This window comes from Phyllostomus hastatus, unplaced genomic scaffold, assembly GCF_019186645.2.
Source record: "Phyllostomus hastatus isolate PE091 unplaced genomic scaffold, TTU_PhHast_1.1 phas_scaffold_317, whole genome shotgun sequence".
NCBI lineage: Eukaryota > Metazoa > Chordata > Mammalia > Chiroptera > Phyllostomidae > Phyllostomus > Phyllostomus hastatus.
In genome coordinates this window covers 7679925-7752013 of record NW_025334023.1, presented here as the reverse complement: position 1 = coordinate 7752013, position 72089 = coordinate 7679925, and the positions used below count along the sequence as shown (strand labels likewise).

The window sequence follows — 72089 nt, the reverse complement described above, 5'->3', positions numbered from 1 at the left end:
CTTGTCATCTGCTAATGAAGACACTTTTACTTCTTCCTTTCCAATTTGAATTCCTTTTATTTATTTTTTTTTGTCTGATTGCTATAGCTAGGGCTTCTAGTACTATGTTGAATAAAAGAGGTGAAAGCAGACATCCCCGTCTTGCTCCCTATCTTAAGGGGAATGCATGTAGTTTTTGCCCATGGAGTTGGTGGACAGTGGGTTTGTCATATATACTATGTTCAGGTATGTTCTTTCTATTCTCACTTTGCTGAGAGTTTTTATCATAAATAGGTGCTGGATTTTATCAAATGCTTTCTCTGCATCTATTAATAGAATCATGTGTTTTTTATCCTTCATTATGTTTATGTGGTGAATTACATTTATTGATTTGTGAATGTTGTACCAACCTTGAATTCCCCCAAAAAATTCCACTTGATCATGGTATGTGATATTTTTCATGCATTGCTGTATTCAATTTGCTAATATTTTGTTGAGGATATTGGTATCTATGCTTATCAGGGATATTGGCCTATAATTTTCTATTTTTGTAATATCTTTATCTAATTTTGTATAATTAAGAGAATTAGGATAATGGTGGCCTCATAAAATGAGATTGGGAGCCTTCCTTCCTCTTGAAATGTTTGAGAAATAGAGGTATTAATTATTCTTAGAATGTTTGGTAAAATTCACCTGTGAAGCCATCTGGTCCAGGGCTTTGGTTTGTTGGAAAGTTTTTGGTTACTGCTTCAATTTTGCTAGGTGTAATCTGTCTATTCAGATTCTGGGATTCTTTCTAGTTTAATATTGGAAGACTATATGTTTCTAGGGCTTCATCCATATTGTCTAGGTTGTCCATTTTGTTGGCATAAAATTGTTCATAATATTTTCTTATAAATCCTTTGTATTTCTTTGGTATCAGTAGTTATTTCTCCTCTTTCATTTCTGATTTTATTTATTTGAGTTCCTTCTCTTTTTTCTTGACAAGTCTGGTTTAAGGTTTGTAATCTTGTTTATCTTTTCAGAAAACCAGCTGTTGGATTCATTGGCCTTTTGTATCATTTTTTAAAGATTCTATTTCATTTATTTCCTCTCTTACCTTTATTATTTTCTTCCTTCTATTAACTTTGGAATTTGTACTTTGTTTTTTTCAAGTTCCTTTAAGTGTGAAGTTAAATTGTTTTTTGAACTTTTTCTTATTTCTTGAAATAGGCCTGTATTGCTATGCCTTTCCCTCTCAAGATTGCTTTTCCTGTGTCCCACAGAGTTTGGATTAATACGTGTTCATTTTTATTTGTTTCAAGGTATTTTTTGATTCCTGTCTTGATCTCATTGTTGACCCATTCATTGTTCAATAACATGCTATTTAGTTTCCATGTCTTTGTGTGTTTTTCAATATTCTTCTTGTGATTGATTTCTAGTTTCATAGCATGTGGTCAGAGAAGATGCCTGATATGATTTTAATCTTCTTAAATTTATTGAGACTTGTTTTGTGCCCTAACATGTGGTTTATCCCAGAAAACGTTCCATGAACAATATGCACTGTAGTTTGCCATGTATAATGTGCACTCACATTTTTGGCCCAAATTCAGGAAAAAATCAGGTTTCCCTCAAATTGGCTGCTTCTGTCTTGGCATCTAAAGAAGTTTTCTTCTTGTCACCCCACAATCTGATGGCACTCCTTGTAGGAGGATGTCCAAAGTGTCTCTCGGCAGCTCTGTTGCCATGCTTTTTAGCATATTTAGCAAGCTTTAAACCTTGCAGTGTATGAAAACCATTTTGACATTTTCCAAAGGATTTTTCAAAAATTTCTCTTGCCTATAGTGTGCAAAGAGAAATGTTGTGCAGTTCACCCTGTGGTAGTGAAGTCAGCATCACCTATCTTACCAAGTGGATAACAATCAGCATCCTTTATCTTACTCTGAGGATTACAATATGTTGCTCGTTGTTTTGTTTCATTGAATTGGTTGCCAAAACTACTTTCATTGCAAGTTCTTTGTAAATTCCACAAAACTGATCATCACATTCCAGGGTATTGTTTTGCATATGGATATTGTTATTGTTTTCTAGAGTTACACTTTTAACCTATAAATAAAATTAAAGAATTAAAAACATTTACATAGATACAGAATTAGTACTACCCATATATAATGTGCATCCTTATTTTAACCTCAAAAATTTCAGCAAAAAAGTGGACATTATACACAGAAAACTATGGTATATTCTGCTGCTTTGCAGTGAAATGCTCTGAAGATATTAATTAAATCCATTTAATCTAGTGTGTCATTTAAGGCCACTGTTTCCTTGTTGACTTTCTGTTACAAGGATCTATCCATTGAAGTCAAGGGAGTGTTAAAATCCCCAACTATAACTGTATTTCTGTGTCTCTCCTTTTATGTCCATTGAGACTTGCTTCATGTATTTAAGGGCTTCTATGTTGGGTCCATAAATGTTTACTAGGTTCATATCCTCTTGTTGGATCATTCCCTTTATCATTATGTAGTGTCTTTCCTTGTCTCTTTCTATAGCCTTGATTTTAAAGTCTATTTTGTCAAACATAAGTACTGCTACCTCAGCTTTTTTCCCCTTTCCATTTGTATGAAATGTATTTATCCCTTTACTTTTAGTCTGTATGTATCTTTCAATCTGATGTGGTTCTCTTGGAGGCAGCATATATGTGGGTCTTGTTTTCTTATCTATTCAGCTACTCTATGTCTTTTGTTTGGAGCATTTAAGCCATTTAAATTTGAGATGATTATTGATAGATATGTATTTAATGCCATTTTATCTTTAAACTATTTTCTCCTTTTTTTTTCTTTCTCTTTTTTTTCTTTTTTCTTTCTCTTTTTTTTCTCTTCTTCTTAAAGCAAGTCCTTTAACAATTGTTGGAGTTTGGCTTGGTGTTAACAAACTCCTTTAACTTTTTCTTGTCTGGGAAGCTCCTTATTTCTCTTTTGATTTTAAGTGATAACCTTGCTGGTTAAAGTAGCCTTTTTGTAAGTATTTTCTTTTGCTCACCTTGAATATTTCATGCCAGTCCCTTCTGGCTTGATATGTTTCTGTTGAGAATTCAGATGAAGTCTACTTGGTGTTCCCTTTTATATAACTACCTGTTTTTCTCTTGCAGCTTTTAGAATTCTCTCCCTGTTTTAAGCCTTATCATTTTCATTATGATGTGTCTTTGTGTAGGTCTCTTTGGGTACAACTTGTTTGGGACTATCCAAGCTTCCTGGACTTGTGTGTCTCTTTCACCAATTTACCGAAGTTTTGGACATTATTTCTTCAAATAGGCTCTTGATCCTTTGCTTGCTCTGTTCGCCTTCTGGTATTCCCATGGTGTGATGTTGTTATGATTCATGTTGTCCCAAAGGTATCTTAAGCTTTCCTCATTTTCTTTTAATTCTTTTCTCTTTTTGCTGCTCTGCTTGGGTATTTTTTTTTCTCTCTTGTCTTCCAAATCACTGAGTTAATAATCCTCTGCTTCATCTAACCTATTTATTCCTTCCAGTGTGTTTTTTTATCTTACATATTGCATTCTTTATTTCTGACTGGTTCTTTTTTATGGTTTCTATATCTTTTTTCATGCTGTTGAGTATCCTGATAGTCATTGCTCTAAACTGTTTCTCTGATAAGTTGTTTGCCTCTATTTCATCTAGTTCTTCTGGAGAATTCTCTTGTTCTTCCATTTGGGGTTTGTTTCTTTGTCTTCTCATTTTGGCTGTTTCTTTGTATTTGTTTCTATGTATTAGGTAGATCTGCAAGGGCTCAGGTTCAGATTTATGTCAAATACTGCCTGTGACTTGTCCTGGGAAACCTGTTTGGAGCTACCAGCAATCCACAGCTCTGGTTCCCTCTGCTGGCCCTTGGTAGGTGTTAAAAGAACCAGGCTGCACACCAAGGCCAGCTGACACCAAGGGACAGCTAAAATCTAAGAGCTCCCAGAGATCCACCTTAGGTGTTAAACTAATCACTGGTATGACCTCAAGCTGTACTCAGTAGCTTGCTTAAGTTCCACAATATGGGGCAGAGTAATTCCTGTGGGCAGGGCTATTACTTCCCCTTAGGATGATGCCACTTGGAGGGGGGTGCTCTGCCTGAGAAAGATGGCCTCTACAGTATGGGGAATGACTCACCATAGGGATCCTGGTGGCTGCTCCTTCAGTCCTCTAAACTGAGCTTCCAACCCCAGACTCTTCTCATGCATATTTAATACACTCGGCCCTCCCTCTGCCGGAGCCCAGTGTAAGTGGCTGCAAATGGAATTTTGTGCATTGGTTCTTTAAGAGGCTCTCTGTGTCTCCAGCTGCCTCTTCCTGGGGGACAGAAACTCCACTGCTTTTCACAGCTGTATGTTATGTGGGTACCTTTCCCATTCTGATGCTGTAGGCTCAGGAGTCCATCTTGGGGCTTAGACCCCATACTTCTCAGTGAAAACCCTCTGGCTGCTGAAATATCCCTCTGGAACTTCAGCTGCTGCCTGTGGGAGCCCAGCCAGCCTTCTTGTGCTTCCTCCACACTCTGTACCAGTCTTGTTTTGGTGATGTGCCTTCTTCCATCGGTCCATGGTTATAAGGCTTCTCTCTAACTAATGTTCTGTTGGTTATCTAGGATGATTTTTTTATAATTTAGTTGGAATTACAGTTTGGTCCTTGGAGGAGATTTGTGCAGCTTCCACCTGCTCCTCTGCCATCTTGGATCTCACCTGTTCATTCCTAAACTGTTTTTCAGAACACCAAGGTCATTCATTTGCAGTCTGACCCCTGATCTTGATTATTTTCTTCTTTGTTTTCTCCTCCTCCAACTTATGCTCCATATTCTTTTAAAACTAATCCACTGGTAGTTCCTCAAATTGTTCATGCTCCCTTCTCCCTGCCTTTGCAGGTATAATTTCCCTCTGCTCACATTCTCAAACACCTAGTATATGATAAACACCTCTTGTCCATGCAGCAAACTCTTATTCATTTTCTCAAGTTTCTTTATAAAATGTTTACCTTCTCAGTGAAGACTTCCTTGATTTTCACAAGCAAACTTAGTTAGGTATTCTGCCTGGAATGGAATAATTGTTTATATCTTTGGTTTTCCAGAAAACTGTGAGCTCCATCTGGATAGGGACTCTCTCTTTTCACCCGTGTGGACCAATGTCTTACATAGCACCTGGCCCACAGTAGCCATTTAATAGATAATTGTTGAATAAGAGTGAATAATATAAGTTTTTAAAAATCTATATTTCTCTATAAAATATTTGCATGTATGCATGTGTATATAGATAAATAACATGCAACTGTGATAAGAGCTTATTTTATAGGCTTGAGTTTATAACCCCAGCATTTAAAAAGCTATTTACTTTCTTCAATAATTATTTTCTTCAATATTATTATATATTGGTCCCATGGCCAAAAAATTAAGTATAGTTTTCTGAAATAACTTTAACATGATTTTCTCTCAAATTGGGCATGAATTTAATTTATTAAAACACTTACATAGACATATTTTTTAGTGTTAAACAAAATTAGATGCAAATAGCATTTGAATACAAGTGAAAAACTGTGCAATCTTTTAGATACCTTTCTCCTAACTGCTAAATCTTATTCTGGTTTTCTTCTTTATATTCCCATGAATGAATATTAACTCTGTCTAAAACTAATACATTTTGCATGTGAAAAGCTTTGTGATTTCAATTCAGTTTGACCTCAAAACTTCTGTGGGCTCTTTCTTTCAACTGAGAGTTCTATTTTGATCAGATGCATCTTATGCTTTACAAGTAGAAAAAATGTGTTTTACCAGATTTTTCATAATTCCATAGTAAAATACTGGGCCATTATGAGCCTTACCAACAGTTATGATTTTTCATGTACTCCTATTAGAGGTAGATATTATAGATGTCAAAGATAGATGTTAAAGTTAGAACTAGTGATGTTACTAATTTTAAAATTATTTCTATAATTACATAAACCATTTTTATATATCACATATATAATGTATAATACCAAATATTCAATAAAGTGTATAATTTCAGAAGTGTATATGAAAGTACTTCTTTGTTGATTCTCTTAGGGTGTTTAGACATCCAGTTTGCTTACAAACCAAATTTTAAATCATTCTTTTCTTTGAAAGAGTGTTATGTTATGTTGACATTTAATTGAAATACATTTTTCTGAAGTGTTACATATATGCAGAAAAATATACAATCATAAGTCTATAACTCACTAAATTTGCAAATGGAGCATCACTCAGGTTAGGATATAGGACCTTCAGACAACCAAATACTCCTTGGTGCCTGTACCCATCACTGGACTCTGCCAAAGGTCATTTGTTTGCTGATGTCTAGCACCATGATGGTGTTGATACTTAAATGCCAAACACAAAATTTAACAAGGGTTTCAAACAGAGACTGAATGGAAGGAGGGTGGTGAAGGATTAGGGGATCTTTAAGTCTTTGCCAATCTTGAGGCTCCGTGATGAATTGTTCTTTTACAGCACATGTCCACATCATCTTGGTTACAGCCCTTTGAGTTTTTCTTCCCAAGTATCAATTTGTTCCTTTTTCATCTCTAGCTTTTCTTTCCATTCTTCATTCCAAATATATTACTCAAATTAACTCAATTATTAGCAATAACTATGAAAGGAACTCAAAGCCATGGCACATTGATAATATACTTTTAAATTTTTAATCATAAGACTAATGCAGTAATAACACAGAAAATTTACACAATAAAACTAAACATTTACTCATAAACCAACAATCCTAACAAAAGAGTATATCAGTTTTATAAAATGTTTTTGCACACATAAAGTATAATTATTTGTATTAGACATCAATTCCTTTAATTTCTTATTATAGGTATTTTCTCCTTTATACTATAATCAATATAATGATTAGTGGCTGCACATTACAGTAAGTAACATATTCCAACATGTTTAAAGAACAATTTAGGGGACTTCTAATGTTTTGTTATTATAAATAAAGTGGTATCAGACATCTTATTGTGTATGTCTGTGTTCTTCATTTGGGTTTTAGGACAGATTCCCCTATGTGTGAGGGTAGGGAGGCATGTTCATGTTCAATGGAGACCCCAAACACTTCCAGCTTTGCATTTCACTTACTGCAAAATTAAAGCAAAGGAGCAATGGATCCCTTGAAGCAGAGATTTGGATTCTGTGAACTTTTCTGACATAAAAATCAAAAAGCGAATAAGCTGTTTCTGCCTGGACTAGATCAATTAGTTAGGCACTCAGACATTTAACTTAGAAAATGTCTCAGGGCTAAACTCTAGTATAACTAACTGGGCTATAGCTGCCACTGTGTGCTCAACTGTCAATTTCTTTGCCCCCCACCCCGGTTTGTAAAATATCTGTCCATCTGATTTACAGTGATTATTGCTGCAACTTGAGATTTTAGCAAAAATCTATTATATAGAGCAAAAGGCCTGAAAGGAAGCCATTTAACTTATCAAAAAATGAGTCTGCATAGAGGAGAGAGAGAAAGGAAAAAAAAGACAGAGAGGTGGATGGGAAAAAAGGAGACAAGATTTCTTTTGGAACTGAAAAATTTGAACAGAGCCCTGGCTGGTGTAGCTCAGTGGATTGAGCTTGGGTTGCAAACCAAAGTGTTGCAGGTTCGATTCCCAGTCAGGGTACATGCCTGGGCTGCAGGCCATGACCCCCAGCAACCACACATTGATGTTTCTCTCTCTCTCTCTATCTCCCTCCCTTCCCTCTCTAAAAATAAATAAACACAATCTTTAAAAAAAAAGAAAAGAAAAATTTGAACAGTAAAATGGATTGCCCCAGGGATAATTTCAGTCTGTTACCTGAGATATAAAACTGTTTGTTTTAAAACTTTTTAGGCTAAGCTAGAGAAAACTAAGCTAAGGAAAACTAAAACTAAGCTAGAGAAAAATTAAATATTATTAGCTGATTAATATTATAAAATTGGGAATTTATTTTTGTCACTCAGTTTTTATCTAATTAATTTAATAGAAGTGTTTGATTTAGAGGAAAGAACTAGTACAATTAAAATTTAGAGAAAATGCACATTGACTAAAAATACAAGAAACTATCTTTTTATGCAGAGTATTTTATTGGTAAAATGTATTATTTATCTTATATGCCATTTCTTATCCCTAATAGTTCATTCCCAGTGGCACATTCCCTGGGCAGAGCAATGGGAATGATCACAGAAGGTCCCTATGATGATGAAACATGTGAATGAAATTTGAGATACTAGTGGAAATTCATCAATGAAGTAAAATCTCACCTCTAATAATCCAAGCATTCAGTTTAGGGTTTGGGGTGGGAGAGTACGTTATGTGAGTCCTCAAGGACATAGACACATATCTGTAAGGACAACATATTAAGGTATGGGCTATAATAAAAGAGAGGAAAGAGAAAGGGAAGGAAAAGACTGTGTTTGGAGCACCCAGACAAGATGGAGAGTCAGGGGAAGCTTCCTGGAAGAGGTCTCACTTAAGCTCAGTCTTAATGATAAGTAGGCAATAGCCATGTAAATTTGAAAATGCTTAACAGGGTGGGAAGCAGACCAGAGAGAAGAGGAAATAAGAGAACATATTTGGAGAGCCTGGAAGAACAATGGGAGGCAGTGAACATGTTGGATGAGACTGAGGAGTCAGCAGGTACTAAAATATAAAGTGTCTTGAATCTTACTCTTTGTGCACTGTGGCCTGGGGAGTTATTGAAGGATCTTAAACAGGTGATCAACAGCTGAGTCTTAGTTGCTCACTGTGAGTGAAGTCCGAGAATATATCAGAAGGTATAGGTCTAGAGGGAGGGAGAACAATGAGGAGGCTGTGGCAATGGCTCTGAAAAGGGGTCAACAAACTCTCTGTAAAGGGCCAGATGATAAATATCTTAGACTTAGCAGGGCACATGATCTCTGTCCAACAATCAGTTCTGCCATTGTAGCACAAACTTGGCTGTAGACAACATGGCTTTGTTTCTAAAATACTTTATTTATAGGCAATAAAGCTAAATTTCATATAATTTTTACATCATGAAATATTACATTTCTTTTCATTTTTTCCAATCATTTAAAAATGTGGAGAAGTAATGGTAATGGAAAACTAAATGGTAATGGAAAAATACAATAAAGATTAAATTTTAAAAATGTGGAAAACATTGGACCAGTTCAGAGGAAACAGATAGCAACCTCAACTAATGTAGTGGGTGTAAGAAGGGAGTTAAGTAGATGGACTTGTAAAGTGTCTTCTATAGGACTCAGTGATTGGCTGGTTCTTGCTGGTTGGGGGGTAGTGTCAGGGACAGTGCTCTCACTCTTGTAGCTTGAGACCCTGAGTGAAATGTGTGGCCTCCATCCTGACCAAGAATGCAGAAGGGAAAATGATTTGAACACTGGAGAATGAAGAGACTGACAAATGCCTTCCCTTCTCAATGATTCACTATTTAGGGATTCTCGTATCATCCTGTGAAAAGTATTTTGAACTATATGTGCTTTGAATAATTTTGTTGTTCTTGGCAAATACTTGCTTACTGTTTGGGGGCAATTTTTTTAACTATAGAAATTGACAGAGAGAAATTAATGTTCTTTACTAATATCAATCTTTTAAAACATATCACCTCCTTTGACATTCTCAGAAAACTGTCTCAAATAATCCCCAAATGCAAATGTGACCCATATGCCAATGCTATATATCTGGCTGTGTATACACTGCCTTAAAAAACTCTCTCAAGCTAGAATACTTTTATCATTCCTACATGGAATAATTCTCGTGAAATAATTAGGAGACACATAAACTAATGATAAATGTTAGCTTTTTGAAATGGGTTTTCATGAAATTATCATAATCTGATTATGCAGCTTCAAAGAACCTTTCCCAAGCTCAGTTTTTCCTTGTCCGATCCAATCTGCAACTGTCTGTGGCCAGAACAGCCTCTGCATGAAGATTTATCACCAGGGCGTAGAACTGCCAGCAGAGTCACTTCTCCCTGAATCATAAATATTCATAAAGAACAGGTACTCAGTATGGCTTCTGGCCTCCTGGGCAACTCCAACATTCTGGGCAAGGCCCCATTCTACCAAATAAAGGAGAAAATAAGGAATGTTCAAATTGGGAAATAAATCACAATTTGTTTTGAAATATAGCAGGGTAGAAATAGTATGGTAGATTAGGACTGTGGGTTTAAGTCTAATAAGTCTAGATTCTAGGTTCACTTTTTCCCTTTACCTAATTCTATACCTTGTTCAAGTTACTTAACTTCTCTGAGTGTACAAAAATCATACTAACACAGAAAGCCCATCACACAGACAATCCAACATAATAATATTTCCTATTGTTATTGTTATTTTTATTATTGTGTTACTAGAATCTTGGTGTAATTTCAGATAACTCATTATAGATAATGTTTAACATTAAGTCTTTGAAAATACTGGTAGGTGAAACAAATCAATTATATTTTATAAATCTACTATGTTTAAATTTGGCTTTTTGCATGTTATAACAACCCACAATGAATTAATAATCACCTGCATTTTATAGATGAAAACCATGAACCTCTAAGGGACTAGTATAGTAGCATCACTATATTAGTCTGGGTCAAGTGGACTCTGCTGTGATAACAGATGTTCCACCCTCTCACATGAGATTAAATAAAAGGTGTTTTTTTAATTTTTAGTGTACAATTGAGATACATTATATTAGTATGAGGTATATAGCATAATGATTTGATATTTGTCTTTACTGCAAAATGATCATCACAAAAAGTCTAGTTAACATCCACCACCACCACACATAGTTACAGAATGCTTTTTCTCATGATGAGAACTTTTGAAATCTCCTCTCTTAGTCACCACTTTGTACATTACATTCCCCATGACTTGTTCATTTTATAACTCGACACTTGTAACTTTTGTCTCCCTTTACCCATTGTGCTCACCTACCACTCCCTGCTTCTTGGCAACCACCGATCTGTTATCTGTATCTATGAACTTAATTTTTATTTTATTTTATTTTATATTTTATATCCACGTATAAATGAAATCATATGGTATTTATCCTTCCCTGTCTGACATTTCACTTAGCATAATACCCTCTAGATTCATAGATTCAATTCATATTTTCTCAAATAGCAAGATTTTATTCCTGTGTGTCTGTGTGTTTCTGTGTGTATGTCACACACACACACACACACACACACACATACACACACAGAATATCACATTTTCCTTATCCATTCATTCCTCCATGGCTATTTAGGTTGTTTCCATATCTTGGCTTTTATAAATGATGCTGTAGTGACCATGAGAGTGCTTATGTATTTTCAAGTTAGTGTTTTTATTTACTTTGGTTAAGTACCTAGAATTGGAATTGCTGAGTTATATGTTATGTCAATCTTTAATTTTTTGAGGGCCCTCCATACTGTCTTTCATAGTGGCTGCACCAATTTACAGTCCCACCAAAAATGAGCAAGGGTTCCCTTTCACCTTATATCAATAGCTCATTGTAGTTTTGACCTGCATCCCCCTGATGACTGGTGATCTTGAGCATCTTTTCATATACCTGTTACCCATCTGTATGTCTTCTTCGGAAAAAAACGTTTACTTAGACCCTCTGCCCATTTTTTAATTTGATTGCTTTTGTTCATTTGTTTGTTTTTGCAATTGAGTTGTATGAGTTATTTATATATTTTGGATATTTGTCCCTTATCAGATACATTATTTGCAAATATTTTATCCTATTCAGTAGGTTGCCTTTTTATCTTGTTGGTTGATTCCTTTGCTGTGCAGAAGCTTTTCAGTTTCATGTAGTCCCACTAATTTATTTTTTGGTTGAAGCTAAAGGCTTTCTTATGATCATCTAATTACCAAAAAATGTGATAATATGATAAACTAGTGTATTATTTCTAACTTTTGAAAGTAATGATGTGTTCAGTGACAGCATTTTATGTGCAGAGAAACACTGTGTGATAAGTTGAGCCAAAAGGATTATCACCACTTACTAAATGAGTAAACTGAGGCAAAGAATTCCCTGCTTAGAATCACACAGTAAGTGAATATCAAAGTCAGGACCACACTCCGGGGTCCCTGATTCTTGGCACTTTGATATGAATCTTAGACACCAACGACTGCCTGAAGATGAACAACAACAACAAAAAATACATTTGGGTCAAATATATTTAGAAAGTAAAAAAATTGAAAATAATAATTTTTTGCAGGACCATCCAAAGTTAGTTACTAATGCTTGATGAGCCTTTAGGTGGTGTAATATATTTCTTTTCCAATTTTTTATAACAATAATGTCTCTTCTCCTAGGATGTCTCATAGGGCACAGCACATCCTTGGGCAGACAATGCCTGTTGTACTGCCAATACCTTACAAAACATCACCTACTCAACCCCCTTGGTCTCCCTTCAGAAAGAAATCTAGACAAAGAGTTGTTGCCTTCCACAAGTGAGGAGCTTCCAGTGTGGGATATCCCTTCGCTATTCTTTGATGGAACAAAAGAATTAGCTTAGTTGGATATTCCTTCTCCCTTATTCTCCCTTCTCTTTCATACTCAGTCACACACACAACAAACAAATCATGTTCATTTTCTAATCAGAATTCCACCCTAGGAGAATCATCATTCTGCTCTTACCATGCTTGTGAAATGCAGGCCCCTTTGTACAAAGATAAAGGAGGTTTCTATTCTCACCACAGATTGCCTGCCTTTTGAAATACATTTTGTGGTCCATTCAGTCCATTTCCAGAGTATGAAAAGAACAGCACATGATATTTAAGAGCAGTTACTGCACACGCGGCACTGTAATCATAATGGTCGGGATTATGGGCCCAATTTTCCCCATATGTTTATCTGCAGATGCATTCACTTTGATCTGCATACAACACTGTGGTGCCTGGGTTTCAGGCTGTCATAATTCAATGCCTCATGTTTTACATTTTCATGGGCTTCCTCTTTCTTCACTGGCACCAAGGAGGGTCTGAATCAATGGGGACAAATTGGGGTGCATCTTTTCCATGCCATTTCACCTGCCCTGTCTACTCGTGTGCCTGGTATGGACAGGTCCCTCAGTACAACTGAAACATTGTTATCCACCAAACAGTACTCCCTCCCTTCCCAAACAGTGTCCCTTATGTTGCATACTTTGCTCACCTTTTTAAAAAACCTGCATCTATTATGAAATTATTTTAAGGCAACAGATTCTATCCTTAATTAACTAATAATATAGCTGAGGCTGAGAGATATAAAATAATTTGACCAGCCCTGGCTGGTGTAGCTCAGTTGGTTGGACAATTGTCTTGTAGACTGAAAGGTTGTGAGTTCAATTCCCAGTCAAGGCATGTACCTGAGTTGTGGGTTGGGTCCCCCATCAGGGCACATAGGAAAGGCAACTGATGAAGGCTTCTCTCTCAGACTAATGTTTCTCTCCCTCTCTCTCTCCCTCCTTCCCCTCTCTCTAGAATCAATAAGCATGTATTCAGGTAAGGATTAAAAAATGAAAAAATAATTTTTCCAAATTCACACAGCTGGTAAGAGTTTATAGGAACTTGAACTCACATTTCTCTGACTTCAAAGCCACCCCTAAGAGGGACAGTGGAGTGATGTGGTTAAGATTGTGGACATTGGAGTCAGAGTCCCAGACATGCCATGGATTCATTGTATCACCTTGAGAAGCTGCCCTGCCTTTTTGCATTTTAATTTTCACACCCATAAGAAGGAAGATGTTTTGTAGCTTCCAGTACTGCTCTAGGGATTAAGTGAGACATCACAGATATTAAAGCTACTAAAGACAATATATATTAGTTCCCTTGCCTTTTTATCATAATATAAACCTAGTGAAAGAGTGTTGGGCTCATGAGTAATTTTTTTATTCTTCTTCCTATACATCCATAATTCACAAAGTGTTCATATTGTTCATGTGACACATCCTGAGAAAGTGTGCACATCTGTATCTCCATCCATTTTTTCCTACAAAACACATGCACAGCAATTAAAGAGAGATCAACTAATAATAAAAGGAAATGTGGGAAAGGGATATTTAGATATTTAGTTTTGGTCACTGAGCCCCTTTCCTCCTTTATTTCCATTTAAAATGAAAATCTCAAACCATCACCTCGCTTACAAAAACAGACACGCCTCATGGAAGCAGTGCTCAGCTGTCATTGGTCTGTGGGGCAGGACACTAAACATGACTGTGCCTCTTCCTCAAAGCCCCCTGCTGACCCTGCAGTGCAAATGACAACTTCTGACTTCCCCAACTTCTCTGACTTCCCTTTGTCTGAGTTGCAGAATAATCTTACTTCTTTTGGGGAAATAAAGACATTATCCCTCTTGTATGGAGTTTCCATTCTTATACAGCTTGCTGACAGGGTGTATGACACCAAATTTGGGAGGCCTGGGTGGAACATCTTCTTGGCACAATGCTCCAGAATAGACTTGTCAGAAGGGCTGAGTTCTGTGGCTCTCAGTACCATGCTGTGACCCTGACCTACACACTTCAACCCTCTGAGCTTTAGTTTCTGCATTTATGAAATAAGGATATTAGTAGCCATTTCAGGGGACTTACTGAGAGGATTAAATGAGTCATTGCAGGATGAGCATCATAGCAGCATAAGCAATTACAATTATTATTTCACCATACTTTTCAATACTGGCCTCACACACTCTATGAAGAAACACAGTCTTCGCCCTGTTTTCTCAGCCAGAGTAGCTGGAAATCCCACTTACTGTTTTCCTCTAGAAACAAAGAATCCTGTGCCACATTTCCATACGGTCACCTGAGGGGCCTTTATAACTACTGTGCATTGAGCCCTTACTCTTTGTACATACTGTGATATGTTCTGTGCGAGGAGACTTCACATTTGGCCCTAACAGCAACCAATGCAGTGTGGCTCCGAGCGTGGGCATTTCTTGTTAGATAAAGAAAAATGATGAGGCTCTAAGAGTTTAGATAACACACCCAAGGCCAGACACAGCTGGAGGCATAATGCAGCCCCAGGGCTCTGTCCCAAAGCTCTGTTCTCTTCTGTTGTGCCACTCTGCCTCTTTAGGAGAAGGAGTCTGGATGGAGCTGCCACATGCCACCTGACACCCAAATTTAGATATGAACTTGATTCTGATTAGGAGAACAGAAAGAGAGCTCTGCTCATCTGTGGTTCTCTTCCATCCATGTTCCATGTGTCTTGAAAGGAGCCAGGCAAACACATAACAGAAAAATAGCCATCAGGGGTTCAGAGCTGAATGTCATTATACATGAATAAAGGAACACATTTCTTGGCATTCTTTCATAAATGTTTGTTTATTAGACACTCACTGTGGGCAAAAATAAAATGCATATTTCATAAGTGTCAGTTGCTGTGGGATCTCAGTGTGAGCTATGTCCTGACAGTCCAAGTCCATGTCCTGGGCTCTCAGCGACACTCTCTGTCCCTCGGGCAAGTCACTTTGCATCTCGGGACTCAGTTTACTTACATGTGAAATGAAATGGGCCACAAGGCAGGCACTTTCAGCCTTGATGTCCTGTGGGTCGGCATTTATTTATGTGTAATTTAATATCTTGCCTATTTCCTGCAAAGAATATTTAGTGACAAAGAAAAACAGCAAGACAAGTAGAGAGGGTACTTAAAGGAATCGGCAACCATGCCAAGAAAGGGAAGATAATTGTACAGAAAACAGGGATGAAATGATGACTATCATGGAGCAATAAATAACACTGTAATTGATCTAGGCCCTTAATTAACTAGTCTTCGAGTTGCTACTTTTTTGTCTGTTAACTCCAGTTCCAATCTTCAATATCCATGATAAGGAGGATCTAGGGAAACACGTCTTGGACTAGAGCAGCAGGGAAGTGGGGAGGGAGGTACTTCTTATTATCGCTAAATCTCTAAACTTATTCTGAATGTTAATTGAGTTCACACATCTGAAAAATTCAAAGTGAAAATCTAAGTGTTCTTTATTGCTCTCAAACCACTGCCTTATTTGCAGTGGGACCCTTCTCACGGAAGCCTGAGAGCTGAGCGGCCTTCGTCCAGCCTGTGCCCCATCTTAAAAGCCTCTTCTTCCTGCTTTGGCTCCAAGTTCTGTGTGTTTCTCTGCTCTCTCCCCCACTGGACTATGAGCCTGGGTATAGTAATGATGTTTGAAAAAAATCCCTCTGTGAATGAATAAGTCATAGCCAGAAATATATGACACAGTCAATACAAATTATATATTTTGTTCATTTATGTCTTCAGTTGTTCCACAGACATTTATAGATCCTCACTACATGCCCAGCTCTGGGCTAGACATGGGAGCTCAGCATCTAGCAAGACTGACAAGAGGCCATTGGTTAGAGTAGCCTTATAAGTACACTTTTAGAGCAGGGTTTATTAACGTCAGTGCTGTTGGCATTTTGTGGTGGCAAGTGCTTTGTTGCGGGGGAGGCTGCCCTGTGCACTGTAGTATGTATAGCAGCATCCATGACCTCTATTCACTAAATGCCAGTAGTACCCCACTCCCTAGTTGAGAGTATCAAAATTGTCTCCAAACATTGCCAAATGTCCTCAGATGGGAAAATCCCCCCTGGCTGAGAACCACTGTAGCAGAGGGATGCAGAGAGACTTCAGGTTCATGAAGTAGGGCTCAGTAACATCATGTCAAGAGCTCAAGGTTGGAGCACAGCACCGTGCTGTTGTCAAAGCCACAGACTTAGAGCCAAACAGCCCGCACCTGCATCCTTGCCTTCCACTTTTTAGCCATGTGACTTGGGGCCAATGACTCAACCTCTCTGTGCCTCAGTTCCCTTGTATGTGAATCGGGATAATAATAGTACCTGCATCCTGGAATTATAAGGGTTACAACGGTACATTATAATGGGTTATTTGTGTGCCTGTCTCCTCTCTGGTCAGTGAACTTCTTGAGCACAAGAGCATGTGCAGTTTTGCCTCCAAGCCAGCATCAGCATTAATGGAATGAGAAGAATTGGATTTTTCTGAGTTCAGACCCTGGTTCTCTCACCCAATTACTGAACTGAGTCACATAACCTTTCTCCATCCCAGATTCTACACCTATTAGTATGGAGAAAAAGCTATAAAGAATTATCAATCACTTATGATTATTGAAAGGAATAAATGAATTAATCAATATGAAATTATTTGTCACAAGTATGGTTCATACTCTATTACTAAATCCATGTCTGAATCTGAGAACAGAAGCTGCAGGGTAATGCAGAGGTGACGTCCATGATCCATGTTGTCCAAAGAAACGAGATAGTACTAGGTCATCTCTCTGGCCCAGGAAGAGGGTCCATGCCCTGAGACAGCATTTGTTCCATGACAACCCCGCTGCCAAATGGAACATCAACGATTCAGCCCTCCCTGCACAAAGTCAGTAGCACATATTCCCTGGACCGAGGAGAGGGTCTGATTGCAGTCTGCAGCGTCTGTCTGTCAGCCCCTGAGTCAGCTCTCAGTAGTCCCAGGAAGAGGGTAGCAGGGGACTTCCGTCCACTTCCCCCTGCAAAAGTTGGGCCATTCTACCTAAAAGCCTTATTACTTTACCTGTACTTTAAATTTCTTCTGCCCCAGTCCTCAGCTTCTTCACATTCTCAGAGCAGAAGTTTATCTCCCTAGAAGTTCCAAAACTGTCATCCTTAAAACTCCTGGTAGGGGCTGATTACCCAACTTTAAGGCCCTGTCCTGAGATCTAGATGCTGTTCACCTTCCTAGTCACTCTCTCCCACTCTGACCTGTAATGTACTCTCTGGCCACAGGGAATCCTCTCAGAGCCTACATTCTCATGTCTTAGTAATTTTACTCAGGATACGTGTTCTTCCTGGAATATCCGCCTCCTGTGCACCTAGGGACTCCCCAGTCATCCTTACTGCAGTGTGACTGTCATCTTCTCCTGTGGATGTACAAGGCAGGGTTTAAATGCACTGTTCTGGAAGCTGTCTCTGAATTTTATACTCATTTCTTCTCTACAGTCTCACTGCTATATTATCAGATGCCTACATTATCTGCTGGATCTCGTGGGCCATGAACTACCTGCATGTGTAGTCTGGGCTTTCATTTTACTTTGAAAATCAAATCTGGGGACTCCTCCCTTTCTCTAAGCCCAGCATTATCAGTGCTACCTTTGCTTTACTACTCATCCACTCCCTATGCCTCTCCCACAAATGACTCCATCTTTATTCACACCAGCTGCCATATGAGTTTATCAATTTTATTTCAGATCTGCAGAGGCCTGGGGAGAGGCCTCAGCCCAGCCTATAGTGCCCTGCTCTCACTGCCTCCCCAGCTCTTCTATTTTCCTTCTCTTTGCCTTCTTTCCTTTCCTCCACACATCAATCCTGTTCTTGTTTCATGCAGAGCAGTTTCATCAACTTCTCCAAAATCTTGGGAACAGAAGATATCCGATCTCCCCAGGACTCCCCTGCCATAGCAAACTAATCAAAGCAAAACCCAACATAGGGGGTCCCTCTCTAGGAAAATCATTTGCCTGCTGCAAAGAGAATCCATTTTTCTTGGTCTCATTATACCTGTATCTCAGTGACTGACAGTGAACCTGATTCAAAATAGATGTTTAGTGAATGCCTGAATGAATTGATCTCTAAGATGATATATATGTGAAAGTGATTATAAACCAAAAATAATCTGCAACATTAGATATCATATCAATGTTATTATGTCATGACAACAATTAGCAACTAGTTGGATATGAGCAGCCCTGCCTTGGGCATCCCTTTATAAGATGGGAGCCCAGTCAGAACAGCTCAGGTTCCCCTTGCAGGTTTCCACCCTGCTAAAGGAGCCAATTGGTCAGCACTTTGACTATGGTAGGGAAGTCTAAGACAAGAAGGACAAAATGACCCATTTAGGCCACCCAAAAGTGCTAGTCATGGAGGAAATGGAGCCTCTGTTCAAGGAATGAGTGGATATAAATGTGTTACTTTTTTAGAGCCTTGTGAGGAGCTAAGATCAGGAAGCACTGGAAGGCCATGTGGTCCTGCAAAAAGAGCAAAGTACTGGTAAGGCAGAAAAACCTGACTTTAAATGTGTCTTTTGACAAGTGACCTCACCTCTCTGTGCTGATGATATGACATCACGTTTGTCTGGAAACAGAATCCTGGAAAATCCAATTCTCTGTCTCTCTCAGAGTCTTCAGTAGAGATCTAAGAAGAGGACAAAATCAGGCCAAGAAGTCATGATTAGTTTGGACATTTTTCTCAAACTTTGTGTGGTCTACTCTAGCTTTTAAGGGGTGAGCTGGATTATGCATGAGACATCAGTATGACTTAGAGCTTTCAACTTAGAGGGTTAGGCTAAAGTCTGGGAGGAAGAAACCACTTGGGAAAAGAGAAAGAAGAACTCTGAAGGCATGAGTTTTAGGAAAAGTGTGAATCCCAAAATATTTAATGGAGAGAGAGACCTCCTCTGAGAGATCTGAGCTAATATCTTTGTCTACCATAGCAAAGGCATCCATGTCACAAATGGGACTTGGCCCATTTATATCTCAGAACTAATTGATTATGCCACCATAAGTAACAGAATTGACCTATTTCTCTCTCCTCTCACTTCCTCTTTCTACCTCTTCCTCTTCCACAGTTCAAATTCACTGAGAAAGAGAACATGAATGAGTCATCTAGTCACTGTCCAGTGAAGGGTATCACTGATTTTTGTTGCAGGCTTTCACCCTATAACTTTAACATGGTCAGCCAGTTATCAGTGGCCAATTGGCTGTGGCTGGGGTGAGAATGTAATCATGGAATCATTGGGTGAGAATGGAATCAAGCTTCTTCCAATAAGACTTCTAGATACAGAATGTATTCATGGGTTATCTTAAGCACAAATACCTAGTATAGGAAAAAAATTGCACATACTTAGCCCCTTCATTGGACAGTATGATAAATTGGTACAAAATAGAAGATAGTGACTTTCTCTTTGTCCAAAAAAAAAGTTGAAAAAAAATAGACAAATCTCTGATAACTAGGACGTGGCTGTGGAGTTGTAAAAGACAATGTCTCTGATTTTACAGGAAGTAATATAACACCTTATGATACACATAGTGATGATATAGTAACAGTCAGTCATACCCTGCCCCAGTTCATCCTAACTCACCTGAGAAGTTCCAAGCTAGGCAGCCATGGAAACAAGCAAAGTATAGTGAAAGCCATTCAGACTTCATTGGAGTCATGACTCTGCCACTTAACTGCATTTACCACAGTGAATTACTTAAGTGTTCTGAATTTTAGTTTTCTCATCTATAATATAGCAATAGTACCTACCACATAGGTGTCACTGTGAGGATGAAACAGAATAATACCTGCAAAGGACTTACCACAGTGATCTGCATGAAGCACGTGCTCCACAAAATAGAACTGTGTGCAGCAAGGATATTAGCCTAAAGCCCTAGACCCATCCATCTACCACTGAGGTTCAGACGTAGTCACTGTTTGTCTTCCCTTGAACACTGTAGTCACAAATGCTGTCATGACAATAAAAGTTGGCATCTCTGACTGCTTAGTGCCCTGGGAGGCCAGGCTGTCCAACCAATTTCTGTCTGGAACCAGTCACTCAATATCTCCTTCCTCCCCTCCACATCATTAATTCAGGGGTATCCCAATTGTTTTCTCATGTTCCTCCATTTTCCTATTCTTCTTGGCCTCCTGCAGATAGAATCTTCTACAGGGAATCTGGCTTGGCTATGGTGTAGGCTGCCCTTACATGAGAACTTCCCATGTGCCAGAAAATTTACCTAAATAATCTCACTTAATTCTCAAAACAACCATTGACTGACTGGTTTTTCCATTTTTTAGAAGAGTATTCAAAACTGTAGCTTCCTAAGTCATTCTGCTGGCAAATAATTGAGATATATATGCTGTAGATTCTCAGACCTCACTGACCTTTGCCCATTCTGTACTCTGATCCTTTAGTAAACAACTTTGAAAATGACAATGATGGTGACAATGATGTCAATACTTCTTTCCTATATTCCTAATGTCAATTTTGTCATCTTACTGCTCACAGAGAAGGACTTTTTAAAAAACAAAGACCTCTCATTCATAAAGAGACAATTTTGGGGACAAGAAGCTATCTACACCCTTGTCATCCTCAGAGCGGAAACCACCTTTAGAAAGCATCCAAGTGACACCATGGCCATGAGGCCTGTGAACATCTGTCCAGGAGTTCTGCTCTGACACTTCTCCAGCTCACTGTTTTGTTTGTTTGTTTTAAATCTTACCCTCTTAATCCTTGTCTTACAAGAAAAAAAACCTTTGCTTCTTTCTTATTTTTGTTCTCAAATATTCCATGCTCACAGACTACCTCTCTCATGATTAAACTCATAATTGTCCTGAAAAAATTTTGCAGCTGGAGTCTTCAAGTGAAGCCAGTCATGGATCCAGAATGCCAGTGGAAGATATTTGGGTCTTGGCTTATTCTACTGCTGTTTCCACTGGCACTACCGCTACTGTCATGTTTCCCTTCATTTAGAACATTTTTATAGGCTTCCAGGAGTGACATGATCTACTGCTAAATGCACGTGCCTTTTTAAAGTTTTTTTAATGGTTTATTGAGAATAATATATGAGGTCTGTCCAGAAGTTATCCTGCCATGTCAGATGAAAAAATAGAGATATTTATTGAAGAAGATGCAAGAAACACTATACATAGGACAATGACACCTCAGTCCCCTTAAAGGAAGCACATTGGGATCTCACATAGTTCTCCCAATCACCATCAGCTGCCCCATCTCATATTTTCCTGAATCTCATTGACAGTCTGAAATCTCTTCCCTTTCAAAGGGGATTTTAGTTTGAGGAAAAGCCAGAGGTTGCAGGGCACCAAATTTGGGCTGTAGGGGAAGTGAGTCACCTGGGTGATTTGATGTTCCACCAAAACACTCTGCACACAATGTGATGCATGAGCAGGCATGTTGTTGTGGTGAAGCTGCCAATTACCAGTTGCCTATAGCTGCGGCCTTCTGAATCTTCTGAATAGTTTCCATGGAGAAATGTTCAAGCTTAATACAAAATGTGATGCAGATTATTTGTTCTACTTGTTCTGTCATTTAGACTGCAACAGCCACACAGTACACACACTTACTCAATGGCATCTACTACCCGCATTGACCAGCACAGTGAAATTGTCATTATTCACACATTCACATTCCAGTCCACTCTCCTTGGCTGCCAGGTTACATCGATGTTACCCAAACCGTCCTTGTTATATTAACAGTGATTGGACTTTTCCTGGACAGACCTCATATACACAGGAAAATGCATATTTTATTTTCAACAACTCAATACATCTTCACATAGTGAATATACTAATATAACTTCCACCCAGATCAGAAAACAGAACATTACTAGAACACTGGAAGCATCTTTTGCATCTCCCACCAGTTACTACCCTTCTTTTCAAAGGTAACCATCATTCTGGTGATTATGTAAGATTTTTTTTTACCTTTTTGAACTTTACATAAGTGCAATAATATAGTATATTATCTATTTTTAGATTAAACATGTGTGCAAGATGTATTAACTAAAGAACCAGGAAAATGATAAGGCTGATTCAAAGAGCACATGAGGAAAAGGAGTTGGTATGTTTAATCAGGAAAGGTGCTTTTAAAATATAAGAATAAAGATAACAGGGGGAAGGATTGAACGTGGGAGGTGGGGGTGGGTAGGGCAGGTGAGAGTAATGGGGGGAATGGGGACAACTCTGACTGAACAACAATAAAAAATTAAAAATATATTAGAATACTATTTCTAGGATAGATACAAAACTGGTTAATACACTACAGTGCAAAATATAAATTTATGCATGTATATATATGTACATATACATATATATGTATGTATAACTGTGAGTTTATCTTTTCCATAGGACAAAAGTCATTTGTATTTCTTTTGGACAACTATTTGCATTGCTAAACATTTTTTACAAGAAACAGAGTTGTAAAATATCATAATCAATAAATAGTAAATAGAAAGTCAAGCACGGTTTCCTAGAAAATCAGGTGATCCCCAGAAAACCTCCTGGACCCAGGTTTTTACCAAAAGATACTCAATAATAGTGTGTGCCTAGTTACAAATTTGGGGTGATTTTCCTTAACAATCTACCTATTTGTGACTGTATGCTTGTGTTCTTGGCTGCCTTCTAACTACTGACGATAATATGTCCATGCTCTTATTCAGGGCCAACCTTGACACTTGCAAATTATATTTCATCTACTTTTGCCTGCTCAAGGATGTCACTTTAATGATTCTGTTTTCTGTCTTTTGCATAAATTTCCCCCCTCTGTTCAGTATTTTAGCATACAGACATGGCCTTCCATCTCCAAAACAATCTCTCTTGATATTATTTCTGCCTATGGCTACTGTCCCATGGTTCTCCTTATCATTATAGCAAAGAATTATTTACAACCACTGCCTCCTGTTCAACTCCCCCATTCATGAACCCACTGGAGTCATTTCTCCACAACTACTCTTGTCAAGGTCACCTGTGACCTCCACATCACCAAATCCAAATCCAGGTCAGTTGTCATTCTCATGTCACCTCTCATCATCATTTGACACTGTTGATCACTGTGAAAGGCTTCATTTGAAGTTCTTATTTTGCTAGGTTTCCAGATCTCCTCTGGTTTTTCTCCTAGCTGCTCTTTCTCAACAAATGCATGCTTTTAAATTTCCATCTAAAGATATGAGTTGAAAATATATCATCTGTTTTATTTATTGCCTCAATCAAAGTAATCCAATTTAAAATTATATTATCCTCCACAAACACAAATTGTCACAAGTGCCAAGACTTGTGTCAGGCCCTAGGAATAAATGACATAAATAAAAGAAATAATTAAGACATGATTCTGACCTCAAGTTGGACACTTTTTGGCAAGCCACAGAAAGAGAGAGATGAAAAAAAGCTTAGAAACAATTAAGAAAAATTATTTGACTTTCAGAATTAGAAAATGCATTGCACTGTAGAGAAGAAAATCAACTTGCCTCAGGCCATTTATGTAATGGATAGTAGGGCCAGGACTAGAACCCAAGCTTCATAATATCTCTCTAAACTATCTGTATAGTCTCTTTCTAGAAATTTAACATCCTAATCAGCTCAGCTTTGTATACTTTTAATTTTAGTACATATGTTGCTGAAGTGTGTAATGAATGCATTACTCTTCATAAGCCACATCCTCTAGGCACCCTCCCTCTCCATCCAGTCCAGGTGGCTGGCCTACATCAGTATCCCTAGGCCTCTAGGTTTTCCTATCATAGAACATACCACATGGTTTCCAAACTATCTCTACCCCCAACTAGACAATGAGGTCCCTCAAAATAGAGGCCAAGTTGTATAAACTTTTAGCTCTCTGATGCTCAGAATTGGACTTGGCACAAAATAAGTACTAAGTCACTTTTGCTGAGTGAATAAGTACATGAATTTTAAAAAATCATACCAATTCTGGAATATACAACTTTTGTTCTACCTATCATCTGTCTATTAAGATAGCTATATCTATCTAATCTGAACAGATAGATATCTCCCTCCTAATCTCTTTACTGACTGGTGATAGAGAGTGTGCATGGAAGAGTTCATCTCATCTGTCTTCAATTACAGTGAGTACAGTAAGTCCTCACTCACTGTCTTCAAAACATTCTGTTACTTTAAGTGAAATGACCTGTAACAAAACCAGTTTTACCACACAATAATTGATATAAACAAGAGTTAAGTTCCTATGACATCTCATCAATGTTATAATGACAACATTGAATGAAATCACGTAATTTGGGAACCTGCTTTATCAGTTCTAGCAGAGTCAGGGTTGGCATTATTCCATCCATAGAATGAAAGAAAAGAGCCAAAAAATGCTATAGTCACACCAGGGGGTTATTTTTAACTTGCTGTATTTATTTATGCCTTGCATCTACTGTAAATACAATCAAGTGAAGCCTCAAAACACACAGGGCTTTCTATTTTCTTTTGTTTTCAAAATGAAGAAAAACACAAAATGAGAAAAAAGAGAAGCCAGATTTGAGATTATAACATTCTGTTTGCACTAACCCTACCAGTTATAATAATAATAATAATACAAGAAAAATATACGTTTGGAGATCAGAGGATTGGATTCTATGTTTCCCTCTGCTATCAACTTGCTTGGTACCTGGCAGGGGCAATGAACTTCCTCTTTTACACCCTTGGTTTCTCAATTTGTCAAATAGACAGATGGGAGAATGAACCCGATTGGATAGTTTCTAAATCCCTTACAAGCTCTAGATATCTAAGCATGTTTGCTTTCTTCAGTACCTTGGTGAAGCTGAAATCACTGGGAGGAGGCAGCCCAGGCACCGTAGAAATGCCCCCCTTGTTTCTGCTGTGTTCATAGTGTAGCCTTCTGTTCATAGTTTCTGCTGTAGCCTTAGAGGGAAAACAAGTCCTTCTGTTTCTTTTGATATCATAAAATGAGCAACTTGCTTTCTTAAAAATAAAAATAGCTATCATTTATTTAGCCCTTCCTATATTGTACTATGCTAAGTGCCTTTTATGCATTATTTTATTCAGTCTTCAGAACCACCCCAAGAGGTAAATCCTATTTTATTGCCACACAGGAAAAATTACTTACATGGGGAAATTAAGACTTATAGAAATTAAGTAACTTACTTACTAACATCAAAAAGACAGAAATTGTCAGAGCCAGGACTGGAACACAGTGCTCGCTGATGCTAAGGCCACTGCTCTCAACACAATTAAATTCTAGATGTATGAATCCCAATTGTCTTTCTGAGGTGGGAATACTTTTCATGCACATCCCATCCTGGAAAGTAGGATCTTACTCATTATTATCATCTTAGAGTTTGGAACCAGGGCACAAAAGACTTGCATGCCAGGTTGAGAAGTTGGGATTTATCTTGACAGAAACAGGGAGTCTGTAGAGGTTCTGATACACGACGGACAATATGAGAATGTGATGCAAAGGATGATCAAATCCTCACAAATTTCAATGACAAGCTCAGAGGGCACTGAGTCTCAATTTGAAATGAGGGAAAGGATCAGAAAGACAGTGACTCCCTGTGGTCTCATACATTTTCTCTCTCCAGGAAAAGTTGAGTTGCCAACCCAGTATTCCTTACACTAAACTTACTTTTCACTCCTTGTTGCCACACTGCCTTCCATTCTGAAGATGAGGTGGTTCACAGCATCAGGGGGAGAAATCCTGATTAGGAATGTTTTCAGGAAAAAAAGAACTTCAAGTTATGTAAACAAACCTGAGAATTCAAACAAGGTAGCAGTTCAGGAAGAGACCTACAGAACAAGGCTTAGCATGGAAAGGAAATAAAACCTCTGGGTTGACAAAACAAACAAAGAAATGGGAAAGGGCTAAACCCAGTCTTCACCTGGAACATTTTTGCTGGGATGGAGAGAGTAGGGCACTGCCTCATCTATCGCTTTACAACTGAAGAAAAAGTGCAATTAGCTTGTTTTGACTTGCTAAATCCCTGTTCAAGCCCTGAAAGGATAAAAATGGGGGATAATGGAAATAGGTATGGTTAATGTATGTGGTGGGGTGAAATAAATTCATGTGGTTGAAAGTGTTGCATCTCAGTTTGGTCCTGCTATTAACTGGCTTTGTTCCTTTCAGCCAGCGACAGCTCCTGCTGAAAGTGATGGACAAGATCAGTGTTTCCTTTGGAAGAGATGCCCTAAGGGAGAGTGCAGATTAATTTAGATGTTAAAAACCTTTTTAAATTCTCTTTTATGCCCACTGACTGTATCATAGAAAGGCTTGTTTTAGTGTTAGCATGTCTTCATACATTACTACTATATAAGTACCCTGTCATTTTCTATGTATTTTTTAAATTCCAGAAGCCCTACTCCAAAGGCCCATGTAGGTCTTTTTCATTCTTCCTAAAATAACCCCATTGAATGATTCTGAGGGCATCCTCCATCCCAGGTTCTTTACTCCCCTTTTGTTTTGTTCAGTATTCAAATAAAGATAGGAAAAGGGGAGGGAGAGAGGGATGGAGGAAGGAAAGAAGGAAGGCAGGAAGGAGGAAAGAAAATAAGGAAAGAAGGAAATGAAAATAATTCTATTGTCACTCTAGGGCATGGGCTTTTGGGTCTGGTATACCTGGATCTTACCCCTTACTCAGCCACTGAATAATATGTACTCGAGACATGTACTTTACTTTAGTTTCTTGATTTTAGCTTCTTCATCTATAAAATTGGGATTGTCATCCTTGATTCTCCCCATGATTGTAGTGTGTATGCACTTGAATGCATGTACACACAGACACACAACACACACACACTTCTAGTTATCATAGTACCTGGAACACAGTAGCAGGTCTACAAATAGTAGTCATAGAGACATTTTGCTTCCTACCTACTCTGGAAACTCTAGGTCTTTTACCATGACAGGAAGGTAGACAGCTCTCCAGTGCCAGCAGGCACATTGAATCCCTGATTTGGGTTGTAAGTGCCAGATAATTTAGTTTACATAAAATCATAGTACTTTTGTGAATGCATATCCCAATTAGCAAATCAGCTATTAAGGAGTCCTGGCAGACAAAGTGTCTCTGCTTTTCCTGCACGTATTCGGGGTGCCAGTGCAGTACAGAGTAATTTCTACTGGAGTGGGGCCTTGAGTGAGCAGAGGAAAGAGCAGGAAGAATCTCGGGGGCTGCTTTTGCACAGTTTGGCCAGCCTATCTTGCATTTCCGGTACCTTGCCAGGTCCTTGTGGAAGTGCAAATTCATGCCACTTTCTTTGCTGCCCCCACCCCCAGCATGAGGAGAGAGTAATAAAGAGAAAATGGGGTTGGTAGTCATGGAGGCCTGACTCCACTAGCTGTGAGACCTTGGGCAAGTTATGTAAGCTTCTGCATCTTAATTTTCTCAACTTGAATAACAGAGATAATCATTTTGACATCTGGGGATATTGTGAGGATTAAGTGAATCCTGATATGTAAACATGCCCAGCATGATGCCTGAGACATTAGTGTCACAAGTACAAGGCGCTAGGTCCTAGTGACTGTTTTTTCCTCCTAGCATTCTTCAGCCAGATAAACCTGAATTTAAATCCTGTTTCTTCCCTTTCCCAGTGTATGCTCTTGGTCAACTTATGTCATTTCTCTCAGACTAGGTTTTACAGTCCTCTCAGTGAGGACTGTAAAATAAGGGAGCAATACCCTGTGTGTGTGTGTGTGTGTGTGTGTGTGTGTGTGCACGTGCGCACGTGCACGCCAGTTCTTTGGTAAAGAAATGCAGGCAAGGCACCTAGCCCATGGAGGCACAGTGTATGTATTCATGCAGGAGATGTCAGCACATAATATTCAAGGAAGTTGAGCTCAACCCTTACCACCTCTTCGTGGCTGACCTTTTATAATACCTCTTCTTTGCTAGATCCTCCTTGCCTTCTGCATCTTTATACTTGTGGTGTTCAGGCCCAAAATCTCATCTTTCTCTATACTTCATCTTTAGATGCACTTATGGAATTCCATAGTTTTAAATGCCATTTACAGCTAATGACTCTCAAATATAAATCTCCAGCCCGGGCCTCTCCCCTGAACTCTAGATCCATAAACCCAATTGTTTATGCAGTATTCCTACTTGGATAATATAAACTCATCTCAGATTTATCATATCCCAAATCATGCTATTAAGTTCCACTTGCACCACCACCAAATCTACTCTGCTGCCAGTCTTTTCCCTTCTCAGTGTCTCAGGCCAACAACACTAGAGTCATACTTGTCTCACCCCTTTCACAACACACATCTAATCATCAGCAAATTCTGTTGCCTCAATTTGCAGTGTAATCCAGAATCCAACCATGTCACATGATTCTTGTTCAAACAATAATCTGTTTCAGTCCTTGGTCCCCTATAACCTCTCTACAAACCTGTTCAAGATGGTTCTTTAAAAATGCTATTCAAGCCCTGGCTGGTGTAGCTCAGTGAATTGAGCACAGGCTGTGAACCAAAGTGTCGCAGGTTCAATTCCCAGTCAGGGTACATGCCTGGGTTGCAGGCCATGACCCCCAGCAATTGCACATTGATGTTTCTCTTTCTCTCTCTCTCTCCCCCCCTCCCTTCCCTCTCTAAAAAATAAATAAATAAAATCTTTAAATAAAAAAAAGAAATTATAGCATTAAAAAAATGCTATTCATATCTGGCCACCCTGCTACAAGAAACTCTCAAGAATGATCTAACTCAACATAACTCCAAAGGTTTTAGCATGATCCACAAGGTCTTACGTGAACCAGTCCCTGTCCCCCAGCTCCACATTATCTCTCTGCAATTGTTCCCTCCTCCTCTGCAGACATTCAGACCTCCATGCTCTACTTGGAACATGCCAATTCCCTCTTGCTCAGGGCTTTCGATTTGTTCCTTGCCATGCCTAGAGTGTTCTTCCCCTGTCATCCGCATGGCTTGCTCCCACATGGCATTCCAATTTCTGTTCCAACATCACCAACAAAGAGATTTTCCATGACCATTTTACATAAAACAACATGACCACCTCACTCCACTAGTGTTCCCCTCTCCCACAGAATCAACTTCATATAGTCTTTTCATTATATGCTTCTTGACGGAAGAGAATTGGTACCTAGTGGGTATTCAGTAAATATTTTTTGAATGAAGGAACGTACCTAATTCTATTTTCCTCATTACATAAACCCTTGTGGCACATATTACTTATAATTCTACTTTTGTTATCTACTATTATATAGAAGATAATATGCATAAATTACATTTGTATAGGATTCATAGTTTATATAGTTCTTTCTACCACAGTAATTACAACTATTACCTCCTTTGGTCCTCTTAACAATCAATTAGAGTAAGACATATTCCACCCATATTTGTAGATGAAACTGAGGCATCAGTTTCAGAGATTAAGTAATTTGAATAATATCACATATATATAAAATAGAAAAATCTGGACTTGAACTTAGGTCTTATTATTCTTGATCCAAGATTTTTTTTCCCATTGATACGTTACATTCACTGATTTGCATTGCTGCTGAACTCACTCACTTAGTACTTTTCTTTCTTAAAAAAAGGATCAATTTTATATATTTCTTATGTATCTCTGCTTAGCCTAAAACAATAAAATACCTAATAGCAGTTCATGCTATAATTGTTGCTTGCATGTGTGAACATATGGACCCAAACTCAAATGTCATAAGAATGTGTTCTTCCCACATGTCCCAAATACTCTATTTGGGAGACTTTTCTCAATCTGTAGGCTTAATTTCAAACTGGATTTAGTAGTCCACTAAAAAGTACAGTGAAAAATGGATGAAGACAAGATAAGGGGATAGATATGTGGAAAGACTGAACAGGCAACTAGCAACATAAAAAAATGCCCAAGAGCATATATCAAATCAGGACTTGATTGGGAAATATCCAGATCGGGGATAGGGTTAGGAATTTGAGGTAGGACATGGCAGTGGGAAGTTTGGACAAGAAGTATACCTATAGACAGGTGGGCAACACTCTCTTGACTAAGTAGGTAATATAGCTTGGAGCAGAAGGCTTTTCTGGGGACATGGGCCAGAAGAAAATGTTAGTTGAGTCAAGCAGGGCATGTCTGCACCCAGAGTAAGGCTCTATTCACAGTGAGGGAGCTAATGTGAATGTTAGGAACTGAGATAGAAACCCATCTGCAAGACTCACGCAACTCTGTGAGCTGAGTTTCACTCATAAGCAGGTCTAGGGCAGAGAGATCCCATATCACATCCCTCCATTCCCATCACCCCTCTTCTCTCTAGTGGCCCTGATTCAAATGGCCTCAGGAAGGACTACATGAGTCTGAGCCTGTATACTATTGTACTCATCTCAGGAGCACCCTACAGAAAAGGCACTTGGTAGGCAGATAAAAACCTGATTCATCCACTTAGAAACCTGACCACTTCCAAGTCCTCCTTTTTTCCCATTTAGCTGCCACCCAACCTTCTCAACCAGCATCTTCCCTGATGTGGCCCCATCAGCTTCCTGGGAGACAGGAAGGCCCTATACAGATGCATGAGCTTGGACAGGACCGTGAGCATCCGTATCCAGCCAGCCACCAAGTCCCAACAAATAACTTCCTGTGGGCCTATTTATCTTCTGTTTCAGCCCAGCCAAACCAGGGTCTATAAATTGTAGTTGGGATTCAGGACCATTTTCTCAGACAGGGATATATTGCATATCAGTACAGAAACAGAGTATCACAGTCCATTTGCCTACTGTAGTGAAACAGACATGCTCAGTGAGCAGCAGCCCCCAAAGTGGATGGAGTGGCCATAAACCTTGCAGTGGACAGGAACTGCAGTGACTAGAAAAAAATGAACTGCTTCTGAGCAGCCCCAGCATTGTGCAGATTCTGAAAGCCTCTGCAGGCAAAGTTGAAGTTGAATTTTGCTAAAGGCAAATTGGTGCTTGGCTTGGCATTCTATTACAAGTGTATTTAAGGATCTGGTGCATGTGTTGAACATACTGGGACTTTTATGGGTCTGAACAAATAGCAGAGGCAGCAAAAACCAGGGAGGCTCTTAGGTTGAAACTGGTTTTAAATTCCAGCTCTGCACCATACAGTGGGACTTTAGGCAAATTGTTTAGCCTGTTTTTCCTATGTAAAAGGACACAATGCAGTAGATTTTATTAGATGGATAAAATAAGGTGAATCAAAGTGTTGGATACATAGTACACATGCAATAACTAGGAGCTTGTTTAAAATTTGAAATGCCTGTGTGAAAATGGAAACAAGGCTGAGACTGGCAGCATAGCATGGGAATTTTCAAGGAGGAATTTGAAGTCAGATAAAACCAAGTGTGAATCTTGGTTCTTCCGTTCATTCAAGTAACCTTGGGCATGTTACATACTTCTCTATGACTAGGGAATAATAATATCAACCAGCTCATAAAGTGTTTAATGTGGCTATGTGACCTTTTGCATAGGAAAAACTTAATAAATGTGAACTATACCTGTACTGGATAGCCAAAACCTTAAATTCATTTTAATGAGATATATTTTAACCAGACTATCTTGTGTGTACATAATTTGTAATTGTATATTTGCTATTTGGGAAAAGTAACATTAAAATAATATTTAGTTGAATTGTTAATCCAATTGAGCAGAACTGGGTTTATTGGCTCTGTTAGAAGTGTGGGTGCTGCATGGTGTGATGGATACCAAAATGAATAAGGAGTGAGAATAAAATTGATGTACCAAGCACTGTGCTAAGGACTCTCCAATGGATTATCTCATTTAATCTTTTCATATAGTTTATGTTAGGATGAACACTTCATGGTCATTGTGGAAAGGCTAGGGAGAGAAAAAGTTATTAAAAACAAAAATTAAAAACAGCTAGAATCACAGTTAGTTATTTGCTGTATTTCCCTCCTGTGCTTTCTCTGTGCAAAGTGCATGGCCGGTTTAAACCTAACTCCCCCATCTGCAAAATAACATTCCCACCACCTGAGAGTGGTTAGACAACAAGTGATATCTTCAAGAAAAGGATCTGAGAGTACCAGCCATTTTGGCACTCAATAAATGGCTGGGTCCTCCGTATTCAATCACCTATTAATAGTTTCATAGAGCTTTCTCAAATAACAGATACTTGAGAATATGAGGATGTGAGGTGATCTCTCAAAGGGGTTTGTAAAGCCCAGGAATAGATTTGGAACATCTTCCTAGGGTGCCAATTTACTCAAAGGTTTTAGTGGGTGGTGGTAAAACACATGTTTTTTATACTAAAAACCATGTAATTAATGGGATGCAAAATTCTTGACAATTTTTAAGATAAACTTTTTAAGAGACTGCAAAGAAACATTGCACTTATGATGGGCCAGCTCAGACTAAACCCCAACCCCTTTCTTTTCCTTCATCGTATGGACCTTTCCACGGAAAAGTTCAAGAGGTCAGAGAAGGCTTTTAAGCAGAGTACTTACCTGGTCAGTGGTAAGTGTTAGATCACTTTGGTGATCATGTGGAAGATGGGTTGGAGGGATTACCACAAGGGAAAAACCAGCTGTGTAGCTAGGGCAGTGGTCTGGGAAGTAAATGATGACAAGAGCTAGGGAAATGGCAGAGGGAATGAGGAGGAGACAGATTTGAAAGATTTCAAAGACAGAGTAAAGAGACTCTTACCATTGTCCAAGTGTGGAAAAAGAGTTGGACAGCAGGGATTCTAAGGTGATCCATGGGTTTTCATTGTGTGGACAGCAGATCCAGAGGGACTTTGAACTTCTACAAAAGATACAAATACACAAGATCATCGGCAATAGATAGTAGAGATCTCCTCCTGTTGCAGTAAAACATTTCACTGCCCTACCACCTTAATTAAAATGAAATATGTATGTGCATGTATATATGTATATATGTATATATGTGTATATGTATATGTGTGTATATGTGTATATATATATACCAAATTTTTCATTTCTTGAAATGACTTTCATTTTCCCTGAAAATTATTTTAAGAATTCTACTGCCATAGACAGGCCAGAATTAACAGTTGTCTGCCTTAAACACTGAATCTTATGTAAGAAGAAAATGTGTGGCTTTGGGGACCCCTTCTGTGCCATACTTAGGGCCTCTGTGAAACTGGTTGCTCTTGCTGCTAAAATGAAAGTGGGACCACATTTTGGGGCTAAAGTCCACTGATGTGAGGGCATGCTTTCTCTTTGACAATATCAGGGCAAAAATTAAACATTCATAATATGGTAATTAAGAGCTGAATAATTTACTCTAAACCAATAAAGTAGATGTTAGTAGTGTGATATTGAAATACAGTAAAGAAAAAATAACAATGTTTGTTCATTAGCTATAAGCCTGGACTGTACAGTGAACACTGAGCATATTTCCTCTGTTATGACCAGAGTTTGAAAAAAGAGTATAATCTCCAACTCATGCATTCCACAGGGAGTCCAGCACATACCTCCCACCCTCCCCCTCACTCTGTGATGAGTTACGTGACCAGAAGCAAATCACTCACTTCCTTGTGACTCAGTCTTCAAATGTGACTTTGGACACAAATAATTTCTGTCCTGTAGACACAATTTCACATCTAAAAAACAACAATCTGTTATGATGACACCAGGTACACAGTAGCCTTACAGAAAGCCTAGGGTGGCATTCTTCCAAAGTGTTCACCACTATGACTCTTTGGAGGTGCTGCTAGTTGGACTTCCTGTAGGTCACTAGGATAAGGGAAAGAAACTAGCTGATAAGGCACATTCATTTGGAAGTCTATCAAAAATTATAAATTCATTTAGCAATCTGACAATCACAGATACACTTGGAGTTTCATCACAAAGATATATTCAGAGTACATAATAATCCCAGAAAGAGAGTAAACATAAATAGAAAAGTGAACATAAGAATAAGCAGAAACATATGTATCAGAGGAAACACAAGTATATTCTTCTTATTCTTGTATGAGAACTCCCAAGTTTCCTTTGGTGAATGTGAACCATGTTCTCACATACCATTCTTTAATTCCCTCTCTTACTGCAAAACTCCCAAGTCTTGTTTTGGTCCAATTTCTGTCTATCACCTGAAAGTACCCTGCTTCACCATTCACCAGGTAGCTAAGCTGTGCAGCCAAGGTTAAAATACAGAGAAACACCATCTACAGGAGAGACCAGTAAAGGAGTCAAGGCTGCTGAGAATAGACAATGAGCACAGCAGGCTCACATGACATAGGGTTTACTTAGAGTGAGAGGAGAGAAAAAGTGCACAAAATGTAGCCTCTTTCAATGCATTGGTCCCTGGTGGCTAGCAGACCCCCTTCTCTACCAATACAAGAAGTGTAGCTTCACACATTCCACTTCACACTGCAATAGAAAAACCCCAAACTCCACCCCCAGGCAGTCTGAAATACAAAAAGCTGGGGCATGCCTGAGGGACAAAGGCTCATGCACACTAAGAGAACAGGGGACCACAAGCTGAATTTGAAACAAGGAAAGGTATTCCCACATGAAGTAAGAAGCCCAGCACAGGCTATGTGGCCTCTACATCTCTTGGTTAAGTGTGTTCCATGCCCAAGGCCCACTTTTATGTGACTGAGAGGGAGCTGAAACGTTGAATACATGATACTGCTTTTCTCAACATACCCAAAGATCCTCCTAGGCCTTTCATGAGTAATACCTTCTGATGAGTAACACTTCAACAAAACATAGACAGATAGAGGAGGAGAGCCCCCTCGCTCTGGGTCTTGCTCTTCATTTTTCTTGGTTGATATGGGTGCATGTTGAGGTCAGAGTCCTGGAAAGAAGGTTCTAAGACCGAACTTCATCGGGCCTCTGAACTATAGTGTTTTCCCTGTGGGTTGCTGTAAGGATTAAATAAGATAAAATATATATTGTACTTGTTACCATGCTTGGAACAAAGTCAGGGTCAACATATGGGATTCATGGAGGCTGTCACTATTATGTGTCAGTTAGTGAGGTTTGATTCTGCTTCTGGGAGCTGTGTCTAGTGGGAGAGACAGGCGTATAAGCCACTAAAATACAGAAGGGACAAAAGCAAACTACTTTACAGACACAGAAACGGGGAAAACCATATCACTGAAAATAGTTAAGTTTCAATAGTTGGAGGTTGAGTATTGAGCCTTTCTAATTGAAGGGAACAGCATGAACAGGAACATTAATGAGCATGTAGATGCTGTTTTAAGAAAAAGTCACAAACCCTTATAACTGGAGCATGAAGGGGCATAAGGAAACATGAAGGAATAGTAGGCTGGCCCAATCATGGAATGCCTAAAGCACCAAGACTAAAAGTATCTTGGCCAGGTGCTAGAGGCACTGCTGGAGTTGGCTTAGCTTGGGAGCTCCACTGATAAGGGGGAGGCCGGGCTGCAGTTACAACCAAGTCTGCTCCTGGACCCTGGTGCATCAGCTGCACGTGTGGGGCGACGTTGAAGCAGAGTGTGGAATTCCAGGCGGTGCTGCTGAGCGGGTTCCCTGAAGTGGTAGTGCTGAGCCCCTCTGCCAGGCCCCATTCCCCTGCTTCAGATGCAGACCCCACCACCAGCTCTGCAGCCTCTGTCCTGCACAGCAGTGAGTGACGCCTTAGATGTGATTATGATGACATAGGAGCTCCGGGGCAAATTTTTCAGAACATTAAACAAGAATATAGTTGTCATCAGAGGTAGAGACCCTTAGAAGTTGATCTTAACCAGAAAGAAGCTTGAACTTCAGAAAGTCACCCTCACGCCTCAGCACTCATAGAATCTACTTCTCCAGGTTCCTCCTGGATGAAGAAGGACCAGCCCACCTGTACTCTCCAACAAGCTGGAATAATATGTGAGTGTCTCTTAAAAGACAAGATAAAATTCAGGAGGCATATGAGCAAATCCTCAATACCAAGCTAACAGAACAATAGAAATCCTTTGTGAAATTCACACATGATTGAATTATGGGATGATGCGAGACAAGGCCCCCAGGCTACCGTGTCCTGAAGCTTTCTCACATATCTGAGTACCAGGTTCAATAGAACCTGAAGAGAGGGCCGCTGTGCACTTTTTGCAACTGGTTTGAGATATTTCAGCTCCAACTTTGCATCCTGAAAACAATGAAAAGCTTTCTTCAGGTCCACTTCATACAACTTGAAAGACCTTCCTTGTTGCCAAGAGCACCTCTCTTTCTGCTCATGCGATGAACAACTGTGTTCTACCATGATAGATTTTTCCAAACAAAATACCTGGAGCAGCAGTTGAGCAAAATATGCCTTCACTGGAACTCAAAAAACAGAGTTTCCCTGGGCACAGTTCTATGAGAAGTGTGTGTGAGAGTGTGTATGTGTGCATATATTTGATCTTGGGGATTCTGGCTATGAATTTAATGCACAACAATTATGGTTAAAAACATTCTCTTGATCTACAGAAGATCATGAATGTTTTGTGATCATATAAGATGTAACAGTGGGCTGTTTTATATGTAGGCCTTATTGTTAAACATGCGGACTACTTCCAGGCACAGGATATGAATAATATGTTAGGATGGACATTAGATATGATTATGATGACACAGCAAAGGTCTGTGGTTCTCAGCCTATAAATGCACAGTAAGAAATTAGAATGAACTGGAGACAGGCTATTTCACACATGAACTCTCCCTAAAGTATCTTTAGAAAGATACTTTGACCCAAGCCTTAAAATACCCACATGGAATCTGTGCTTACCTCATTCGCACAAAGAGCTCCCTGGACACAGAACCTCCAAAAAAGAAAAAGCCTCCCCCACAGGAGCATCAGAGGGCTAGGCCAGGGCCAGCAGGATTGCTACCTGGAAGGAGCCACCTTACCTTTGAATCACTATTACAAATAGGTTTGGATCATTTGGTCATGTTCTCACAAATTCTTTTAAGGGTGTCCATGTTCAACTGCTTGTTTGGGCTTTGTTTGGGCAGCCCTCTGCCTGAAGTTGCTTACAGACTGTTCTTCACCTTGTTTTCAAGACAGAAAAACAGAAAATAACCTCTGTTTTGAGGAGGTAGAAGTTAAGTATGCATTTATTTTTTTCTGTGACTTGTTCAGGACCACGTTTTATAAAATGCCTCATGTCACTTATTGTTTTTGGAAAGGAAAGTTCTATTAATATTGTTTTTGTTTGAATATAGAACAGTTTTTAAATTATAGCTTATTTTGAAAAATTCTGAGTGTAATGCAAATGTATGCTGATACCTTCCAAACAAAGGTAATCTTCAAAGGCAGGTCTGATCAGCTGGCTTGGAGAAATATCTAAAATACTCACATTGAAAAATTGCTTATTAATGAATGTCTTTTACTTAAATCTAACCAAAAACTTCAATGTTATTCTTTGTACAATTTTATTATATAATGTTAACAAACCTAGTTGTAAACAAATAAAATACTTAAACTATTTGTTTAAAAAAATTTTGAACTTGACCAAATAATGGAGAGACATTGAAATTTTGGGAAGTGGGTAAGAGTGCGACCAAAAGAGATGAATGTGGGTAGACTAGATCTCCTTTTGGGATTCTCTGGGGTCATCTTCAAGTGCCCCCTCTTGTGTCCTCAGGTAATCTGCCGGTCTCCTAGCTGGAGTTCTCTGAGCCCAAATGCCACACAGTATGTGCATAATAAATATTTATTGAACAAGTTGTTGAATGATCATTATTAGCTTTTTCCTCATCAGTACATCAAGAGAAAAGAATATCAATGTGAATTAAGTGGTTGGTTTGGGACCAAGAAGGGAGAGTTTTCGTTCTGGTTCTGCAGTCTCTGACTGCTGTGAGGTTACCTAACCTCCCTGGGCCCCAGTAGCTCTCAAAAATGGAGAAAATAAAGACAACTTGCTTCCTAGAGTTTTAGAATAAGAAACTAATTAAAGTTTTGCTTGCAAAATCTAAGGGAAAGCGTTAAAATCCAGGTCTCAGAATCCAAGGTCAAGGCTATGTATTTACATACACATATACATATCTCAGTCTGGTTGAGATGACTTAGACATCTCCCTTATTTATAAGTTTGCTTTCTTACTAAGAGAGGGGAGGGGAAGATGACCATTTAATGTGTTTCTACAGAGACCATGCTTTGAAAAATTTTTTGTATCAAATAATGTGCATTTATTTAGCATTAACTAATTTGTCTCATTATTTTTATTAATAAAATAGATATATCAGCCCATCAGGACTTATGATGTTCCAGCAACAAGTTACCACAAACTAATTTGATATGTTGTAGGCAAAAGCAAAGCAATTTTTTAAATTAACCTTAATATGTGTAAATGTATTATGTTAGCATTTGGGGGATGTAGAAAATAGCTTTCAGTTTCCATTATCTTTAAAAATTCTAATGTATCTTGGAATTCTAGGTGGCTGTCAACAGTAAAAGGCCCCATCATTCTACTTGCAAAGAACAAAAGAGAAAGAAGCAACCAATGCAACATTGTCAAATTTTGCTGAATGTGTTAGTAAAATGATTGTTTATTTATTCATTTATTTACTATTTCAATAAATATGTGTTTATTTTTAATGATGGGCTAAATACACATGATAAATTACACAGTCCCTGCCTTTAAGGAGTTAATCATTTGCTACTGTATTAAACAAATACCTTCTGTGCATCTGTTGAATGTCAATTTCTGTGCTAGGCACTAGAGATCAGAAATAGAAGATGTTCCTTCTAGAAGTTTATGGTTTAGTGCAGTAGTTCCAACCCTCATTCACACAAGGCATGAAGAACTCTATTGGCATCACAGTCTTCTTATAGGAATAATTCTTACAGTGGGAGCAAAGGGAGAGGAAGGACCCCATCAGGGAATCTCAAGAGTAAATTGAGAAGAGAAAGGCTCTGCTAATTTGGGAAACTACGCCCTGCCTCCCACCACACACACATACACCCTGCAGTTCACCCAAGGTGACTCTGATTTGTCCCTGACATGACAAAGAATCACTTCAATGGGTATGATGGTTATAGGAGGACTTTTCTCAGGACATTTGAAATCATGGGAAGACTATAAGAACAATATTAGTATAATCCAAAAGAAAAATCATGTGAGTGGATTATGAGAGTGAGAATAAAAAAGGAAGGGACAAATATAAGACATTTATGAAATAGACAGAATTTGGGACATGAATGTGGAGAAAAAAATAGGTTTAAAACCTTGAAGTTTGGAAATTTGATCAGGATTAGGAGTTTTCTTGATCAGGATCAAATTTGGGAGTTTGGGAGAGAAAATGATATCAAGGAGGAAGAGAAAGTGATACTCCAATTTTTAGATGCACTCTGTAATGTAAAGGACATGTAATTTTTGAGCATGGCCTTTAAAGACAATCAAATCATGATTCTGTCTCCATTACCTGAAACTGCTTGAGTAAGGTTCTTCACCTCCAGCTACCATTTCCTCATCCATAAATGGGGTCAGTGGGGTTGGCCCCACAAGTTACCTGTAGAATTAGTAGATGCAAGGGTGTAACATGCTTTCACATAGGAGCTGTGCAGCGAACACTTCTTTCCTCCTCTTGTAATTGTCATTCTAAGTAAGCATGCTTTGTGAACTCATGGTAATGCCCAACCAGACCTTCAGAAAAGAGCATAATATCATTCATATCTTTCTCTATAGTCTCTGTCCAGCTTCTCTTACAGCCAAGACTGTTATTAAACAATTTTCTATTATTTCATTCAGTGTAACTGCTAAAGACAAATGTACCTTCTGCCATTCTGGCTACAAGGAATGTGTCTGAGTTTTGGATGGAGCATTCTACTAAATTATGTGTTGTGCCTATCTCCAAATAAGACCTTATTTACAAAGCCGTTAAATTAAATAATTTCATGCAACAAACATAATCCTGGTGCACTGCAAAGAATCTGCAGAGAAAGGTGTTAGGAGAGTGATTTTGTAGCTGACTGTGTCTGAGGACTTGACAGGGAATGACTATAAAGGGCTTTCTGCCTTTGAAATCCATGAGGTTATTGAAATGAGATGAAGTGAGGCAGATCTCTGTGCATTTCTCTAGTCCTTTTACTCTTTCCCTTGCTCCATGTCAGCTCAAATATTTCCAAAAGTAATTTTAGGATCCTTCTTACAACTTTTAGCTTTATCATATAAGTTTTGGCTGGATGATTTGGAGGGAGGGGTTGCTTGTTATTTATAGGCAAAATATTGCTATTGGGGTTGGAACTTATTCTCTGCTTGTCCTTGATCAAGTCATAAAGTCCATAAGGTAAGTGGTATGTGATTAGCCTTAGCTTCCTTATTTTCAAAACAAGGATAATAACCAAATTTACTTGCTGAGGTTGACATAGTTATCATAAAGTTGTCAAACTGTATGATGCTGTATCTATAACTACAAGTCTTGTATGTCTTGGCCTTCTTTCACACTATTTTCAGTGGTGCTTAGTATCTCATTATCTTGACCAACTCTGACAATTCTATTTATTCATCTTTTCAAGAACTATTGTCTTTCTTATTTTTTCCTTCTATCAGAAAGTACAAAATCTAATATGAGATTTTATCTTACTTATTTCTATCTTTGTATTTTCTGATTTATTCTGTATTTTTCTAACTTCTAAATTCAATAGCTATCTTGTTCATTTTAAGCCTTCTTTTCTAATGTAGATATTGAAAGCTAAAATGTGTTCTATAGTTGGCCTTTAGCAGCAACCTGCACATTTTTTTGAAATCCTCACCCAAGGATATGTTCATTGATTTTAGAGAGAGAGGAAGGGAGAAAGAGAGAGAGAAGGAGAGAAAGAGAGGAAAATATCAATGTGTGAGAGAAACATCAATTGGCTGCCTCCCCAGTGAGCCCCACCTGGGGATCAATCCCACAGTTCTCTGGTGTATGGGACAACACTCTAACCAACTAAGCCACCTGGCCAGGGCCACCTGCACATTTTTATATGTAGGATTTTAATTATTACTCAGTTCCTATTATTGCATATACATTTTTAATTCATTCTATTTTGTCCTATGAGTTATTTAGAAGTATTCTATTTTTTATTTTAAATGTGCACATATTTTGTTTATATATTTTTTATTTATAATTTAATTTCATTTGGGTCACACAACTTGATCACAATGATGTCAGTTGTGTTTAATGCAGTGAGATTTGTTTTATATAGATTAGTACATGGTCAGGCTTGTAAATAATTCATGGTTTGTTGAGAAGAATGTATATTTGCTAATTGAGTGGGTAGAAGAATTTATAGTCCATGTCTTTTACATAAAACTGTTAAGTGTTGTTTAGGTCTTCTAAATTTTACCATTTTTGGTGGAGTTTTTGTTTGACCTATAAATTATTAAGAGAAGTATGTTGAATTCTCTCGTGATGATGGTGTAATTGCCAATTTTTCAATGTATTTTGACCAAATATTACCTTACACATTTAAAATTATTGAGATATATGTATAATATTATATATTCAATTGTTTGCATACAAGTTTAGGACTGTTGTCAATTTCTGGTGAAGAATTTTTGTCACTATGTAAACATCTATGTTCTGAATAATATTTCCCCCCTTAAGTTACATACCTATCCTCTATTTTTCTTGGTTTATATTCATCAGATATATTTTTATCCACTTACTGTTAGCCTTTCTGTATCCTAGTATTTTATGTTTATCTCCTATAAACACACAACTGGAATTCTGATATCTCCTGTCTTTTACTTAATTCATGTTCACTGAAGGGGTTGAATTTGTTTTACCATAATTTTTGCTTTCTATTTGCCATGCTTTTCAAATCCTTTTTTCCTTACTTTTTTGTTTTTTGATTGAGAGAGTTTGTTGATTTATTTATTTATTTATCTATTCTACTTCCATCACCCCTTACTGCTTTGAAACACATGTATCCTTAAGTAGTTTCCTTTTACAACACAAATTTAATGAAGTATAATGTTAATATTTTAATACCCAAGCAAAACAAGAACCACAACATGTATTAACATTGATCACCTCCCAACTTATTGTCTACTGTTATTTTTGTCTACTATTTTAATTTGATTCTTTATAACTCCTCAAATAATACTATACTATTTATATATAGATACAATTTTTGTTGATTTACCCACTTTTTCCATTTATTTCTCTCACACCTTTTCTCTAATATCAGTTTCTTTCCTAATGAATCTCTACTTTAGAAGTGCTGTTACTTAAGGACTATTGCTCAGTCTTTAGCAAACTCAGCCTTTGTTTCTCTAAAGTTGTATTTTATCCTCATTCTAAGATCATTTTCCTGGGAACATATATCTAGCTTAAGATTTATGTCCTCTTAGCATTATCAAGTTACCATTTCACCACCTTCTGGCTTCCATTGGTTCTTCTATCCATCTATTTGTCATTCCTCCACAGGCGATTGGTCTTTTTTTTCCCCCTTGGTAACTTTAAGATCTTCTCTTAACCATTGGTTTTGTATGTTTTCATGGTATCATTGTGAGACATAAGTTTTTTTAATTGATTTAGCTTGATAAATTTTATGCTTTCTATATCTGTGAATTTGTATCTTTAATTAGTTCTAGAAAATTAAGTCATGTTCTTTTCAAATGTTTCTCCTGCATTTTCCTTCTTCTTTCATTCCATTATTCCAATTGTGCATATTAGGTATACTCATGTATCTTTCCTATCTCTTTACCACTCCTCATATTTTTCTCCTCACTCTCTCTACTGCTTCTGTGCAATTCCCCCAGCAGTATATTATTTCTCTAGGCATCTGCTAAATTTCAATAGACAACCCACATTTGGTTAACCTTAATCTGTTGAAATACTGGAGGCCTTTATTGGGATATGTTATTCCAAGGAGGATTTACACTTGTTCCTGCTTGGGACTACTTCGATCTTTCAATCCCTGGAAGTCATCATTCCTGCCACTGGCCTGAAACATTTTTATTTCAAAAGAAATAACCCTGGCTGCTGTGGCTCAGTGGATTGAGTGCTGGCCTGTGAACCAGGGTCGCTGGTTAGATTCCTAGTTGGGACACATGCCTGGGTTTCAGGTCATGTCCCCAGTACGGGGTGCATTGGAGACAACCGCACATTGATGCTTCTCCCCCTCTCTTTCTCCCTCCCTTCTCCTCTCTAAAAATAAATAAATAAAATCTTTAAATAAATTAATAAGCTAAAAAAGAAATAAAATTACAGTTTCTTTTATTTTGACTCCCTTAATTTAGGGAAGGGTTGATGATGTCTTGAAATTGTCTCTTTACTTGGTGAAAACTCAGCAAAACCTTTAAATGGAATGCTTTACCTAGTATCTAGTAGCTTTGAAGTAGGACTTTTGAGAGTGTCTACAATATCATGATGCCAGGAGCAGAAATCAAAGTTTAGCACTCATCATATACTCTAGAGAAAGCAGCATTTGGATTCTCTAGGAAAATATTAATATTTGGGAGTCGTGATTTTCTGTTTATTCTTAGTTACTTGACCCCCCTCCTTATTCTGAGCCTCAGTGTCCTATAAACATTAATGGGAACAATTGGAAATAACATCCAGAACTTCAGCTGGAAAGAAATTTAAGGCCCTCAAAGTGAATCACACATGCTCTTAGAATCCCCTCCACAGCATGTTCAAATGGCCATCTAGCCTCCTCTTACATTTGTGAGTCACAGAGAACCCACTATTCATGAAGAAACCCATTTATTCATTTATTCATTCATCTCTATCTCCATCTGTCTATCTATCTGTCTAGCTATTTATCTATCAAAAGTGAAAAAGATTTATTGCAAGGGCATTGCTTGCCCAATTGTGGGAGCTGGCTAGGCAAGTCCAAAATGAATAAGAGTAGGCTATGAGGAAAGACAGGCTGGAAACTCTCAGGCAGGAGCTAAAGCTTCACTCCACAAGCACAGTTTCTTCTTCAGAGAACCCTGAGCTCTGCTTATAAGGTCTTACAACTGACTGAGTCAGTCCCATCCAGATTATCTAGGATAATTGGCCTTGCTGAAAATTAACTGTAAGTAGATGTGAATCACATCTACACCTTCACAGGAACACCTATATTAGTCTCCATTGAATAACCAGGGACTTGGGCCTAGCCAAACTGTCACATAAAATTGGCCATTATAGGTACCTACACTGTACTAGGAATATGCATCTCATATCTTTATATTGTTTAATGTTCCTTGAATTAAATATTATTATTCTTATTTTAAAGATGAGAAAACTTCAAATCAGGAAAGTTCAACAATTTAATATTGCTCTTGTTATTATTAATAATGTGGGGAAATTAAAACATGAAAATATAAAATAACCTATCGTTAGTGCACATGCAAAGCCCCTAGAAGAGTGTCTACTACATTATCAAGCTTTGTAAATATTAGTTCTCTTACCAAATTGTTCTTGAGATGCCTTAATTTTAAGACAGCTGTTAGTAGCTGTACCTTCCACTGGGAGTAAAATGATGCTTAATACATTGCTCAGGGTATGTGTGTACATGAGTGTGTGTCTCTGTGTGTGTGCATGCATGTGTTATGGTAGAGAGGGCCTTGCAGGGTAGAGCTGTTGTGATAATGCAGCTAGAATGAAAGCTCATATTCTTGCTCTCACTGGGATATTGCTACTGTCTTTGGAAGTGATTTGAGCCCTCAAATTAGTACAATATGTTATTGTATTTACTGATTTTTTTGATGAGAGGAAATTGCTCTGTGTCCCAATAGTAAGTTATAGTGTGTGCATAAATTAAGGTAGTTGAAATACCAAATGCAAAATCAGAAATTATATGTATGGTCTCATGAACCCCTGAGACATATGTCAGAGGGCAGCAGGGAGGATACCAGTGAAAGTTGTGTTGGCAGTGGGTTTGAAGAATGATAGCGGCAAGCAAGGAAGCTAGAGTGGACTTCTTGCTTTTGGCTGAAATTATTAGGGAAATGTGATCAGACCTAGTGGCCTTCTTTGGCCCAAGTGACTTACATAGTTATGACTAATCACAATTTTCACAGTAGAGACAAATATTACAGAATACCCTTGGGCATAGTTAGAAAAATTGGCTTTCTGAAATTAGGACTCCACATAGACCCTGTGACTTATTGATCTCCATAATAAAATTTTCTTTTATATAACTATTCACATCAATAGTCTTTGAAGGCAAAATCAAAATCCTAACACATGATTTCATAAATGTGTGAACAATAATATAAATACCACCTTCTGTATAGCATGCTACAGCTTATAGAACATCTACGTAATATGGCAAAATGGGAAGAATATTATACCAGGAGCTGTGCTTGGTGTGGTGTGGGATGCTTTGTCTCTAGTATTTTCTGTCCTCCCTATGGGAGAAGGGTACTCCTTTCTTCCCCAGCCCCCACAGTAAAGCAGAGTTGGTCATGTTACTTGCTCTGGTAAAGAATTGTCTGTGAAAGTAGAGCATTGTATGGCTCCATCCTGTATCCTTTTTGCCACAGGACAGGCTAGGGCTGCCCCTCTGGTCACTGAATGACATGGGCACAGAATGACATGGATATGAAGCTCAGCCATAGCCACCCTTCAGTGGGCATTACAGTGAGTGAGGGAGGCTTTGCTGTGTAAGCCACTAACATTATGGGCCCATCTTTGACCACAGTATTACTTAGTGTACACAGACTGACATGTTTGGGTTTGATTTCTTGGTTCAACCATGTATTAGCTGTAAATCTTGAGGAATATATTCAAATTCTGCCCTGGCTGGTATGGCTTAGTGGATTGAGCACTGCTGGCCTGTGAATCAAAGGGTTGCTGGTTTGATTCCTAGTCAGAGTACATTCCTAGGTTGTGGGCGAGGTCCTCAGTTGGGGGAGCACAAGAGACAACCACAAACTGATGTTTCTCTCCCTCTCTTTCCCCTTCCCTCCCCCTCTCTAAAAAAATAAATAAAATCTTTAAAAAATAAAAAAGAATATATTGAAATTTTATAACAACCAGCCTCCTTATTTTTTTCTAAATTCAGGTTCTATAAAAATAGACAATTGTTCTGAAGCTACAATTTTATGGACTATGTTTTTAACTTCTTTTCAGAGAGTAGCATTTTTAAACATATAAAACAATTAGATCCAATCTGCAAACTAATGATACATCATGTTTAAAATAAGCCACAGTTCAAAGTTTAAATTGAACAATCAAAACTCTCATAATCTTAATTGTGACACTTTCCGGCTGAAGAAGTAACCTCCCTGGAAGACAAATAAACCCAAGGTCACTACTGCATTTTATACAAGTTCTCAAGTATGAACTATTCAACCTGGAAATAAGGAAGTGGCAAATTCATGAACATAATTACATTGTACAACTCATCTGCTGAGCAGATTATAGAAAACCCAGAGGATCTTGAAAAAGTCTACACAAGCAGGGTCTGCAGAAGAGGGAGCTGGCATCTTCCTGCTCTGGGGAAATGCAGAGGAAGAGTTAGCATGCACTGGTTTCCTCAGAGGCCCCACTCTGTACTGTCCCTGAGATAAACTTCTCTTTACCAACAACCTCAGCCTAGAAAGTGGTCTCAGTCCCAAATCGTACTGCTTGGTATTGTCCCAGGCTTAAGCCTCTCACCCTAAACCCAGCCAGGGGGAAGAGAAGGACACAGGAAGGGACAACCATTTACTAAGAATGGCCATATGCCTTTCCTTCTCTGAGTGTTAAATACTCAAGATTTTTGCTGCTTGAACTTCAACTCCCACCCCCTCAAAAAGTGTAAAGATTTAAAGCAAAAATTTTAAAATACTAATGGCTACCACTGATTAAGCCTTCCTATGATCTTGGTACTATGAATAGGTAATCTTTATTCCTGACAAGAACCCATTGTTCAGATGACCCAATCAAAGGCTTAAAGAGGTTAAAAGAAGTAGTCCAAAGTCACACAGTGAATAAGGACCAGGGCCACAGTTCATGCCCAAATCTGCTTTGGCTTCAAAATCAAGGCTCATTCTTATATATCCTACTGAGCTGTGCAGCCATCTTACCTGATTACTTCAGGAAGCACTTACAAAAGCAGTGAAAGATGAACTTCATTGGCTTTTCCCGAGGTCTGCTAGAGGTAGCAGATTAAACAAGGATATAAAAGCTGTTTCTTGTGAATTGTGATGCATTTTGTTTAAATACAGAACTGGCTCACTTCTATAAATAGTATAAAGGGCACTTTATTTTTATTATTATTTATTAGAATGCTCACTGAACGGGATGCTGGAAATCCCAACATCTTCTCCAGGAAAATGGCTGAGCCAGTTCACCCAAGGTCCTGATGTTCAGCCAGATTTTTCTCATTCTGATCAAACATGAACTTCCCCCAGAATCTCTCTTGTTGCTCCCTGAAGGAGAAAGCGGTGTCTGCTTTTGTGAAATGTTGATTTAAAAGTTATTGAGTCCTCAAATATGGCCTACTGTCAACAGGACTTTTCTTTCAGTAAACACATTAGATGCCAGTTTTCTCATCTTCAAATTTCAAAAACACCATTTCCTTAACTCTTCCACCTGCACATATCTGATCATGCATCCTGGGGGTTTATAAGAAAGGATGAGTACTTTCCTGTTCTGACTGTGAGGAATCAAGGACATTTATGGGACCTAGTGAGGTCCTGGAGTCACTTGAAGCTCCAGGACTGAGGAGCTGAGTTCTTGCTATACTCCTGCCTACACCAATATCAGCTACTGAACATATCTGGTCTTGAGACAGACACACCTTGACTTTCATTTAGAAAATTGAGCATGGCAAGGGCTAATTCAGCCTCCACGAGCACTTTGCTACTTAAACTGTGTCTGTGGGCTGGCAGAATCAACATTTAAGCTCAGTAGAGATACCTCAGATGAACTGAATCAGAATCTGCACTTTAACAAGACAGCCAGCTGATCTACATGCACATTCAAGTTTAAGAAGCCCTGAGTTAAACAGCAGTTATCAATATTGGCTGCATATTAATATTATGGTATTTTCAGGAAGTTGTAAGAATTATAGATACTTGATTCCCACCTTCATAAATTCTAATTTAATTGGCCTAGGCTATAGCCTGGGCACTGGGACTTTTAAACCTCTCTGGGTATCCCTAATGTGTAATGATAGTTGAAACCACTTCAAGTTTCTGAACAGTTCAAGCATTATTTTAAAAGAAAGAACAAGGTGATTTGTAGAGAGATAAACAAGAGAAGTTGTGCGCTATTTGCCTGGTCCTCCTTTCCATTGGCAAAAAGGGCTCATGCCACCAATAAAATTTGAAAGGAAAGAAAAATTCAAAATCTCCTAGAAAGATTGGTGATATAATAGGGTACTGATTGTCCAACATTCCCAATCAAATAGAATAAATAAAGTGATTAGGAAATGAGGAACAGGAAACAAAAGTTGGAAATTGAAACCCACTAATAAGCTTCTATTTAATCTTATTTCATTCCTATGACCAGCAGTCAGCAAGATGTTCCTTTAATTCAAATATTTTATCTACTATGGAATTATATAAAATTCTCTAGAATCATAAAGTATTCCTCATAGGAGAATCTCTACCATCAATAATTGCCACATTTCTCTTCAAATGTTAGGTCCTGGGGTGTCTACAATGAGAACAATTGTGTTAAAAATACTAGTTCTCTGTAGTCTAGCCCCGATACGTAAGACACAACCAAAATGGAGACTCTAAGTAAGTGAGAGTTAAAAGAAAGAAAGGAGACCTACCTAATTTTGAGGTCCAAGGGGCTCCCAGGATGGAAAGAACAAAGTAGTCGAGTGCCCTGATGAGCTTTTCATTACCCCTGGACCCAGGCTGACTTGTGGCACAGCTCCTTTAATAAAAAATCTCACTGAAGCCATTTTTCCTAGAATGCAATTTGTGCATCAAACAAATTCCAGAATTGACCTATTGGAAAAGGTATTTAAAAACCAGTGAAAAAGGGAAATGTCATTTCCTTTACATTTGACTGTCTGTAGCACTAAATTTAGAAATCCTTCACAATCAATGGGATACTTTTTGGAGACTCCCAGAGACATCTTGGGATGAGAAAGTTGTTTTGTTTTATTTTTCTATTACAGTTTACATTTAATATTATTTTGTATTAGTTTCAGGTGTACAGCATAGTGGTTATATAATCACATACTTTACAAAGTGTTCCCCACAGTATTTCTGGTACCCTCCTGGCCCCATTCACAGTTATTACAGTACTATTGATATATTCCCTATGCTGTACTTTACATCTTTGTGACTGTTTTATAACTACTAGTCTGTATTTCTCAATCCCTTCACCTTTTTCCCCCAGCCCTACAACCTCTCTTCCCTCTGACAGCTGTTGGTCTGTTCTCTGAGTCTACTTCTATTTTGTTAGTTTATTAGATTCCACATATGAGTAAAATCAGTGCTTGTAATATTTCACCCTCCTCTATGGCTGAGTAATATTCCATTTTATATGTGTACTACTGCTTTTTTATCCACTTGTCTGTTGACTTTTGTTGCTGCCATATCTTGGCTATTATAAATAATGTTATAAGGAACATAGGGGTGCATATATTCCTTCAAATTGGTGTTTGGGGAGTCTTAGAATATTAACTCAGGAGTATAATCACTGGGTCATAAGGCACTTCTATTTTTAATTTTTTTGAGGAAACTGCATATTGTTTTCTACAGTGGCTACACCAGTCTTCATTCCCACCAATGGTACACAAGGGTTCCCTTTTCTCCACATCCTTGTCAGCACTTGTTTGTGGATTTATGGATTATAGCCATTTTGACAGGTATGAGGTGATATCTCATTGTGGTTTTAATTAGCATTCCTCTGATAATTAGTGATGTCGGACATCTTGTCATGTCTTTTGGCAATCTGTGTGGCCTCTTTGGAGAAGTGTTTATTCAGAGCAGGGCTGACAAAGTTGTGAAATCAGAAAGGAACTGAATAGCCAGAACCAGAGATGTATAAATTCAAGAGATAGCATGGGGCAATAAACTTTCCTAATGTTAGGAAATAATTGCCTTTTCCTCCCCAACCCTGGTGAGAAGATATCTGGGGACACATTTTTCAGAGGGCTGAATTGTGATGATATGTTCTCTCTCTCCCACATTATGTAGAATTGGTTTAAATCTTTCATACTGATAGGTTTTCATATAATTCTTTTGACAGTTTTGGTATAGTAATATTGCAACTTTTGTATATTTAAAATTATTTCCAAATAAAAACTTTATTAATTAATAAAAAAATGAAATGTGACCCCTTCACTCCTAACACTGTGATGTGTATTGGGCAATCAAGAAGAGCTATATTAATTTTTTCCCTGAATCAAGAATGGCCCCACCCTGTCTTTAACTTCCTTACATTATTAGTGAATTTATTTGAATGTCTAATAGATGTGAGCCCCTCAGGGCAGGAACCATGTCTGATTCATTTTCTAATCATATGTTCCAAAGGGGAGTTTGACATGCAGAATAAGTGCCATTTATATAATTGCCACATCCCTCAAAAAAGACTTGAGTAGTGTGCCAAAGCAGCCACAATGATGGCATTCCTGAAATGCAGAAGAACACATGACTGAATTGAGTCTGAAGAAAGAAACCTGCATATTTTAAACTACTTATTCTATTTATTTAATGATTAGTGTTCTGTTCAAGTTTCTATTGTTTTTTGAGTCAGTTTTAGAGAGATAAAACTTTCTGGGAAATCATTTTTCCTAATTTTTAAAATTTATTGGCATAAAGTATTTTTAAATAGTATTTTCTTATGATTTGAAATTTCTGATATACCTATAATTTTGTCTCACCTTCATTTCTAATCTATATCTTTGTAACTTTTCTTGTTTTCTTGGTCAATTCTACAAAATGTTCTTTGTTTTGTTGTTCTTTTCAAGTAGTAGATTTTGAGCATTTTATTCCCCTCTACTTTATTTTCTATTTGATATGTTTTTGTCAATATATTTTATCATTCTTTCTTTTATTGTATTTGTTTTTTCTCTTGTTTTTGCTTATTTTCCTAATCACTAAGCTTGGATGCTCAAATAATTTTCAACCTTCTTCTTTTCTAATATAAGCATGTGGAGGCCAAAAACTCCCTTAGAGAACTGCTTTAGCTGTATACTGTTATCCTCCATTTGTAAACATATTCTAATTTTCACTCCATTTTTTTGACTCATGGCAATTACAAGTGTGTTTTAAATTATCAGACTAAGCAAGAATTTTTCAAGGATACTTTTTTTGCATTGTGGTAAAAAAAATGAACTCAATGATATTGATTCCTTGATATGTATTGATATTTCCTTCATTTCCTAGTCCATGATTAACTTTCTGAAATATTGGAATATTAGATGTGTGCTCAAAAAATGCTGTTCTCTAGCATGTTTACTATGTCAAACTTGTTAATGTTCATTACTACTATCATTGTAATAAAATTGTAATCTTTTATCTATTAATTACCAAGTTAATTGTGTTAAAAATTTATGAACTGTAACTGTGGACTTGTCTACTTCTTTTTTAGTACTTTTAATGTTTACTTTACATATTTTAGGGCAGGTTTAGTAAATTATACCAATTTAAAATTAATAGGGTTACTTAGGAAACTATTTTTATACATTATTTGATGACCCTCTTTATTTTTAATAATGCATTTTGCCCTGAGCTCTGCTTGATTCAATGTTATTATATCATATTAACTTTGATTAGCCTATCTTTACTCCAAACATATTTTTCCATCCCTTTTTCTTGATTTTTATGTCCCTGTGTTTTAGACGTGTCTCTAGCTAAAAACACAATTTAGTCTGTTTACATTTATTCTGATTATTAATGGTTTATTTGGATTTATTTCTATCATATTATTGTTTTATGTTTAACATGCTTCCTCTTTCCATTCTTTTCTTTTAACTTATCTTCCATTAAATTGATCAAATTTTTTTTATTTTACTCTTGTTGATGTTTTCTAGGATGTTACCCATTCTGCTTTGTACTACTTTCTTGTCTACCTATACATTTTTAAAGTTATCAATACCTTCACCCTCCTTTCTGGTGACACAAGACTTTAGAACACTTAACCTAGTTACCCCCTCTGTGTCACCTATTCTGTTATTTAGTGTTTCAGTATCATATCATTTCACTCTCCCTAAGTTAAATATCATGATCACATTGTTGGTTTTAGATGTACCCACATATTGATCAGATTGTTTACTCCTTACTCCTTAACTCATCCCATGCCTTCATTGTGGATTCAGTGTTCCTCCTCCTGAAATATATCCCATTTTATCTGCAGCTTGATCTCTTAAGTGGTAGATTCCTTCATTTATATGTATCTAAAAATCTTCATTTGTGTTTACTCTGGAATGACACTTTAGGTGAATGTAGAATTCTAGAACAATAGTTTCACTTTCTCAAGCCTTTGAACGTATACTATTTCTTTGCTCCCTGACTTCTTTGCTGCTAATGAGAAATCTGATATCAGAAAACTGGTAATTTCTTTCTAGGCTATCTGTCTTTTTAATGATTTTCTCTATGTTTTTGTATTCTGTAATTTTATTGTGATGTCTATAGGTCTAGGTTTACTTTATTTTGCATGGAATTGCAATTTTCAATCTGAGGGTTTATGTTTTTCATCCCTGTTTTAAAGTTCCTGGTAAGGCTTTCTTTAAATATTGCATCACCCACACGCTCACATTCCTTCTGTTTTCTCTTTCCAAAATACTATTTGTCATATTTTGAATCTTATTCTAGTTTTCATGTCTCTTAATCACTTTTGTATTTTCTATCTCCTTTTTTTCTTTTTTAAAATTTTTATTTTATTTTATTTTAATCATTGTTCAAGTACAGTTTTCTCCCTTTTACTCCCAATCCAGCCTACCCACCCAACCCTCCCTTTTTTTTCTCTCAGTGTTATAATCTGGATAGTTTCCTTAAATATATTTCAGTTCACTAATTCCTTCTTTAATTTTTTGTTTAACCCATTATTTCACTGGTCTTTCATTTTAAAAAATATGTCTAGAAGTTCTAATTAGTTCTTTATCAAACCTATTTATTATTGACTTATAGTTTTAACCTACACTTTTATATTTGTAATTATTTAAATATACTACATTTATCATCCTTATCAGATTCTGTCATTAAATTTCTCAGTTATTTAGAGATTCTGCCTTGAGATTCTGCCAGGCATTTCATGTTAATTTCTCAGTTTGGAGTTTCCTGATACAGATTTGAACCTCAAATCCACAGGAAGTATAGATCCAAGATTAAAATATTTGTCTTCTTCTTCTCAACCAAAGCTTAGACACAAGCTACTGCATGAACTTATAGTATCTTTGCCACCTCCCCCTGCTAGCTGAAGATTTTTTCCTTTTCTATCCCACCCTTAGATACTTCTGGATTTATAGAAACACCTTAGTTACAACTGCCTGTCTCATGCAGGACCAAGATATCATCTCATGTCTCCAAGTTATAATAAAATTCTACAGAAACTGATCTCTGTTTTTACCCGTGCCCTGATGTCAGGCAGCTCCATCATCAGTTCTCAGACTGTGTTCAGTTCCCACTTCATTTCCTGAACCTGAAGCTGAAGAATTATCTTTCTTTATTTCAAACCTAACTTCAGCATTTAAAAGATTTTTCATATATTTATTCTAGTTTTATAGGTGTCATAACAGGGAATGATAATAACAGAAGGTTCTGCAAATTATATATTCTGCTGGACACATTGCCAGAACAAGAAAGACCTGAGTGACTTTCCCATCGTCCTCACCCTGTTGCTATATTTTCCAGGAAGCGCATGTGTGAAAGGATCAGAAGGGAAGGAGGCAGGGGGACACAGAAATACCAAACAGGGAATTTTTTGTCACACGTAACACTCCAGCCTATCTCTACTTTGCCACAGGGCCTTTGGCATATTGTTCCTTCTATGAGTTTTGTATTCTCCATTTATAAAATAATGGATTTAGATAACAAAAGATAGTAATAATCCTTATTGAGTCCTCTTTTGCAGTCTCAAGATATGTCTGAAATTATGCTATATGCATTATATTTTCTGTTATGTTATATATGCAAAAATCCTTTAAGAAAAATACTGTTGTCCCTTTTTTTAGGTAATCAGTTGCAGATAAGGAAGGTTACATAATTTGACCACAATCTCAAAGGTACAAGTGGCCACGCCATTATTTGAACATGGGTCTGTTTGACTCTAGAGCATGTCTCTTACACACTCTGTTACTGTCTCCTGTGTTTTCTACAAGATGAACATGACAATCCCTGCCATCTCTAACCTTCTCTGGATCTCTAATCAGTTTTCAATTCCATATGCATGTGTAACTTTCGTTTTTCACACAGTCTTGTTCAGGGTCTCAATGTTGTCAACTCTACAAATCTAATTTTCCTCTTGTCCGTCTCACTTCAGGCTACAGCCATGTATAATTATAGGCTGAATTAGTACTGTGGGAATGTTCTAATATGGGCTTCTTGACATATGGTTTCGGGAGGGTAGAAATGATTCTACATACATTCATGCCCACAGATCACAGCAAGACCAGCCATGATGTACAGGGTACATTGCCAAGAGCTTCTGTACAAGACAGGATCTGAGGTTGGTTTTTCCATAGGAACTTCCAGGGAGTGAGAACAAAGATATATTTAATTTCTTTAAAATAAGAATGGCCTTTCTTCTGTATTTAGATAGGTTGTAATGTAGCTGCTTCAGCAGTGAAGTCATATAAAACAGAAAAACTAACTAAAATACATCAGAGTCCTCGTGTTTCTTTATAGATCAGGCTCTCAAGATTTTCTTAATTTGTTCATTGCTGAAATTCATATACTTATCAAATAACTAGTTATTAGGCATTTATGTGCTTGCTAGTTATTTATGGTGTACCAGGAACTTTACTAAGCAGTGAGAATAAAGTGATGAGTAAAACAGGGCACCTGTTCTCATGGGACTTACAAACTGGTGGAGAGACAAAGAGTGAACATATAAACCCTCCAATAAATATATCTGTACACACTGTGCTAGCCAATGTGAAAGGAAGGGTTGGGCAATGGCAGAGCATAGCACTTAGAGTGAGGGAAAGAGGGTCAGGGAAGGATCCTTTGTGATAGTGACTTAGAGGCTGAGCCTGACAAGATGTAAAGGGTAGGAGGAAGACCATTTCAGGCAAACGGAGAGCAGGTGGAAGGCCTTGAGAGGAGAGAGATTGGCAATTTCAAGGAATGGGAGATAGGCTCAGAAGTGACCCAAGATGTAGCTGAGTTGTTAGGGAGTAACAGGATCACACTCTGGTTCTTTAAGAATATTAAGGAGTTGGGTTTCCCCTCTAAGAACTGAATAAAAGTTTTACTCTGGAGAGTGATTTCACATGTTTTTGCTTTTAAGGACCTCTCACTGCTGCATTGTAACCTGGAGAGTATCAAAGAAGAACGGAAAACAATTGGGGATGACTGCAATGTTCAGGAATAGAATGATGATGACATAAACCAGAGCAGGGGGGTGGTAGGGATGAAGCAACTTGACTGAAGGTATATCATGGAGAAGATGGCAGCTGGATTGGATGTGGGAGGTAAGGGAGAGGATGTTTTCAAGGATAGGTCCCAAGCTTGTTTCTTTCTTACACAGCTGAGTGAACGGAAACACCATCTACTAATGTAAATACATCAAACCATATAGGTCAAAACTTAAGCTAAAATCGAGTACTGGCAGCTACAGCATAGGGCCTGGTATTTTGCTTATGCATAAGAATTTTGATAGCTAATATCATTGTTTGCTTGCTAGAACCATTGTTCTAAGCATCTAAGTATACCAGTTCATTTATCCTCATCACAACAATTTGAGGCAGATAATATTACTGACTTTTAAAATGAGGAAACTGAGGCACAGTAATTCTAAGTACCTTGCCTAAAATAACTCAGCTAGTCAATGCAGACTTTGAACTTGAACCTGTTGACAGTGAAAGTGGGCTCTTTTGTGTTGTCATGGGAAAGAAATTTCAAAGGGCACACATGTAGAGAAGTTTAAATGTAGGGGTAAGATTTTATTGGGGTAAAGGGAAATGATACACCCTCAGGGATATAGAGGGCGGGCAGGCTGTAGCAGCAACTTCTCCGAGGTTCTGATGATCCTCTAAATATTTTCTTGGTTCTGGGTAATGAGTGAGCTGTCATTCATACCATCCAACCTACTTCCTGATTCTTCCCAGGCCTGAGTTGGGCCGTCCCTTTAACCAACCCCTTTCCTAGACTTACTGGGGTTCTGCATTCCCTATCCAATCCAATTCTTTCCCCAAATTTCCCCAGGCTAGACTCTGCTCCTTCATGTCACCATTTTGGCTTCCATCACACATACCTCAAAGTAGAGGCACCCCTTGCACCACCTGGTTCTACCACAGATGTGCCCAGCAGAGGAATTTCTCCTCCTTCACCCCCCACCCCAACACCATAATCCTGGTACCAGGGCCCATTTGCACCCTGGGGAGACTCCTCCTGTCCACCTCAAGGATAAAGTCCCAATGGCAGAAAACACCGTGGTCTCCTGGAGTGTGTGAATGAGCCTGTACATGCTGTGGTTTCCCAGTAAATCAAGCTTGATAGAATATTGTAACTTCCTAATGAAGCAGGGCCAGTATCTGATTAATCTTCTTAGTTTATTAGGCTTAATGTCTGATTCCACTGCTCTGCTTCTTTATTAATACTAACTACCTACGCTAACAAACCTGTGTAGTCCTGAGGCAGAGTCCATCTTCCTAACCGCTAACCATTTCTGACATAACCACTCCTTTCCCTAAGAATCTTCTGGTCTAGTCCACAGGAACACACAAAAACCAACAATAAAAGATCATATAAGAAAAGTTAAAATAACAATCACTAACATTTAGTGTCAGAAAATGAGAATGCACAGCGTAAGTTTTCTTTGAGAAAATGAGAATTAAATGCTTTTTTTAAATAGTGTTGAAAACTACACAGAACACAGGCCCTTACTGAATGGTAAATGTCTTTGAGCCAATGTCACACTCACCTTTGTGACTCAGGACCTTACCTTGACACACGGTAGTTGCACAATAAATGTTTCATGAAGCTGGCTGAAACGAAAGGCTCTGCAAACAAGGGTGCTTCCTCTTGACAAACTACTCTATTCTCAGCTTTACCAGAAACTTTTATTGCCCCACCATCCTTTAACAAACACGACAAAGGCAACGGCTTTATATAGTGAAAAAAGAACTTTGCCAGGCCAGCTTTCCAGTCAGTCCTCAGGACTGTGTTTGATCGAAAAGCCAGGATGGTCTGCATCTTTAGAGAATTTGCCTGCAGATATCTTTAATGAGTTTACCTATAAACTAGCCTGCTTTTTATTTTCATTATTAGCCAGGTTTTAGAATGCTGTTTTAAAAATTCAGAGTACACACATGTATGTGCACAAACATAACCTGTCCTTCCAATCTGCATTGCATTTGAATTAGGCTTTCCAGGAATTTCCACTCAAAAGATTTTACATGATCTCTCCTGTGTGGGTGGTCAATTACAACTGTGCCAAAACCAAAACAGAAACTTTAGGGGGATTACAAAATGTTTGTGTCTGCCCATCTGACTTTGCCCACTGCATCTCCAGACACTCTGAATGTGCCCCTGTGTGAAATTAACTTGTTTTGTCACATTGTTGCAGACCTTGGCTGACATTTCTCACTCTCCAGGGTTCCTGCTACTTAATCAAAGCAATCTTCTTTTCTTATTCCCAACTTCCTATTTCTTAAGAGAGGCCTATTGATTTTGCCCCTGAAATGACACAATCTTATTTTCAAGTGTAGGGGAGGTCTCTGCAAGTGATGAGCAAGGAGATTTGGGGCAAAGTAGAGTGGAATTAGTACTGAATCATTTTGTTCAATCCAAAAGCCAAAATATATATTGAATGTCTCTGTGCCTGGCAGAATGCTGTGATGGCAGTAAAATTGAATAAGGCACTTCTCCTTTATTCAAGAGCTCTCTCAATCTAGTAATAAAGAAAGGCATAGAAACAAATAAGCTTAATAACATGGTGTGAGTGCAACAATGGGGTAAGTGTAAGGTATTGTGGGCATATGCAAGAGTGGTGGAAATAGTAAAGGCTTTGTGGAAGAATGAATGCCTGTGTTGAGTATAGAGGAAGAATGAGCAGGAGTTAGCCAGAAGAACACCTCTCCAGGTGTGGGGTGTTGAAAGGAAAATCATGTTACAGGTGAAGGGAATATCTAGGTAAGACAGACCAGCAGCAGAATGTATGTAGAAAACAACTCAAGCTGGATTATAAGGTACAGGTGGAAAGAGAAAAGAAGGCTGCAGGTGGGGCTAGTGATGAGGGCTCTGTAAACTCTGCCACTGAGTTTGGACTCTATCCTGGGGGCATTTGGGAGTCTTTCAAGGAATTTAAGCAGGCGAGTACTCGAGTTAGATTGTTGTGTTAAATAGAGCACACAGACCATGATGACTTCTTCACTCAGGCCACAAGAAGGTCTTGAGTCCTCACAAGAATCAGGGTATTGGGAGTAGGAAGCCCTTATCAACTGTCCCACCAGAGCATTTGGGAAATATGGGAGCATTGGCAACAAGATTTCAGTATAGGTGAGAAGAAAAATAGGAAAAAGAACTGTAGGTCTTTAAAATTCTTTTTTGAGAACATTTCTAAGCTATTTCTTATAATAATAACTCATTCCTATCAATATTTTATTAGAGTAATATAGAGAATTCTTGGAAAAAAATTAGGTCTAAAGGTGAGTGTTTATGAGTTATGTTATATATCTTATAAATCTACTAATTAGGCCAAAAATATTAGTATCATACCAATAGCAATGGCAGGATATTTTCCTTATAAATTTTTTCAAGAGTGTCTTTGGTGCCCTTCACAGATATCTAATAATAATCATCAAAATTTATTTGGAAATATCTTATGGCATTTGCTACCCTCCATGATCTTAAATGACATTCCCACAAGAATTTAGCTATATGATTAATATATTTCTCATTTAAATTCTGCTTATTTTCCATGTTGTTATTTTACTGTTCCCTGATTGGCCGATTGTAATAACTGACCATGTTTGCTTAGCAAGAGAATAAATGTTCATTTGCATATGTCTTGTTCTGCAAGAAGCTGGAAGGTGGCCTTGCCCTTTTGCTAGCTGCTTGGCTACTGTTGTCCAAATGAGTATATGTTAGAAAGTAAAGAGCAGTGTGTCCTGAAGATGGAAACTTTATGTCCTAATCCTTCACTCATCTCCACTCCATGCCAGATTTCTAGAAATATAATTGAAATAAATGTAGAAGTTGGAGATGAGAAATTTACTCTTATTTTAAGTAATGATTGCATTTTTTAAATATAGGAAAACCTTCCTAAAATGGCCTCCAGCCAACATTTGATAACGATGTAACCTGGCTCTTGGGAGAACTTGGAGATAATATCCCCAAAAGTCCTTCCAGAAATCTACCTTACTAAACCTTTAAAAAAGAAAACCAGGCCCTGGCTGGTGTGGCTCAGTGGTTGAGTGCTGGCCTGTGAATCAAAAGGTCACCAGTTCAATTTCCAGTCAGGGCATATTCCTGGGTTGTGGGCCAAATAGGGGGCATGTGAGAGGCAACCACAAATCAATGTTTCTTTTCCTCTTTCTCCCTCCCTTCCCCTCTCTAAAAAATAAATAAATAAAATCTTTAAAAATAAAAATTAAAAAAATTAAAAAGCAAACCAGGAAATTGCTTTATGTGTCTTTGTAATTTAAGATACAATAATGGCAGACAGGAATGGCAAAGCTTTGGAAGACAGAGCTATTATTTCATTCTTAATTCAGGTAATAAAAGTATAGTGCTTTGGGACACATACACACATGTGTATATATACATATATCATGCACGTGTGCATGTGCACATATATACATATTCATGTGTGGGAATGTGTATATATGCACACATATATGAATATAGATATACATGTATATATGCATTTACGTGTGTGTGTATATCTCAGAAGTTAAAAATACTTTCTTCACCTGTTTAATCACTAATTACCACTGCATATAAGTATGAATTTTGGAAGTTATGAATTTCAGTTATTCGCACTGGTGATAAAAGTCTGGAGCAATCTTGTGTTTAAGGATGTAACCACAATAGAACATTTTTGCATTGTACATTTGACTGTTTTTTTAATGCAATTCAGGGTACATTTCTTTGTTACTATGTTTTTGTTTGTTTGCTTTTAATTATTTTATTGTTGTTCCATTACAGTTGTCTGTATTCCTCCCCCCACTCCTCCCCCTCACCCTAGCCAAACCCACTTCCCTCCCTTGCTTCCACCCTTCCCTTTGGTATTGTCCATGTGTCCTTTATAGTAGTTCCTGAAAACCCTTCCCTCCATTGTCCCCTCCCCTCTGGTTATTGTTATATTGTTCTTAATTTCAATGTCTCTGGTTATATTTTGTTTGCTTTTTTCTTTTACTGATTATGTTCCAGTTAAAGATGAGATCATATGGTATTTGTCCCTCACCACCTGGCTTATTTCACTTGGCATAATGCTCTCCATCTCCATCCATGCTGTTGCAAAGGGTATAAGCTCCTTCTTTTTCTCTGCTGTGTAGAACTCCATTGTGTAAATGTACCATAGTTTTTTGATCCACTCATTTACTGATGGGTACTTAGGTTGCTTCCAGCACTTGGCTATTGTAACTTGTGCTGCTATGAACATTGGGGTGCATAGGTTCTTTTGGTTTGGTATTTCGGGGCTCTTAGGATATAATCCCAGCAATGGAATTGCTGGGTCAAAAGGCAGTTTCATTTTTAGTTTTCTGAGGAAGTTCCATACTGTTTTTCACAGTGGCTGCACCAGTCTGCATTCCCACCAACAGTGCACTAGTGTTCCCTTTTCTCCACATCCTCTCCAACACTTGTTTGTTGATTTGTTTATGATGGTCATTCTGACCTGTGTGAAGTGGTATCTCGTTTTAATTTGCCTCACTCTGATGGCTAGTGATGCTGAGCATCTTTTCATATTTCTCTGGACCCTCTGTATGTCCTCTTTGGAGAAGTGTCTGTTCAAGTCTTTTGCCCATTTTTTAACTGGGTTGCTTATCTTCTTGGAGCGGAGTCACGTGAGTTCTTTATATATTTTAGAGATCAAACCATTGTCTGAGGTATCATTGGCAAATATGTTTTCCCATATGGTTGGTTCTCTTTTCATTTTAATGTTGTTTTCTTTAGCCATGCAGAAGCTTAATTTGATGAGATCCCATTTGTTTATTCTTTCCTTTATTCCCTTGCTTTAGAGGACATGTCAATTAAGATGTTATCGTGTGGAATGTCTGAGATTTTCCTGCCAGTGTTTTCCTCTAGGGCATTCATGGTGTTATGGCTTACATTTAAGCCTTTTATCCACCTTGAATTTATTTTTGTATATGGTGTAAGTTGGTGATCGAGTTTCATTTTTTTGCATGTAGCTGTCCAAATCTCCCAACAACATTTGTTGAAAAGGCTATTTTTACTCCATTTTATGCTTCTTCCTCCTTTGTCAAATATTAATTGACCATAGAGTCTTGGGTTTATTTCTGGACTCTCTGTTCTGTTCCATTGGTCTATGAGTGTTTTTATGCCAGTTCCAAGCTGTTTTGATTACACTGGCCTTGTTATACAGTTGATATCAGGTATGGTGATACCTCCTACTTTGTTCATCTTTCTCAAAATTGCTGCAGCTATTCTGGGTCATTTGTGGTTCCACATAAATTTCTGAAATGTTTGCTCTATATCTGTGAAATATATCATTGATACTTGAATAGGGATTGTGTTGAATCTATAAATTGCTTTGGGTAGTATGGACATTTTGATTATATTAATTCTTCCAATCCATGATCATGGTACATGCTTCCATTTGTTTGTGTCTTCCTTGATTTCTTTCTTCAATGTTGTATAGTTTTCTGACTATGGGTCTTTTAACCTCCTCGGTCAGGTTTATTCCTAGGTACTTTATTTTTCTTGTTGCTATATCAAATGGGATTTTTTTCCTGATTTCTGTTTCTGATATTTCATTGTTGGTATACAAAAATGCTTTTGATTTCTGAATATTGACTTTGTATACTGCTGTTTTGTCAGATTCACTTATTAGGTCAAGTAGATTTTTGGTGGAGTCTATACGATTTTCTGTGTATACTATCATGTCATCTGCAAACAATGACAGTTTTGTTTCCTCCTTTCCAATTTGGATGTCTTTTATTTCTTTTTCTTGTCTGATTGCTGTGGCTAGGACTTCCAATACTGAGTTGAATAGGAGTGGCAAAAGTAGGCATCCTTGTCTTATTCCTGATCTTAGTGGGAAAGCTCTAAGTTTTTGCCCATTGAGTATGATGTTGGATGTAGGTGTCTCATGTATGGCCTTTATTATGTTAAGGAATGCTTCCTCTATTCCCACTTTGCTAAGTATTTTTATCATATATGGGTGCTGTGCCTTATCAAATGCTTTTCCCCCATCTTTTAATATGATCATGTGATTTTTGTCTTTCATTTTATGTGATGTATTACATTTATTGATTTGTGAATATTGTAACATCCTCTCATCCTTGGGATGAATCCCAGTTGGTCATGACATATGACCTTTTTAATGTATTGGTAGATGCAGTTTGCCAATATTTTGTTGAGAATTTTAGTGTCTGTGTTCATCAGCGATGTTGGCCTGAAGCTTTCTCTTTGTTATATCTTTATCTGGTTTTGGGATTAGGATGAGCTGGCCTCATAAAAAGAGTTTGGGAGTCTTCCATCCTCTTGAATTTGTTGGAATAATCTGTGAAGGATAGGGGTTAGCTCTTCCTTAATGCTTTGTAAAATTCTCCTGTGAAACCATCTGGTCCAGGGCTTTTGTGTGTCAGAAGCTTTTTGATTACTGCTTCAATTTCATCAGCTGTTATTGGTCTGTTCAGGCTTTCTGTTGCTTCTTCATTTGGTTTTGGAGATTATATTTTTCTAGATATTTCTCCATTTCACCTAGGTTTTCAAATTTTTTGGCATATAGTTCTTTATAGTAATTTCTTACAATTCTTTGTATTTCTGTGGTATCAGCTGTAATGTCTCTTCTTTCATTTCTGATTGTGTTTATTTGGGTCCTCTCTCTTTTTTGCTTGATGAGCCTGCTGAAAGGCTTGTCAATTTGATTTATCTTTTCAAAGAACCAGCTTCTGGATTTATTGATCCTTAGAATTGTGGTTTTAGTCTCTATGTCATTTAATTCTGATCTGATCTTGGTTATTTCCTTCTGTCTACTTGCTCTGGGTTATCATTGTTGTTGTTCCTCAAGTTCTTGTAGGCATAGGGTTAGGCTGTTTATTTGAAATGTTTCTATCTTTTTTAGGGAGGCCTGTATCTCTATGAACTTCCCTCTCAGGACTGTCTTCACTGTGTCCCGTATGTTTTGGGTTGTTATGAGTTCATTTTAATTTGTTTCCAGAAACTTTTTGATTTCTTCCTTAATCTCATTCTTGACCCATTCATTGTTTAATAGTGTACTATTCCATCTCCCTGAGTTTGAGTGTTTTGGAGTCTTTTCCTTGAGGTTGGTTTCTAGTTTTAGTCCTTTGTGTTCAGAGAAAATGCTTGATATAATTTCAATTTTCTTAAATTTGTTGAGGCTTGTTTTGTGTCCTATCATGTGATCTATCTTTGAAAATGTTCCATGTACATTTGAAAAGAATGTGTATTTTGCTTCTTTGGGATGAAAGGCTCTATATATATCAGTTAAGTCCATTTGATTTAGGGCATTATTCAGTGCCACAATATCTTTGTTGATATTTTATTTGGAAGATCTGTCCATTTTTTGACAGTAGGGTAATAAAATTCCCTACTATAATTGTGTTGCTGTCAATATCTTTCTTGAAGTCCTCCAAGATTTTCTTTATGTATTTGAGTGCTCCTATGTTGGGTGCATATATATTTACAATGTTTATGTCTTCTTGATGGACTCTTCCCTTGAGTATTATAAAGTGACCTTCTAGGTCTCTTTTTGTGGCTTTTTTTGGAAGTCTATTTTGTCCTATATGAGTATAGCTACCCCAGCTTTTTTTTTCCTGTCCATTTGCTTGGAATATTTTTTTCCAGATCTTCACTTTTAGTCTGTGAAGATCTTTTGTTCTGAGGCTGGTCTCTTGTAGGTAGCATATGTGTGGGTCATGATTTCTTATCCATTCAGCTATTCTACATCTTTTGACTGAGGCATTTAATCCACTTACATTTAAGGTTATTAAAAGAGACGGGGCCTCACTATGTTGCCCAGGTTGGAGTATGGTGGCTATTCACAGGCTTGATCCCACTACTGATCAGCATGGGAGTTTTGACCTCCTCTGTTTCTGACCTGGGTTGGTTACCCCCACCTCTTAGGCAACCTGGTGGCCCTCCACTCCCAGCAAGCCACCATACTGAAGCTGAACTTAGTGGGGACAGCTGATCAGCATAGCACACTATAGCCCAGAACTCCTGGGCTCAAGCCATCTTCCTGCCTCAGCCTCCTGAGTAGCTGGGACTACGGGCACTGGCGACCATGCCTAGCTGTTTGTTACTTTGAATTGCCCATTTATTTCATTCTGCATCTAGGTGTAATAATGCCAGTAAATGATAAGAATGTAACCAAATAGAAATAATCAGTGGTCATTGTCATTTTTTTCATCTTGACTTGGATTTCTAATAGTCATCTCAAATATAAGTTAATTTTGCTATCTTTCCCAACACTCTCCTCCAACCTTCTAACCTATGTCTCCCTATTCTTCCCCATCCCAGTAAATAGTACCACCACTGACCCAGTTACTCAGGATAAAGACTCTCCTTTAGTCAGCCTTCACTCCTCTTACTTTTCAACCAATCATCAGTAAGCTTTGTCACTTTTACCTACAAAAGAATGTTGATACCATCTTCATTTCTTCATTTCCATAGTTATTTTTTTATCACTTATTAGTGCTTGCCTACTACCCTTAAACTAAAATCCAAAATCTTCCCCCAGCTGTATATAATTCTCATCTACTACTCACCCTAGTCATCTCCTAACTCTGAATGTGTCAGGATCTTCCCAGTATCATGTTCTTCACACTCATTCTTTTCTACCCTTTTGAAGCATTTGTTCCACAATCTTGGGTCTTTCTCAGTCTTCAAATCTTGGAATCTGCAGTGAGACCTTCTTTGTCCATTTTCCCTCTACACACACTATCCCACTATTTGATCCATACTCCACAATATTTATTTTAGTTTGTAATTGCTCCTTTTTTTAATTTGTGTGTTTTTTCTTTTCCCTGATAAACTATTAGCACCATAGAGTAGGGATGATATATGTCTTGCTCAGCAGAGCATGTCCTGCAATGAATGTTTGCCTAGAAAATAGCAAAATTCAAGAAAAACCTGATTGAATACATGAAATATGCTAAGAACTAAAGATGGAAAAAGAGTAGAACACAATCCCTGCCCTCGTGGAGCTCATATTGTAATGGGAAGTTAGACAGAAAACAATAGATAATCATAATATGTAGAGATAAGAGCTACAAGGAGCTAAATGCAAGGAACAGTGATGGTGGGAAAGGACTGTGTGAACAATGTATAGATACTGGTGCTAGAGAAAGACAAACTTGGTTGAATCTTTAATTACCATCAAAGTTTTATTTACCATCAAGTGGCTCTGATGATCTGGGCAGACAACATCTACGAACTTATTTATCTGTGAAAAGGAGGTAAGGACACTGACTACCTCAAAGAGATACTGTGAAGATTGATTTGAAATAAGCCATGTAAAATGCTAGCCCCCTCAATAAGAGCTAGTAGGCAACTACTTTAAATAAAATTCACTACCACCATCAAAAATGATGTTTATTTAATTTATCAGTGTATACTCAGAGCTCAGTATGACTTAACTATGCTGTTGAAAGTCTTTTACTTTCATGTCTGTGCTCAGTTTTTACTACATAGAGATGAATATTAAAAAAAAAAACTCAGAATTTTCCTTCTCCAAAAGCCTTCCCTAAGCATTTTAAAACAGTGCATCAGACAACCTACTCTGAGTTGTCTTATGATTAGGATATCAGGGACCCAAATAACTATCACTGCTTTACTGTGTCCAAATGTGGCACCAAATGAGAGGCCAACTGAAGTGGTAGCTTTACAAATGAGCAAAATTTCAAAAACAAGGTTGACTGTGTTAGACTCAAGAATCTCAGAACAGATATGCAAAACAGGTGCTAAAGAGCTGCAGGTCCCTTCAGCTTGTCTAATGGTAGAGAATGCACCAGAGAACATGCTCTCTGCCAATAGATGGATTCAAAAGGACTAGGAGGAAAAAAAGAGTGACTGAGCTCAGCATCATATGGTCTTTCTGCTGCCCAGGGGAATGGGTAGGGAATGAAAAAGTCCAAAGATATTACGCTAATTTTCATCCCACCACCTTGGAATCATGAAGCTGACCAAAAGATGTTTCCCCCCCTCTACCCAGCCATCATCAGAGACACTTGAGGCTCCACAGACAGCAGGCCTGAGTTAATGCACTCACTCTGCCATTTATAAACAGGAACACTTCAACCCTTCTTAGCTTCCACATTCTCAAATGTAAAATGAGGATAATAATAATAATGTCTACCCCCTAGAGTGAGGCTAAAATGAATGTGTACAGTAAAGCACTTACTACTATATTCGGCAAATAACAAATATTCTTGTTTCTTGGCAAAGATTACTCTAATCTCTGTTTAAAATTGCCATTTAAAGAAATGAGGAGATACATAAATGAATAAATACATACATTATTTAAAATGCTGGTAAAGAATGGTCAGGGAAGGTGATGCTTGGGCGGAGTTTTTAAGAGCAAGCAAGACTTGCCTACCTGGGCCACTGGCTGCCCAGGAAGTGGGTAGAGACAGAGCAGTATTAAAATGCTCATGGTCTCTGGGATCTTTTGTTTTCATGGTCTATAATCCAGACTGTATTATGTTCATTTTTTCCTTCTACTGTTAATTTTTTCTTCTAATTAAAACATTTTTGTTAGCATCTAAATTTATCGTGTTCCCTAGACACCATACTTATTGTGCTTAATGGATAAGTCAGAGGTGGGGAGAGCAAAGGACAAAGGCTTAATAAGAGACATAACTTAGAATATTTGGAGAACTACAGGAAGTATGGTGTGATGAAGCCTTAGTAGCATTTTGAAAATAGCCCGTGTATGAAATAGATACTACAGGAAAACTCAGGTTTTGTATGTAAAAATGTAGGAAATTAAGACAAATTTTAATGAAACTATACTCATTCTTAATACCTGCAACACACTTCAGTATTTTCTGATGTATTTTACACTAAGTTTATTATTTTATAAAAGTTGTGACTTGACATTTGAAAACCCTTGGTGTTAGAGAAAGAGAGGATGAGGGGTGGAGAAGGAGCCAAGAAGGGGCATGGAGGGGTTCCTACACTGCCCGCCATGTCCGTGGGCACTTTCCTGATGGAGACAAAGTCTGAACATGTTTCATGCAAAGGCATGAAGTGATGGGATTTGTGAATTTCAAAGCTCACTCTCAAGGACATATCGAAAGAGGGCAAGGCTAAAAGCAGAAAGTCCACCAGTAAGGATGCTCCTAGAATTGTGTTATGAGAGATGGGGAGTTTCAAACTAAGGAAGTGGTACTGGGGAAGTGAGGAAGAGGCGACAGATAGAAAACATTCAGGAGTGATCTTAACTCAATGCTCTTTGTTTCAGTTTTATTTCAATCATAAGAAAACAAAACACAGAAGAGCCTCTTGCTCACCTCATTCTCCCCTGTAGTATAATTAATTTCATATATATATTTGTTCAGAAGGTATCCAGCCATGTGCTATGAAAAATAGAGGTATTTATTGAAGAAGATATAAGATACAAGAAGCATTGTACATAGAACAATGATGCCTCAGTCCCTTTCAAAGTAGGCACCTTGGGACCTCACACAAGTTCTCCCAATTGCCGTCAGTTGCCCCATTGTATTTTCCCAAATCTCATCAGTGTCCTGAAATCTCTTCCCTTTCAAAGGTCATTTTAGTTTTGGGAAAAGCCAGAATTTGTAGGGCACCAAATTTGTGATGTAGGAAGGCTGAATCACCTGGGTGATTTGATACTTCATCAAAAAACTGCACAAGTGATACACAACCAGGCACATTGTTGTGATGAAGCTGCCATTCACCAGTTGCCCATAGCTGTGGCCTTCTGCATAATCCTAATAGTTTCTGTGGAGAAATGTTCAAGCTTAACACAAAATTTGATGCAGATTCGTTGCTCTACTCACTCAGTCATTTTGAATGTGATGATAACACAGTACACATGCTCACTTAGTGGTGTCTACCACCCCCACTGACTGGTACAATGAAGTTGTCATTGTTCATGATGCTTATTGCAGTCCACTCTCCTTGGCTGCCAGGTTACATTGATGTTGTGTAAACCATTCTTTTTATATTAACAATGGCTGGACAACTTAACCAAGAAGACACAAATTTGTAACTTTAATGGGTTAGGGAACTAATTGTGGAGTTACACACATTTCTACTTCAGGCTCAACCATTTGCTGGCTGGGAGATCTGAGACAACTCCATTACTCTGTGAGCTTCGGTTTTCCCATTAGTAATGCAGGAGTGAAAGTAGTATTGATATGTTCCTCATAGAATGGTTGTAAGAACTCAATCACAGTAAGTAAATATAAAGTGTTTATCATACCACTGGCATACATTAAACACAGAATAACTAGAGATTATTACAAAAATATATTTCAAAATATATTTTGAAACCCATGTCATTATTCTATAACTTTGGGGAAACGGAGAGAATTAAAAACAAAAAAGAACACTATGTAACTCTGAATTTGAAGGCATCTCTCTGTCAGCAAGCCAAATCATATCATTACTTATACTTGAGTGTTTGTGAGTGCATGAGCATGTGTGTGGCACATTTTATTACTTTGAAATCATGTGGTTTATACATTCTATCTTACCATATTCTCTTCACCTGGCCCTGTGTGTAGTGTCATGTACCTTTAAGTATGCCGAGTTATGCTTTTTGAAGTTTGCAAGATACTCCATCATGGATAAGTACCAAGTGTCAGCAACCATTAGACTCTTGAGTTGCTTCTAATTAAAACCTGTGGATTTAATATTTTTATGTTATTTAAAAAATCTTCCATGGAGTTCTCCTAAATTTCCCTTGATCCTTTCTTCCTTCAGGTTTACTATCTTTGCAAGGAAGTGGGGGAAGCATACACACACATCCAAAGCCTTTGAAATGTCTACCATCCCCCAAAAGCTCTGAGTGCTGTGGTAATGAATTGCTTCAAGGTTAAGTTATCTGTCTTGTTATGAGAGATCAAACCTGAAGGTGTGTGTTTGCTTCCAATTAACACCAACTGTTGGGATTTGAAAATCATGTATTTCATTCATTAACCTTCACAATGGCATTCAGAGGGGAGAATATTTGAATTTACAACCTACAAATTATAAATTTATCAAAAGCAATAACATTAGTATGAGGCTCACATTAAGGACCATCCGTATCCTTAGTTTCTACAGTAGATCTTGAGGAGCCCCTGTCTGCCCTGAGGACATCTTCTCTAATAATAAGAATCCTTTATCTTCTGCAGTAGAAAGATTTCCACATGCCTTCTCTCTTGTCATCTTCACCATAACCTTGGAAGGAAATAGGCCAGAGGTTATTTTCATTTGATAAATGAGAACTAAGTCCCAGAGAGATCAAGGGATTTGCCCAAAGTGACACTCTTACAAAGCAGCAAAACCAGAATTTCAAATCAGAATTTTTACCTTCTAGTCCTCAGCTCTGTCCACCTCTCCAGGTTGCGTCCTCAGTACCAAGATGCACAAAATAAAGAGGACCATTGCAGGACAGAATGTGAAGTAGGTGATTAATTTCATGGTTAACCGCCTCTTAGGCATTGCTCTCCCTCCAAGGAAGCTCTTACTAATGTTCCATGGTCATACAGGCCTGACCCTTCTTCGGCCTCCAGTTCCCCCATTGCACAGACTGAAGAGAGGAAGAAGGTTTAGTGGAGTGGAAGTGTAGGCAGAAATGTAAAGTATTTTGGGAGGTCAGAGGTTTCAACTTCAGGCACATAAAGTTCTAATCCCAAATCTAAAACTGTCCACATCAATGGTCTCAGATACTTAAAAGCTTTGCAGCTCAGTGTCATCAGTTGTAAAACAGTGACCACAATACCTGTTTCTGAGGATGCATCATTTAGAATGATTTTAAGAGCCAGTAATACCATACAGGGTGGGGGGATCCCCAAAACAGAATTTCCTTATAAAAATTGTGTATTTATTCTTACATGCTTTAACTTTAGTCACCTTCAAAGTACTCTGCATTTGATGTAATACACCTACTGAGATATTTTTTCCACTGCTCAAAACAGTTTTTGAACTCTTCAATTTTGATGTGTTTTAGTGCTTCTGCTGTTTTTTTGTTTCACTTCTACCACAGCAGCAAAATATTTCCCTTTGAGGACTTCTTTTCATCCAGGGAAACAAAAAGAAAAGTCACTCAGGGTGACATCAAGTGAATAAGAAAGGTGGGGTATGGGGTTACACTGCTTTTGGTCAAAAACTGCTGAATACTCAGTACAGTGTGGGTAGGTGCATTCATATATCACCATCATGAAATGGGCAAACATGCTGAAAGTGTCTTCAAAAACATTCACTAAAGCCAATCGCAGACTCTCACAGCAATGCCAGCTGGTACCCTGATAGAAATGAGTTCCCAGAACATTCATCTAGTGGGGTAAGCCTGTAGAACAAGGGACAGGCCCCCCCAGAAGATAATTCAGGGTTTTTTTTTTTGGTCCTCCCTTGTATGTAACTAAGGGTCTCTTTAACAATAAGAACACTTAATTATCTCACTTAAATCCCAAAGTAGACTTTCCAGGTTGACTAACCCAGCCACTCAAGGATGTCAGAGATCTGGATCAGCTTCTCTATGTTGTTTTGCTTTGTCTTCATGATTGAAATGGCTAGCATGACTCCAAACATCAGATTATCACCTAACAACACCCAGGTCAGAAAAGAAGGGGTTTGGTATTCTTCTTGTGCTTCTCTCACTTTCTTTTTATCAAGGTTGAATGAGATCACGCAAATTCTTTTCTAGAAGCCTGCAGCAAACTTCTCTTTCATTTCCTTGGCCAAAGTAGATCACATGCCCATCTCTACACCAGTCACTTGCAAAGGAGAATGGAATTGTCACAAGAAGTTTAGACTATCCATGAGTTATCCTCTAGGACTAGGACAGGAGTCCTCCATTCCTAAACACATCTCAACTTACATATAAAAAAATGTCAGAAAGCAAGCCAGGAGAGTAGGAAAACGACTAATGAGGATGTACCCAGTTGATCTGCCACAGAAGGGTTTTGTGTTTAGTGTTTTTGTAATGACTGGAAGACCCGAGGGCTATGAACCTAGCATAGCACCTGTCATAAAAAATATCTCAGCAAATGCCTCCTGTGTTACCAACTTCGCAAGTTAGACCAACATCCACCAGTTCTGTGACTTCAGGCAAGCCATTTAAACACTCAAAGCTGATTTCCTTGTCTTGAAAATAAGGATAAGAATTTTTACTCCACAGGGTTGTTGAGAAGGTCAGAAATGAAATACTATCTGGGCAACACTTTTCTAAGTTGTTGAGTGCTATGCAAATATAAAGTACATTCAACATTTGGAGTCAAAGCTGCAAGTTGAGTAAAGCAGGGCCAGACCACAACATTACAGCAGATATTTGTGAAATGCTAAAAACTAAGTATAAGATTCTTCTGTGTTTGGCAATGTGATACTGCTACATAGAACACCAGTCATCTCGTTCTGAGCATTTAA

At 37.9% G+C, this 72089-nt stretch overlaps 1 pseudogene; it reads left to right on the top strand.

Moving 5' to 3' along the window:
* Positions 1–32748: 32748 nt before the first annotated feature.
* On the top strand, positions 32749–36334 carry LOC123805347 (annotated as a pseudogene).
* The last annotated feature ends 35755 nt before the right edge of the window (positions 36335–72089 follow it).